The 71849-nt window shown below is 44.5% G+C and overlaps 4 protein-coding genes and 1 pseudogene across 5 annotated transcripts; 3 read left to right on the top strand and 2 right to left on the bottom strand.

Moving 5' to 3' along the window:
- Nucleotides 1–18558: 18558 nt before the first annotated feature.
- Nucleotides 18559–21488, top strand: LOC141041298 (uncharacterized). Its single transcript, XM_073507434.1, has 2 exons — nucleotides 18559–19596; nucleotides 21477–21488. The coding sequence occupies exons 1-2, from the start codon at nucleotides 18559–18561 to the stop codon at nucleotides 21486–21488; spliced, it is 1050 nt and encodes a 349-aa protein (XP_073363535.1).
- Nucleotides 21489–29085: 7597 nt separating this feature from the next.
- On the top strand, nucleotides 29086–32984 carry LOC141041299 (uncharacterized; annotated as a pseudogene).
- Nucleotides 31648–36368, top strand: LOC109736817 (uncharacterized). Of its 2 annotated transcripts, none has more exons than XM_020296031.4 (3): nucleotides 31648–35854; nucleotides 35957–36023; nucleotides 36129–36368. In XM_020296031.4, exons 1-2 carry the CDS (start codon nucleotides 33091–33093, stop codon nucleotides 35974–35976), a joined length of 2784 nt encoding a protein of 927 aa, XP_020151620.3. In that variant the 5' UTR covers nucleotides 31648–33090; the 3' UTR covers nucleotides 35977–36023; nucleotides 36129–36368. The 2 variants fall into 2 exon arrangements, with proteins under 2 accessions (XP_020151620.3, XP_020151619.3); XM_020296030.4 differs by having other exon boundaries at nucleotides 33091–35854; nucleotides 36110–36368.
- A 1063-nt stretch (nucleotides 36369–37431) lies between these two features.
- On the bottom strand, nucleotides 37432–38285 carry LOC109736864 (uncharacterized). Its single transcript, XM_020296082.4, has 2 exons — nucleotides 37953–38285; nucleotides 37432–37869 (listed from the first exon to the last, which is right to left on the bottom strand). The coding sequence occupies exons 1-2, from the start codon at nucleotides 38110–38112 to the stop codon at nucleotides 37667–37669; spliced, it is 363 nt and encodes a 120-aa protein (XP_020151671.1). The 5' UTR covers nucleotides 38113–38285; the 3' UTR covers nucleotides 37432–37666.
- A 1332-nt stretch (nucleotides 38286–39617) lies between these two features.
- Nucleotides 39618–44496, bottom strand: LOC109736816 (histone-lysine N-methyltransferase ATXR2). Its single transcript, XM_020296029.4, has 15 exons — nucleotides 44290–44496; nucleotides 43338–43413; nucleotides 43147–43232; nucleotides 42739–43043; nucleotides 42349–42461; nucleotides 42166–42197; nucleotides 41632–41762; nucleotides 41151–41238; nucleotides 40957–41005; nucleotides 40811–40865; nucleotides 40597–40666; nucleotides 40436–40505; nucleotides 40246–40322; nucleotides 40094–40150; nucleotides 39618–39989 (listed from the first exon to the last, which is right to left on the bottom strand). Exons 1-15 carry the CDS (start codon nucleotides 44389–44391, stop codon nucleotides 39876–39878), a joined length of 1425 nt encoding a protein of 474 aa, XP_020151618.1. The 5' UTR covers nucleotides 44392–44496; the 3' UTR covers nucleotides 39618–39875.
- Between the last annotated feature and the right edge of the window lie 27353 nt (nucleotides 44497–71849).

Consider the following 71849-nt stretch of genomic DNA (forward strand, 5'->3'; position numbering starts at 1 on the left):
TAGGGCGGAGGCGGAATCTAGATACGCGCGCTATCTAGCGGGAGAGAGGAGGGAGCGTTGGAGGAACCGGATGAAGACCAGTTTCATCGCGATGATGCTCATCGTGATGACCGCAGCTCTCTTCTATGTGATGGTAGTTTAGATGATCGATATCGACTTTTAATGTGAAGACAAACTCGCTACTCGCGGTCTCGAGACTTGTAATGTTCTATCTTTGTTCGGTCTTTTGAATTCGGAGACTAATATGATGAATTGTATTCGGAGACTAATCTTCTATTGTATTCGATGAATCTGCTGTTGTTGTGTCCTGCTGCTTATATTCTGTCCAATAATATATTTTGTAATCTGTGCAAAAATCAGAAAAGAAAAAAATCCCTAATATACATACTAATGGCGCATCACGCCAACGTGCGCCATTAGTATGCCAAAGGATACTAATGGCGCATCGCAGCGCAGTGCGCCATTAGTATGCCAGAGGGTACTAATGGCGCATCACACCGCAGTGCGCCATTAGTATGGCAAAGCACATGGGTATATATGGCCCCCTGGGAGGCATACTAATGGCGCACCGTGGCCTATACTAATGGCGCACTTCCCGGTGCGCCATTAGAATACCAGATACTAATGGCGCACCAGCGGTGCGCCATTAGTAAAAAATACTAGTGGCGTGGTGCTAGTGGCGCACCAGTAGTGCGCCATTAGTAGGCAAAACTGGTGCGCCACTAGTAAGCATTTTTCTAGTAGTGGTGATGAGATCATACCGGAGTCAGTCAGGGAACCCGTAGTGGAAGCGGCACCGGAACCGCGAAGGTCGGAAAGATTGCACAGAGTGTGTGATGTATTGTTGCTAGAAAGCGACGAGCCGGCTGATACGTCTCCAACGTATCTATAATTTTGTATTGTTCCATGTTGTTATATTATCATTCTTAGATGTTTTAAAATCATTTTATAGCAAATTTATATCATTTTTTGGACTAAACTATTGACATAGTGCCCAGGTTCAGTTGCTGTTTTTTGCTTGTTTTTACATCGCAGAAAATCAATACCAAACGGAGTACAAACGCAGCGAAACCTTTTGGAGATTTGTTTTTGGACCAGAACACATCTAGTGGGCCAAAGAAGTACTAGAGGGGTGCCCCGAGGGGGGCACAACCCACCTGGGCGCGCCTGGGGGCCCAGGCGCGCCCTGGTGGGTTGTGCCCACCTCGGTGGCCTCCCGCACCGCCTCTTTGCCCTATAAATTCCCAAATATTCCAAAAACCCTCGGGACAGGCCTAGATCGGAAGTTCCGCCGCCGCAAGCCTTTGTAGCTACCAAAAACCAATCGGAAGCCCGTTCCGGCACCCTGCCGGAGGGGGAAATCATCATCGGTGGCCATCTTCATCATCCCGCCGGCCACCATGATGAGGAGGGAGTAGTCCACCGTCGGGGAAGAAGAATTCAATACGAAATTTGACATAAAATCTTTGAATGATGAGCATGATTGCAATGTTGTTAGTATGAATTTTATAAATATCCAAAAAGCTAATGATGATTGCACTAGTCATGAGAAAAATGTTTCTTATAAGCATGTCAATTTTTGTGGAGTGGAAAGACTTTGTGAAGACGTGCCTTATAGGGAAGATATATTTTGTAAGAAGCATAAGCATGATAGAACCAATTTTTTGCTCAAGGTGATAGATAATTTGCTACAAAATTATGTTCTCTTTGTCCTATTACTTGTGAACTTTGCAATAAAGTTGGTCACCTTAATTTCCAATGCATGATTTTTCATGATCGAATCATGTCCAATATTGCAATAACATGATCACCCTTGAACTCTATAATGAGCTTTGTATATTTTTGGGGAGTGAAGAATTGACACATAAAAATAGTTGGTATGAAGTTTTCATTCTCACGGACGACATTGAAACTAATCAAAAAAGTATCTATATGTTTTGCATGGTAAATTGCAATGAGAATGCTTATATTGCCAACTATAGAAAGATGGGAAACCCAATAGAATATAAAAGGAATACTAATGAAAGGGTAAATATTTCCACTTTCCCTCCTATTGTCTCTCATGATGAAATATGTTAAGAGGAGGAGCTCCCTATTCAACCAATCTCATCAATAAGAAGCTGGAAAAAATTAATTAAACCCACACATGATGTGGTGAAGAAGAAGAAAATAAGAAAGAATAGAGGTAAAAAGGTATCTCTCCCAAATAATGTTGCTCCTATTATTGTTGTGCCTCATGAAAATGAATCAAAAATAATTGTGGAAGATGATACACTTGATCATGATATTGCTTCTTTGTCTTATGGCATAATGTCCGAGAGCACTATTGATGATGATTTTGTTATGCCTATTGCTTGTTGTGATGATTATGATTGGGAAGATAATGATACTTCTTATAATCTTGGAAATATTTTTGGCACCAACTTCGGAAATTATGATGATAGCAATTGTTATACCGTTGGTGCTATTCATACTATTAATGATGAGAGTGATTATGCTTATGATATGCCAAGCCACAAGCTTGGGGATGCTATGTTTGATGAGAATGGCATGTTTGAGAATTTATTTGCTACAATTAATGTTTCTCCCAAGCTTGGGGATGCTATGCTTAATGAAGATGATCTTTTTAGTCCCCCTACTTTGAATGATAAATTTTGCTATGATGATTGCATGCCTCCTATCTATGATGAGAACAAAGTTGCTACTTATGATGATTATTGTGATGATACTTATGTTATTAAAAGTAGTGATAATTATTGTCATAATTTTGAATATCCTTTTACTGAACATTACTCTTTTAATGTGGTAACAATTTATAGTATTCGAGTTTCATATGATACTCCCACTATTATGAATGAGAATAAAATTGCTTATGTGGAGAGTGATAAAAATACTATGTTTGTGGATCATGAAAGGAATGATTTGTGTGATAGTTTTAATCCATTCATGATGCTACTGAAAATTATTATGAGAGAGGAACTTGTGATTCATGATGTCTCTTTGTGTTTCAACTCTTTACTTTTTATGTGAGCATCATTGAAATCATCATGCCTAGCTTAAAAGGCATAAAAGAAAAGCACTTGTTGGGAGACAACCCAACACTTTTACCTACTATTTTTGTGTATTCACATGATTAAGATACTGTAGTAATCATGTTTTATAGCTTTTGTTTCAATAAAGTGCCAAGTAAAGCCTTTGGGATAGTGTGGATGATAGTTGACTTGATTCTGTGCAAAAACAGAAACTTTTGCTTCCAGTGACAGAATTGTTTAAATTCACTGCAACGTGATAAAATTCTGAATTTTTTACAGATGATTCATATACAAATTGTCTATGTTTTCCTTATGTTACAGAATTTTTGGTATAGTAGAAGTATGGTAGTTGTCCAGATCATTACAGACCGTTCTGTTTTTGACAGATTCTATTTTCAATTCATATTTTGCTTGTTTTCTAGTTTCTATGGCTTATATTGCTCAATATAAATTGTGTAAATGATATGTTACAGTAGGTATTGTGTGAGAACAATTATGAATCTTGTCTTTGACAGTACCAAAAGTGAATGGTTTGCTCTTTATCATACTAACCCATCTCACGAAGTTCCGTTAAGTTTTGTGTGATTGAAGTTTTCAAGTTTTGGGTGAGATATCGATATGAGGAAAATAAGGAGTAATAAGACCCTAATCTTGGGGATGACCAAGGCACCCCCAAGGTAATATTCAAGGAAGATCCGAGCAACTAAGCTTGGGGATGCCCCAGAAGGCATCCCCTCTTTCGTCTCCAACATTATCGGTAACCTCACTTGGAGCTATGTTTTCATTTGTCACATGATATGTGTTTTGCTTGGAGTGTCATTTTATTTTATTGTTATTTGCTTGCTGTTATTTAGAATAATGTTTTGCATCTTTCATTTCAATAAAAATGTCAAGGATAGCCTTTACCATGCTTATTTTGCAAGTCTACATGTTGCTGTTTAAAAATAGAAAGTTTGCTGTCATTGTCTGAATTCTTCTGGAAAGTCAGAACGTGATAAAATCTTGAAATTTTTACACAATATGCCATGATAAATTGTCTACATTGTGGTAATTTTTCAGAATTTTTGGAGTTACAGAAGTATGTTTTTTCTTGAATTCTTTATAGACTATACTGTTTTGACGGATTGTTGTTATGTTTGCTTGTTTAATGATTCTATTTGAGGATAGGAGTATTAAATATGCAGAGTCATTTAGTATGCAATGTTGAATAATAATTTCAGTAATTTTCTATAGTAGAGAATGATAAGGTTTTTGCATTGATTTATACTAACTTATCTCACGAGTTCTTGTTGAGTTTTGCGTGGATGAAGTTTTTAAGATTTAGGGAAACCGTGATATAAAAGGAAGTAAGGGGACACAAAAGCTCAATCTTGGGCATTCCCAAGGCATCCCAAGATAATATTCCAAGAAGTCTCAAGCATCTAAGCTTGGGGATGCCCCGGTAGGCATCCCACCTTTCTTCATCAACAATTATCGGTTAGTATCGGTTGATCCTAAGTTTTTGCTTCTTCACATGATGTGTGCTATTCTTGAAATGTCATTTTATTTTGTTTTGCTTGTTGCTTTAATAAAATACTTAGATCTGAAAGTTTTTAAATAAGAGAGAGTCCTCACATAGTTACCTCTTTACTTAACTACTCACTTGATCTTCACTTATATCTTTTTGGAGTAGTTTGTCTTTTGCTCTAGTGTTTCACTTATATCTTTTTGTGCATGGTGTGCTTTAATATATTTTAAAGAAATTCTCTCATGCTTCACTTATATTATTTTGAGAGACGAAAATTCTATGCTCATGTTCTTCACTTAAATTTATTTGAGCTTGTCAAAAGCAATTGCAATATATGAAATTAGTCCCAAAGTGATAGATATTCAAGGGGGATATAATAAAAACTTTCATGAAGATCACTGGACAAAATAAGCTTGATTCTTTGTAATAGTTTTGCGATATGGAGATAATAATATGTGAGTCATGTTGGGGAGTAATTATGCTTTAGTAAGAATATTGGTGTTAAAGTTTGTGATTCCCTATGCAAGCACGAAAGTCAATAGTTATGCAATGAAATTACATCCTACTTGTGGTGCATTATTCGGTATTAGTTATGCTTAATGCTCGCTTATGTGATTTTTCGTTTCTTGGTTGGTTGCTTCTCAATCTTCTTGCTAGCCTTCACTTGTACTAAGTAGAAATACTACTTGTGCATCCAAAAACCTTAATCCCAGTTTTGCCATATGAGTCCACCATACCTACCTATATGCGGTATTTCCGTGCCGTTCTAAGAAAATTTGTATGTGCCAACTCTAATTTCAAAATAAATTTCTCTTTTGTGTGCTCGTACCGCTCATGAAACTGTAGGGGGTGGCTGATATTTTTCCATGCTAGATGTGTTATTCTCAAGATGAGTGTTTATTCACTTGTCATTGCACGAGAGTACGGCAAAGGTATTAGGGATGCCCATACCCGAAATGAAAAATGAATTTACTTTATGTTGTCAAATAATAAATTCCTTGGAAAGTGTTGGTATGGACCGCACCCGTGGAATGTGAAAGTATGGTGGAAAAAGGAATAAACTTTATTTTCTGTTTGGGAACCGCCTATGATATATCTAGCATGGAAAGTATTGGAAACTACTCGATCGTTTTCGTTGACAGGAAAAGCATGCCACCCAAAATGTTTGATCTCTTAATTTTTTGCTTTGAGCTCTGGCACCTCTACAAATCACTACTTCCCTCTGCGAAGGGCCTTTCTTTTACTTTATGCAATTTTATTTTTATTTGAGTCTCCATCTTCTCTTATAAAGCACCAACTAAGGGGCATTATGATCGTACTTGAGCATTGGATGTAGCTAATATGCGAGTGTGTTTCATGAATGGATCAATGATTGAGCATGATGGGCTAGGGATAATTTTCTTTAGTGTTGATATTTTGAAAGACATGGTTGCTTGTTGATATGCTTGAGTATTGAAATCTTCATGTCAAAACTAGACTATTGCTTTGAACCATATAAAAGTCCATATGTCCATGCTACAAAAGAAAATAATATGTGATGAACAGTTAGGCAGCATTCCACATCAAAAATTCTGTTTTTATCATTTACCTACTCGAGGACGAGTAGGAATTAAGCTTGGGGATGTTGATACGTCTCCAACGTATCTATAATTTTTTATTGTTCCATGCTGTTATATTATCATTCTTGGATGTTTTACAATCATTTTATAGCAACTTTATATCATTTTTTGGGACTAACCTATTGGAGTAGTGCCCAGTAACAGTTGCTGTTTTTTTGCTTGTTTTTACATGGCAGAAAATCAATACCAAACGCAGCAAAACCTTTTGGAGATTTATTTGGACCACAAGACATCCAGTGGGCCAAATAAGTACCAGAGGGGTGCCCCGAGGGGGTCACAACGCACCTTGGCGCGCCTGGGGGCCCAGGCGCGCCCTGGTGGGTTGTGTTCACTTCAGTTGCCTCCCGCACCGCCTCTTCGCCCTATAAATTCCCGAATATTCCAGAAACCCTTGGGACAACCCTAGATCGGAAGTTCCGACACCGCAAGCCTCTGTAGCCACCAAAAACCAATCGGGAACCCGTTTCGGCACCCTACCGGAGGGGGAAATCATCACCGGTGGCCATCTTCATCATCCCGCCGGCACCATGATGAGGAGGGAGTAGTCCACCGTTGGGGCTGAGGGTTTGTACCAGTAGCTATGTGTTTAATCTATCTATCTCTCTCTCTCTCTCTCTCTCTCTCTCGTGTTCTAGAGATGTCACGATCTTGATGTATCGCGGGCTTTGTTAATATAGTTGGATCATATGGTGTTTCTCCCTCTCTATCTTGTTGTGATGAATTGAGTTTTCCCTTTGAGATTTTGTTTTATCGGATTGAATACTTTTATTGATTTGAGAGCACTTGATATATGTCTTGCATATGAATACCCGTGGTGACAATGGGGTATTATTTCGATTCACTTGATATATGTTTTGGCACTCAACTCACGGATTTCCGAGGTGACATTGGGGTAATCTATGCATAGGGGTTGATGCACGTTCTCGTGTTTGTTTTTCTGGTAGAAATCTTGGGGCACTCTTTGAGGTTTTTTGTGTTGGATTGAGTATTATGAATCTGAAATTGTTTGATGCATATCGTATAATCAACTCACGGATACTCGCGGTGACATTGGAGTATCTAGGTGACATTAGAGTTAGTTGATGTGTATCATATGGTGTTATTTTGGTACGAACTCTTGGTTAGATCGATCAGAAAGAATAGCTTGGTGTTATTTTAGTACGAACTCTAGGATAGATTGATCGGAAAGAATAGCTTTGAGGTGGTTACGTACCCTACAAACAATTTCTTCTTATGTTCTCCGCTAGATAAGAACTTTGGAGTGATTCTTCGTTGCAAGTTGAGGGATGGTTATGTGATCCAATTAGATTAGCATTGTTGAGAGATTGCACTAGTGAAAGTACAGACCCTAGGCCTCATTTTCAAGCATTGCAATACCGTTTGTGCTCCATTTTATCAATTGCTACCTTGCTGTTTTTTATTGTTCCTATTACAAAAATCAATATCTACTATCATTACTACACTTTTATCACCATCTCTTTGCCGAACTAGTGCACCTATGCAAATTACCATTGTATTTGGTGTGTTGGGGACACAAGAGACTCTTTGTTATTTGGTTGTAGGGTTGTTTGAGAGAGACCATCTTCATCCTACACGTCCCACGGATTGGAAAACCTTACGTCATCCACTTGAGGGAAGATTGCTACTGTCCTACAAAACTCTGCGCTTGGAGGCCCAACACGAGTCTACAAGAATAAAGTTGCATAGTAGACATCATCGGCCACGTATGAGGAAGCGATGGTGAGCCCGGATTCCGAGGCATGGCTAGAGGCCATGAGATCCGAGTTAAAGTCCATGGATGAGAATCAAGTATGGGACTTGGTTGACCCGCCGCCTGGCGTAAAAGCCATTGGCTGCAAATGGGTCTTTAAGAAGAAAACCGATGTGGATGGAAATGTTCTGATCCACAATGCTCGGCTTGTCGCTAAAGGTTATGGACAAGTTCAAGGAATTGACTACGACGAGACTTACTCGCCGGTAACGATGCTGAAGTCGGTGAGGATCGTACTAGCTATAGCTGCATATTTCGATTAAGAGATATGGCTGATGGATGTCAAAATGGCTTTCCTTCATGAAAATTTAACCGGGGACGTGTAAATGATACAACCCAAGGGTTTTTTCGATCCGACTAGCACTATAAGGTATGCAAGCTCAAGAGATCCATTTATGGGTTGAGGCAAGCATCTCGGAGTTGGAACATTCGTTTTGATGAGGTCACCACTGGTCTTGGTTTCATCAAAAGCGATGAGGACGCTTGTTTATACAAGCAGTTAAGTGGGAGCTCGATAGTGTTTTTGATCTTGTATGTGGATGACATACTACTGATCGGAAATGATGTTTCGATGCTGAACTCGGTCAAGGAATCATTGAATGGCAAGTTTTCAATGAAGGACCTTGGTGAGGAAGTTTACATTTTAGGCATCAAGATCTATAGAGATAGATCGAGGAGGCTGCTCGGCTTGAGCCAGAGCACGTACATAGATATAAAGTGTTGAAGCGGTTCAAGATGAGTGAGGCCAAGAAAGGGTTCTATAAGTCTAAGCGAGACTTAGAGTCCTTCGACATGTGATGAGCGAAGCAAGATGAGTCGGATTATGTATGCCTCGGCAATCGGATCCATCATGTATGCCATGATATGTACACGGCCTGATGTTGCTTTTGCAATAAGCCTAAGAAGTAGATACCAGGCCAACCCAGGTGAGAGTCACTGTGCAGCGGTAAAGACTATTTTGAAGTACCTGAAAAGGACTAAAGAGATGTTCCTAGTTTATGGAGGTGAGGATGAGCTCGTCGTAAGGGGTTACACCAACGCTAGTTTCCAAACCGACAGAGATGATTGTCTATCACAGTCCGGATTCGTGTACGTCATGAACGGAGGAGCAGTGAGCTGGATGAGTTCCAAGCAAGATACGGTGGCCGGTTCTACCACAGAAGCCGAATACATTGCGGCTTGTGAAGCTGCAAAGGAAGGTGTTTGGTCCGGAACTTTCCGGATCATCTTGGTATTTTCCCAGCCTTGGTAAAACCATTGGACCTTTACTGTGATAATTCTGGTGCCATCGCACAAGCCAAGGAGCCGAGGAATCACCACAAGACCAGACACATAGATCAGAAATATCACCTGATATGAAAGATCGTAAAGAATGATGATGTTGAGTTATGCAAAAGTCACACAGATGCAAATGTTGCAGATCCGTTGATTAAGCCACTTCCACAACCCAAGCATGAGGGGCATGTTAGAGCTATGGGCATTCGATGTCTATTTGATTGACTCCAGTGCAAGTGGGAGACTATTGGAGATATGCCCTAGAGGCAATCATGTATGATGATATTTCCTATGTGTTTATGAATAAAGATAGTCCTTGGACATTATCAATGATGTGCATCAACAAGTACGTGACTTGTTTGTGGGACTATGCATTGTATGATGACTGTCCTAAAAGGTCCCTAGTCGAAAGGGTTGTGTGGACGCGCAGCTGACTAGACTAGCATATGACATGGTCGATGGCTTGGTCTCACTAGCCATGGAGCATTATATGGACTCGGAAGGATCTGATCAGATTCGACGTAGTCGGATTCAAGTTGAGATAAGGTCCGAGTCGGACAGACCCAACTATGAGACGCAGCAATATGTCATCTGTGAGTCTCTAGTACAACATACTTTCTATCTCCTAAGACCTGAGCTGGCGCATGTACTTGGGATGGTGACAGACTTGCTTTGGGCCAACCAAACGCTACTCCGTGACTGGGTAGTTACAAAGGTAGGTTTCGGGCTTGTCCAGACCCATGGTGCGAGACATGGTCGAGCAAGATGGGATTTGCCCCTCCGATCAGGAGAGATATACTCTGGGCCCATCGTGTGATCAGACCAAGATAGGCATGGCCATGTGATTAGGATTATGAGATAATCTGGTTAGTGGTCGGCATCACTGGAACGAGAAAGAGGTCGGGCTAGCACAAGGATGCCAGACTCGCCTTGAGCCCGACAACATATATCATGTGGCAAAGGGAACAGAAACTGTGATGTACAGGTTCGCCTAACCAGCTTCATCGGTCACTTGGAGTCGGCACGCTTTGCTAGAGGCCGCTACCAACTAGCCGAGTCGGATGTGATCTGACTCGCGACCAATTGAACGAGAACCAAAGGGGTCACGCGCTTAAGGGAAGGAACCTGTTGGGCTTACTCGGACTTGGATCCAGGCCGAACAGATTTTGGGCTTTAGGGTCCATGCGAGGCCCAAGTGTTCAGCCCGCGATGAACGCCTATATAAAGTGGGGTGCTACACACTCATTCGGTTGATCTCTTCAGGCTATCACTAGGGTTTGCATGTGTTGTGAATAGCCACCTCCACTCGCCGCCGATTGTGTGATCGGACCTAGCAGTCCGACGCACAGTGTTCCTCCTGCACGCGTGGATACCATTAGAGGCGGTGCACCTGTGCCGCTCCGGCGAACTTGTACGTGGGATCCGATGACCAGCTGTTCGAGGGAGATCGGAGACGATCCACACTGACGCGCTGCCCCAACTCTTCTTTCGTTGCACGACACTGCGCATCTAGTGGTAACGATCTGTTATCCATCTCCTGTAGCATGTTCTTGGTTGTTCTCCGCGTAGGAAATTTTTATTTGCAGTCGACGCACCCTACCGTAGATCCCAACAATGTTGCTCTGCCATCTTCCGCCTCTGCCTCTGCCATGTTGAAGCCCTGCTTCGGCAGCTCCGCATCGTCCTCCTCCGGATCCGTCTCCTCCGTCGGCTCCGGAAGCGGCTCTCCCTCCTCCTCCCGCTACTGCTCCTCGTCCTCCTCTGGCTCCGGCGAGTCCAACAATGATGCGGGCGGCTCGCCTTGCCTGGATCTCCTCCATGATCTACCTCCGGTGCTCGGGCGTGAGCATAGCGTACGTGGTGATCAGCCGCCGGACCATGGCGATGCCGGAGAGCATGGGAGAGCGGGGGGGGGGAGGAGGCGGGCGGGCTCGGTGGCGGCGTAGAGACGGAGAGGTGGATGGGCTAGGGTTGGGGACGCCGGCTGACTTAAATAGCCGGATTTGGCCTCAGGTGGCGAGCCGGAGCGGCGTCACGCGGCGGCGAAGAAGGCGTCCGTCGGACCGTCGGGTTTTCGATTGAGTCCGTGTGGGACCCCATCATCAGTCCTACGTGGCGGACGCGCCCGTACGTGCCCGGGGCCCGTTGTCCGCCCAATATTTGGGCTAGATATGAGGGGTGTCGGTCAGCCCGGGCGTTTGAGGCCCATTTGAGGGGCCTTCTGGGTCAAAAAATCGTGACGAGGTAGTGAGAGAGCGGCCTGCCCGGGACCTATGAGGCGGGTTTGAAGGACGCGGCTGTAGATGCTCCAACATCTTACGTGTAATCTGATCCTCTTGTGCTTGGGACTGAGCACCGCCTTCTCTTGATGCTCAAGAGCACCATCAAAAGCGTCTAGTAGTGACGAACCAACCTGCGGTTGGGATGGTTAGGTGGACAGTGCACTAGTAGAAAAAGGGGCTTTCGTTCGGGCCTGGCCAGCCCATTAGTCTCGGTTCTGCCACGAACCGGGACCAATGGAGGCATTTGTCCCGGTTCGTGAGCCCAGGGGGCCGGCCGGGGCCTCGTGGGCATTGGTCCCGGTTCGTCTGGGCCCTTTGTCCCGGTTCTTGGCACGAACCGCGACCAATGGGCCTCGCTCCTGGCCCACAACCATTGGTCCCGGTTCGTGACAGGAACCGGGACAGAAGGATGGCCTTTAGTCCCGGTTCCAGCCACGAACCGGGACAAATGAGTTGCCTATATATACCCCAAAACCGGCTAGCAGAGCAGTCCACAGTGCTCTGTTTTTTGCTGGCCGGCAAGGGGGAGGGCATTGGGTGCTCTAGCTCACCTCCTATGCACATGAGGTGTTCGATGAAATGCCCGAGCCACACTAGTTAAGCTTTCTCCTCTCGAAGCTCGACCTCCGAGCTCCATTTTTTCCGAGATTTGTCTAGGTTTAGCGGTCCGTCACGCCCCGTCCTCGTCTTCACCGCCGTCGATCGCCTGCGCCGATATCGTCGCCGGCACCACCGTGGGGAGCCTCTTGTTCTTATCTTCTTTCTGGAAAAAAATCTTACTTTAGATAGATACTTGTCTAATTTTCTTACTTTTGACACACATAATTATATATAATGCACGCAGATGAACCGGCAATGGATGTACGGTGACAGACACACCTCTGAGTACATTAAGGGCGTGCATAATTTTCTCGAAGTGGCTGAGGCAAACAAGCAGAATGGTTTTATGTGTTGTCCTTGCCCTAATTGTGGGAATACGAGGTCTTACTCTGACAAGAAAATCCTTCACACCCACCTGCTTTATAAGGGTTTCATGCCACACTATAATGTTTGGACGAAGCACGGAGAAATAGGGGTTATGATGGAAGACATCGAACAAGAGGAGGACGATGACAACTATGTGCCCCCTGAATACGGTGATGCTGCAACGGGGGAAGCTGAAGATCAAGAGGAAGCTGAAGATCCAGAGGAACTAGACGATGTGCCCGATGATGATCTCCGCCGGGTTATTGTTGATGCAAGGGAAAAGTGCGAAAGTGAAAAGGAGAAGCTGAAGTTCGATCGCATGTTAGAGGATCACAAAAAAGGGTTGTACCCCAATTGCGAAGATGGCAACACAAAGCTCGGTACTGTACTGGAATTGCTGCAGTGGAAGGCAGAGAATGCTGTGCCTGACAAAGGATTTGAGAAGCTACTAAAAATATTGAAGAAGAAGCTTCCAAAGGATAACGAATTGCCCGACAGTACGTACGCAGCAAAGAAGGTCGTATGCCCTCTAGGATTGGAGGTGGAGAAGATACATGCATGCCCTAATGACTGCATCCTCTACCGCGGTGCGTACAAGGATTTGAACGCATGCCCAATATGCGGTGCATTACGGTATAAGATCAGACGAGATGACCCTGGTGATGTTGAGGGCGAGCCCACAGGAAGAGGGTTCCTGCGAAGGTGATGTGGTATGCTCCTATAATACCACGGTTGAAACGGCTGTTCAGAAACAAAGAGCATGCCAAGTTGATGCGATGGCACAGTGAGGACCGTAAGAAAGACGGGAAGTTGAGAGCACCCGCTGACGGGTCGCAGTGGAGAAAAATCGAGAGAAAGTTCTGGGCTGAGTTTGCAAGTGACCCAAGGAACGTATGGTTTGCTTTAAGCGCGGATGGCATTAATCCTTTCGGGGAGCAGAGCAGCAATCACAACACCTGGCCCGTGACTCTATGTATGTATGACCTTCCTCCTTGGATGTGCATGAAGCGGAAGTTCATTATGATGCCAATTCTCATCCAAGGCCCTAAGCAACCCGGCAACGACATTGATGTGTACCTAAGGCCATTAGTTGAAGGACTCTTACAGCTGTGGAATGGAACAGGTGTACGTGCGTGGGATGAGCACATGGGGGAAGAATTTGACCTAAAGGCGTTGCTGTTCGTGACCATCAATGATTGGCCCGCTCTCAGTAACCTTTCAGGACAGACAAACAAGGGATACCACGCATGCACGCACTGTTGAGCTGACACCGAAAGTATATACCTGGACATATGCAGGAAGAATGTGTACCTGGGCCATCGTCGATTTCTCCCGACCAACCATCAATGTCGAAAGAAAGGCAAGCATTTCAAAGGCGAGGCAGATCACCGGAAGAAGCCCGCCATGCGTACCGGTGATCACGTACTTGCTATGGTCTCTATTTACACATAATATTTGGAAAGGGTCCCGGCGGACTAGCTGTTCCGAATGACAATGAGGGACGCGCACCCATGTGGAAGAAGAAATCTATATTTTGGGACCTACCCTACTGGAAAGAGCTAGAGGTACGCTCTTCAATCGACGTGATGCACGTGACGAAGAACCTTTGCGTGAACCTGTTAGGCTTCTTGGGCGTGTATGGGAAGACAAAAGATACACCTGAGGCACGGGAGGACCTGCAACGTTTGCACGAAAAAGACGGCATGCCTCCAAAGCAGTACGAAGGTCCTGCCAGCTACGCTCTTACCAAAGAAGAGAAGGAAATCTTTTTTGAATGCCTGCTCAGTATGAAGGTCCCGACTGGCTTCTCATCAAATATAAAGGGAATAATAAATATTCCAGAGAAAAAGTTCCAGAACCTAAAGTCTCATGACTGCCACGTGATTATGACGCAACTGCTTCCGGTTGCATTGAGGGGGCTTCTACCGGAAAACGTCCGATTAGCCATTGTGAAGCTATGTGCATTCCTCAATGCAATCTCTCAGAAGGTGATCGATCCAGAAATCATACCAAGGCTAAGGAGTGATGTGGCGCAATGTCTTGTCAGTTTCGAGCTGGTGTTCTCACCATCCTTCTTCAATATCATGACGCACGTCCTAGTTCATCTAGTCGACGAGATTGTCATTCTGGGCCCCGTATTTCTACACAATATGTTCCCCTTTGAGAGGTTCATGGGAGTCCTAAAGAAATATGTCCATAACCGTGCTAGGCCAGAAGGAAGCATCTCCATGGGCCATCAAACAGAGGATGTCATTGGGTTTTGTGTTGACTTCATTCCTGGCCTTAAGAAGATAGGTCTCCCTAAATCGCGGTATGATGGGAGACTGACTGGAAAAGGCACGCTAGGAGGGGTAGCAATAATATGCAGGGACGGGCATTCTTGGTCTCAAGCACACTACACAGTTCTATAGAACTCTACCTTGGTGACCCCGTATGTCGATGAACACAAGAACAGTCTGCGCTCCAAACACCCGGAGCAGTGTGACGACTGGATTACATGTGAACACATCAGGACTTTCAGCAGTTGGTTGGAAACACGTCTCAGAGGTGACACCACTGTTTGTGATGAGCCGTACTCATTGTCCAGGGGACCATCTTCGACTGTATTGACTTACAAAGGATACGAGATAAATGGGAATACATTTTACACGATCGCCCAAGATCAAAAGAGCACAAACCAAAACAGCGGTGTCCGCTTTGATGCAGCAACCGAGAGGGGAAAGGACACATATTACATAATGGACATATGGGAACTTGACTACAGACATGATTTTAAGGTCCCTTTGTTTAAGTGCAAATGGGTCAATCTGTCAGGAGGCGGGGTATAGGTAGACCCACAATACGGAATGACAACAGTGGATCTGAACAATCTTGGGTACACTGACGAACCGTTCGTCCTAGCCAATGATGTGGCACAGGTTATCTATGTGAAGGACATGTCTACCAAACCAAGAAAAAGAAAAGATAAGGAAGCGAATACATCATATGATGAGCCAAAGCGCCACATAGTTCTTTCAGAAAAAAGGGACATAGTGGGAGTGGAGGACAAGACAGACATGTCTGAAGATTATGAAAAGTTTTATGAAATTCCTCCCTTCAAAGTCAAGGCTGACCCAAGCATCCTGATAAACGATGAATATTATCCATGGTTACGGCGCAATAAGCAAAGCACACAAGCGAAAAAAAAGTGAAGACTTTCTCTCTAGTATTTTTGAAACTAAAATTATATAAAATTTATGCAACTTATAAAAGGAAGCGAAGCGCAAGAATTGGAGACAGGATGATCTCCATTCTCCATAATGGAGATCGGGGTCTATATTGTTTTATGCTATTTTACCTTAAAGAGGGTATTTAGGTCCTACCTAATACTGTTGATCATGTGCTAAAAACAAAGTAGGGTTGGTTCGATGACTATCAGGATGATGATCGTATGACTTGTTATTAATAACGAGTAGAAGTTGTATGATGATGATTAGTAGGACTTGTTATTATGATGATGCATGATGCGAGCATGAAGACTTATTATATATCTGTGGGTGAAATGAATATGGATTGGATTGAAGTGACATGCATGTGGTGCATGTCGAAAGTAGTACAATCCAAACTTGATCAAGTTAGGATTAGTATTACTTTCGACATGTACCACATGTTGCCTCACTTCAATCTAAGTCATGTTTAGGCATAGCAGTAGCAGTAGCACGGAGATAAGAGAGGACACATCTCTCTATTAGCTACCTATACCAACCTAAATTAACCCCCAAAACCCCTAAACCACCTCCTTTCAAAAAAAACAGCCGCTGAAATGCTGACGCGTGGAAGCTTATTGGTCCCGGTTGGTGCTACCAACCGGGACCAAAGGCCCTCCTGCCTGGGCTCGCCGGAGCGGCCACGTGGAGGCCCATCTGTCCCGGTTTGTATAAGAACCGGGACTAAAGGCCTAGGGCATTAGTAACGACCCTTTAGTCCCGGTTCCCCAACCGGGACAGATGGGCCTTATGAACCGGGACAAATGGGCCTTTTTCTACTAGTGGTGGTATCCCCAGCCCACCAGGGTTTAAACCCGGTGTTCGCATTTATTCTGTATTTATTTCAGAATTTCCAGCGATACATTTTTAGTGGGAGGAGACGTTTCTGTCGTAAAATCTCAAGATGATATGTTGGCTCAGTCTTTCGGAGATGCTCATAGGGATAGGGTGTGCGCGTGTACGTTCATAGGGATGAATGTATGCGCGTTTATACGAGCGCTTGTGTCTGTACCGTGTTCAAAAAAAGCGTCCAGTAGTTAACGTTTGAGAATGGTTGCTACCACGTATTTTCACCCATCTATCAAGAGTGAAGTCTATTTTAAACCTTAAATTCATACGGTTAGTCGGGATCAAATCCTAACCTTTCAATCCCTAAAATCTGTACCCTGTATTTATAGATCCTGATCTATTTTAACCCTGGATCCGGTTATGCCAGTTTGGTGTGCTGGGAAAATATTGATCCCGGCCAGGATTATTCTCTTCTCTCACTGAGTACATGGGTCCACTTGTCATATTCATCTTCTGCTCATTCTCTTCATCTTTCTCTGTAGGAATCACAATGCTGAGGCCCAGTCAGCCGGTGTCCACGGCAACGGGGAGCAGGGCGTGGTGCCTGTCCTCGTGAGTGTGCGACGGCAAGGGAACGCCTCCTGCCAGCCTCCCTCGACATGGCCGCACCGCCTTGCCTCGCCATGCGCCAGGCCATGGACAAGAGAATTCGGGGGTGTTCCACCGCCAGCCCCTCCTTTCTCTTGGAGTTAAAGATGGCATAACCCGGCGTTGATGCGTGTCTTTGGTCCGTTGACTAACTAGGTCAAGTAGCAACCTAGTGCACGTCCCAGTGGATTGACAAAAGGAGATCGTGCTACTAGGAATCAAGGATCAAGGCAGCCGGAGTTAGTGCTAGCTTTGTACTACGTTGCCGCCGGCCAGGAGAAGCTCGTGTGGCACCATGGAAGCACACAGGACGTTAGTGTTGCTATCATTCATCCACCTGCGCCGGCCAGTCGTGGTGCTTGCTGCTTGGCGAGGTGAAGCTCTAGCTCTTCATCGCCATCTTCTCCTCCGCGAGGAGGATGAGGAGCCAGCGAGTGCGGCACTAGGCCAAACCCAACACGACTCGCTTGCCGTGCCCCGCCGTCCCTCCGCCGTTAGCAGCACGCGGGCTGGCTTCGAGGGGAGGAGCAGCACGCGCCAATGGCAGGGCGGAGGCCGTTTAGGAACACGAAAACTGCAACGGTTGTTCTACGGGACGGCAGCAGGCCTGGGCGCGTCCATCGACGGGCTGCTGCAGGCGTTCGCGTACAGCGAGTTGTCCGGCTCCAGTGCACAGGGGCGGCAGTTCAACTGCTTCGTCTGCCTCAACAAGTTCGCCGCTAACCAACGCCTCCGCCGTTCTGCGGCTGCCCGTTCCACCATTTTACGAGAGAGGGGAGAGGAATTGCGGATAAGGTGGAGACTGAAGAACGGAAATGACATGTGGGCCAGTGTTGTAAGTGAGAGTACAGATTAAACCCGGTCGGGATCTAGTGCGCCAAACGGGTTCAAGGTTGAAATAGACCGGGATCAGTGAGTAGAAGGTACCAACTTCAGGGATTGAAAGGTTAGGATTTAATTTGAACGAGTCGTATGAATTCAAGATTTAAAATAGACTTCACTCCTCTATCAATGAAATGATTCACGAAAAAAAGTGCTCATTTTTGGCAATTCGACTGGGCATGTGCACAAACATTCCCCATCGCGCGCCGGTAACGAAACGACTACATACGGACTCCCGTATAGATCTTCCTAGAACTGCCGATACTAGGAAGAATTGGCCCACTTCCTCTTCCTCCGCAGTTACCGCCTCGGGTGGATCTGGGACGGATCACGTCGCCGTTAACCGGACCTGAAAGTCAGTTGGTGCGCGGACATAATTTATTTTCTTTCGTTCTTCTGTGGTGTTGATCTATGCTATTCCAAGATCTGATCTATTCCGCTTCGATCTGTCTTTCTTGCCAACCAGGTCTGCTATTTGCTCATCGATGAATCGGAAGCGCCCATCGGCCTTGGCTGCCTGCAGCAGCAATCGCCCTTCCGCGATGACTGCGTGCAGGAAGCGCCGTCGTGCCGCCACCTTGCAATCTGATGCATCTTCGTGGGCGTCGCTGCACGAAGACTTGCTCAGCCTGATCGGTTGGCGGGTCTTGGCTGCTGATTTGCTTGACTATGTACGATTCCGTGCGGTTTGCCCTTACTGGCGCTCCGCCACCGTCTCCCCGCGCGGCCGCGGCCTCCACGACCCGCGCTTCCACCCGCGCCGCTGGATGATGCTCCCCGAGGGCCACGGCATCCACCCCGGCCACCACAAGCTGGGCGGGTACATCCGCTTCATCAACCTGTCCACCGGCGCCATCGTCCGCATCCGGCTCCCGCTTTTCAGCAACCACTGCGTCCTCGATTCGGTCGACGGGATCCTGCTGCTGCAGCGGGACGAGGACACCGTCATCCGCCTCCTCCACCCCTTCACCGACGACATTGTGGACCTCCCTCCGCTCGCCACCCTTCTAGCAGGGTTAGCACCCTCCCAGGAGAAGATGTTCAGCTGGAACGTTCTGAGGACCGTTGGTGCTACCTCATTCACAGTGAGCGCAGATGGAGTCGTCACCGCCATGATTGGGCTCTTTAAATTGGGACGGGTAGCGTGTGCCACCACCATGGACCAGCGATGGCGGCTCTCGACATGGAGCATATCAAATGGTTGGAGGCCACTGTCATTCCAAGGCATGTACACCTTGCACACTCCCACAAATGGCAGCGAGCTTCAGATTTTCCAGATTGACTTGCCCGGGCACGGGGAGAAGGAGGACTTTGATAGAATTTTGTGTTATCTACCGGCACCTAAGTTGATTGCCACGTGTCTGGCAGGCAAACCTCAGAAGCCTTATTACTACCTCGCAGAATGTGATTCGGAGATCCTGGTGATCGGCCGTTGCCTTTCTGGTTCACTCGACGTTGAGGTTTACAGACTATCTGACATTATCCTAGACAGGATTGCCCCAGTAACGAGCATCGGAGGAAATGCTCTCTTTGTTGAAGAAAGGGTCTTGAGTGTCAGCAGTAGAGTGCACCCCACCATTGTGGGTGACTCTATTGTACAACTCCATAACAAGGAAATTTATCTTGGGCATTACCACCTTGCCACTGGGACATGGTTGCCAACAGCGGATGGGTGTGTCAGACGTGGTGTACCGAGTCCTTGTAGCCTCATCTACCATATCTTCACCTGTTGCTATCGTCCCACTTGGTTAGCGAGTTGTTTCCGTGCTTTGTTGTTACTTAATTCGAGCATATATATGCTACTTGTTGAGCTGATTATTTTCACACCTATGCTTGTAGGAACAAAGGGGGGCTTCTTTATCAGGGTAATGTGCAACCTAGTTGGAAAGTGAAGAGAAAATGGCGTGAGGGGGTGAGTATGATCTGGAATATCTCAATGCTCGCAAACTTATAAGTAATATCATATCAGTAGGGCAACTTTATCTTTTGACCTTTGATTAGATTTGAGATATACAACATAGCATTCGTGATTGCACAAACATAAGTTGCAATTCTTCTTTGTATTTACAACTAGTGAAATAACACTCCGTAGATACTAGCTACAACTATAGTCATTGGAAATATACGTAGTGTGATCACCATTTGTGATATGCGTTGTGCAATCAACTTTTGCTTGGGCACCAAATTAGCATGAGAATTTGCCGGAAACTCCCTTTTTCGAGAAAACAAACACATACTCTGACTGCGTTGTAGTACTGAATATAATCGGGGCATAATATTTACAATAGGAAGTGTTACTACTTTGAAGCCTATGGTTGAAATGGAACTCAATTTGAACTGCGTAAAAACCTCAAAGAAATAATTTTATGGCCCTTGACTTAATCAGCCATGAATTCCTGGTTGGGTGGCACATTGTCGAAAAACTTGTTGTTTCTGTGCTTCCAAGTACACCAGGCATACATCAAGCATGAAAACCTCAAAGAAAAAGAGGCACTGGAACATCTCTGCTCTGTTATTCCCAGCCCAGACAACACCCATTCACCCAACATGTGCTGCCTTGACGTCTCCTCTGTGTTCTTAAAATCCACACTAGAGCGTCCTTCTTGATGCTCCCTCCGTCCCATAATGTAAGATGTTTTTTCAAGAGTAGGCATTTACTATCTTTTAAGCTACCTCTCTGAGCATCACAGCCCCGTGGGGAAGTTTCCTCATGCTCCTTTTGCAATTAGCATGTATGTGGTACTGTTCTGATAACCATTGTAACATGATCACTTTTATGACATGTGATGGTTGGTTTGTCACTGTTGAGTTTTGTTAAAGAAGAGAAAACGCAAGTGATTTTTCCAAGGTGTGCATTGGTTTTTGTATTGTTGGGGGGCACTTGTGTCATGTGCAGTATGGTGTGTCAATGTTGAGTTTTGTTAGAGAAGAGAAAATGCAAGTTTGTGCATATCAAAACACGAGTAATGCTACATCTCGAAAAGGTTACTTAAAACTTTTACACGCAAGCTGATGTGGGGATTATAATTGGTATAGAGGGATGAAAGGGCCCACTCCAGTTGAATTCAGGGTGGGGGGGAAGGGGGGGGAGGGCATTATAGTTTGGAAAGTTAAGTATAACGTTTGTATATTCTTTGTATGTTTACCAATATGGGTCAAAACACACATATTACTAACATGGTACGTCGACAGATTTCTAACAAGGATAGTGGCGGGCTTAAACTTGTCAACTGCAATGCATTTGTGAACTTGTTCATGCTGGGTCAAGAATGTGCATGGGTAGACAGTTCTTTTTGCAGATTCAGTAGCTCGTCAACTACATCTTGATACTCGGTTGTGTATTTCTGTTTCATATTTTTTTGCGGATAAGTTCTGTTTTGTATTCGATCATATTGATTTAGTTTTCTTTTTGTTGTATTTTTGCTTTGATCATATTGATTTATTATATTTCTTTTTGCAGGGATTTGGTTAGTACTCCCTCCGTCTCATAATATAAAAACGCTCTTATATTATGGGACGGAGGGAGTAGTTTAGTAGTCATTGATCTGATATCTGTTGTCCCTTTGCTAGGCATAAATGGTTCTCGTGTCACAGAAAAGGAGCAGGGTCTAAATTCATTCATCTATCACGCTTTCCTTGTGGCAGTGGCACTCTACTTTTTCAAGGCAGTGTCTGACTTTAAGTTATTGTAATCTTTTTTATAGCTAAATTATTATAATCTTTATGTTTTAAAAATACTAGTTAATGCATCATTTTTATATGTCAAATTGTTCTAATGTACTACCTTCATTCCTAATTATAAGATGTTTTGGATATTTCATCTATATACGACCGATCTAGAAAAAAGTCAGAACATCCTTATAATTGTGAACGGAGGGAGTAGTTCTGTACTCATTTATCTACAAATCTGCTTGTATCACTAGTCTCGTTGATTGTCAACTTGCACCTGAATAAGCAACCAGGTCTTATAACTGCTTTCATGCATAATCCTAATATCTTTTCTATATTAGCATAAGCTTGATAGCCCTGATGCTAAGGTATTTCCTCCAGTTCATTGCCCTGGGCTCCGCTTACCTGCTTGTTTTTCCTTCCAATAGGAAATCAACTTCTTCAACCGTGTGATTCTCTTGGAGCAACATACTTTCTCGTGTCATTGTAATATAATCGTGAAGCATACATACAACACAATAAACAATGCCAGTGAACACCTGCATAAGAAGTTTGAAAACTCATAGTCCCAAAACCATGGCACGGGAATATGTCACAAGAGCTATGCACCTAATGGAACACATTAATATCATGAGACACAAACATATCATACAAGAAAATTCAGTTGAAATTTTCATATCTCTATTTTATCGACCAAAAATGCAAATGGCTCTTCATCTATTTTCTCTAACCAACAGAAGCATTGGCTATCTTGGATTGATTCCTCATCAAAACTCAATCAACCGGTTGTTTCACTTGTTTGTTCCCAATGAGGCATTGAACTTTGAAGCGGTGCACCGTCCTGCAGCTGGGTCCATCCGGGTGGTAGAGCTAGGTCCCAGCAAGCTCGATCCGGGTGGCGGTGCTAGGTCCCTAGTTTGGGGGTGGCGGTGGGCACCGTCTGATGAGGTTATTCCCGCCAGGTAGGCTCACAATGTCGTGAAGACCCAAAACATTAGCGGTGATATAGGGTAGGCCATCAGTTGGAGTGGGCATCATCGGAGAAGATTACCCGCTCAATCGGATCACTATCAATCAGTCGAACATTAGGTAATATATTGTCAGTCGGATGGATCAGGATGGCAATTTTATCCATGTGTACGGATACCCGCGGATACCGTACCCGCATGGGCAGGGTATGGGCACGATTATGGGCACGATTTTATACCCACGGGTAGTACCCATACCATGTCTGTTAAGTCATGGGTAGGGCGCGAGTATAGTCTTGTACCCATGATATACCCATACCCTACCTGTGTATACTGGCATGTTATATATTTGGCGGATGTTATTTGGTGAAGTGTGTCGTGAGCATTTTAATCTATGTTAAAGTTGTCACCAGTTGTAAATTTTAATTGAGATAATTGTCTTGTACTCGTCTATCTGTTATTGAGTTGGGATAAATGTGTTTTTTGTCAAATGTGCTATGGATGAATGTAAAATAGTGAATAACTTATGTACTGTTTGATTTACCCGTTGGGTACCCAATGCGTAATGGTACCTGTCGGGTATGGGTACGGGTAAAGTTTCGTACCCATGGGTATGGGTATGGGTAGAATTTTGTGCCACTGACTACACAGATATGGGTATGGTATTTCTCTACCTGCTTCATACCCTACCCATTACCATCCTTAGATGGATGATATACACGAATTATAACAGCATGCCAGCAGCCTTTGGCATTCACTATGGCACTTTATGGGATGCTCCACTAAGCCCCCACTACTTGGAGTTAGGATCGAGTGTTATGACTCATAGGGGGCGTTTCATCAATGTATTTAATATTTCAGTTACAATTGGCTGGAACCTGGCGGTAGCGTACTTTATATAAGCCAACCCGGGCCCGCCATTGCTACTTGAGTTACTATTAACGGGCAGCAATACGTGCCCGTCACTGATATTTTGGGTCTCGTGGCAAATTTGTTCAAAAATACTGATGGCGTGCATCAACTACGTGCCAAACACTGGTAACGCAAGTAGCAGTGGCGGACTCCATTTTGTGCCCGCCACTAGTAACTTTTTCCGCCCGCCACTAGTAACTCAAGTACAAGTGTTGGATGAGGGGAGGGTTTTAAGAGCGTTGGATGTAGGAGAAGTGGATGATCATGATTTGACTGGCGGAGGGATCTGGGGCCTCACACGTGATTGGTTGCTGCCTTTCCATCTCCTACCAAAGAAAAAATCCCATCTCTCTCACATGAGAAGAAAGAAAGAAAAAACGAGAAAAACGGAGATCAAAACCCCACCCCTGCAGGCTGGCAAAATATGGATAGGTGGAAGCGGTTATAGTCCACAAACTCATATTAGTCATACAGAACTCAAGTATTTATTGTGAAAGCCTTTTAGTCACTATAGGTGTTTTCTTTAGTGAGTTAGTTTAGGGTCTGTGTCTTGCTCAGGAAGATGAGATAACAGCGGCTCCCTGAAGATGGAATAAGGAATAAGATTCTCCCTGCCCAGCACCCATCCCTGGTGGCATGTCTTGCGTCGTTGGAGGACGTGTGGAGGTGTGTCTCTGGCGGATCTTGCGGGATTGGGTCGGTGTTTGTCTTTGATGGATCCGCGTGGATTCGATCTTTGTTAGCCAGTGTTCGTGTGCCTACGGATTGGATCCTTTCGATCTAAGCCTCTTTCATCAGTGATGGTTGATGTTGTCGTGTGCTGACCTTTGGGGCCTTAGCACAATGACTTTTCGATTGTCTACTACAAGAAGGTTTGATCCGTCCTGTGAGGGAAGGGCGATGACGATGATGCGTCTTCAGCTCTTTCTGGTGCTTGTATTCGTTGCTAGGTGGGTATACGGACATTGATGTTTTTTTGTTACTTCCAATGTTCTCCACCCACGCTTTCCAACCCTCCCCACTTTCATTTTTCTAGATTTTCCCTCTAGTTTTCGTTCATAACCATCTTAGCTAGCCCGCGTCTTACTTTCTTTGCGGGAATACTTCCAATCTATTGATCTTAAATCATGGCAGTACAACGAACACCAGAAATAATAAAAATTGTATCCAAATCCGTAGACCACCTAGCGACGATTACAAGCACCGAAGCGAGCCGGAGGCGCGCCGCCGTCATCGCCCCTCCCTCGCCGGAGCTGGGCAAAACTTGTTGTAGTAGACAGTCGGAAAGTCGTGGTGCTAAGGCCATATAGGACCAGCACACCAGAACAACAACCACCGTCATTCAAGAGTAGCACAGATTAGAAGAATCCAACCTGAAGACACACGAATGTAGACGAACTACCACCAGGTCCGAGCAAATCCACCAATGATAGATCCGCTGGAGACACACCTCCACACGCCCCACCAACGATGCTAGACGCACCACTGGGACGGGGGCTAGGTAGGAAGAACCTTATTCCATCTCCAGAGAGTGGTCACTGTCTCGTCTTACTGAGTAGGACACAAACCCTAACGAAACCCGAAGAAACATTTAAAAACGAAGCCCTCCCGCCGGCAAGGGCCGGGATCCATCATGCCGTCATAAGTCCTAAGGCCATCCGAGACAATGCGGACCGGCGGCGGCGGCGCCGGGAGGCAGAAGAACCTTAGATTTGTTTGGAGGAGGAGACTGCGTAGACGTAGTACGTCCTACAACCCACGCCTTACTTACTTAGCAAATAAAATAATACTTTCTTTGGTAAGTCAATAAACAGCGATTCACATGCAATTTGTGGGTACATGGTCGTATATTAATAATAAAATGGTTAGCTTCCCAAAAAGAATGGTTGGTTACATGCAATTATCTAGTGTCATAAAACGTATGCACATGATGCAAGATTGTAATATAAGTTATCACAAGAGGTTCGTGAGAAATTATGCACGTTGGCTCCATTGATGGCGGAAGTCGTCCCTGCTCCTCAAGCATGATATCAAGAAGGCCTTCCACAGTGTGCGATGGGATTACATCTTGGACCTCCTCCAAAAACGCGGATTTCCCCTGAGGTTTCGTAATTTGATTGCCACCCTCCTCTCGACTTCCACCTCACGGGTCCTCCTTAATGGAATCCCCGGGGATTCCATTAGGCATGGGTGTGGCCTTCGACAGGGAGACCCACTCTCCCCGCTGCTCTTCGTCCTTGCCATCGACCCCATACAACGGGTGCTTCGCCTGGCCACCGAGCATGGCCTCCTTCATGACTTGGGTGGTCAGGAGGGGGGGTGGGGGGATTTCGGACATCACTTTACGCGGACGACGCTACAATTTTTGTTGCGCCGATCAAGGAGGACGTCCAGGCCATCTCCAACATCCTGGAGAACTTTGGGGAGGTCACCGAGCTTGTTACCAATTTCCAAAAAGACGGTTGTGGCCCCATCCGGTGTGAAGGATTGGACCTTGATGACATTATGCAAAGCCAGCCGGCGGTGGGCGTTTCCCTTGCGCTACCTAGGGCTTCCCCTATCAGTTAAGCGCTTAAGGCGGATCCACTTCCAACACCTCGAGGACCAAGTCGCCGGAAAACACCACCTTGGCAGGGGAAACACTGCACGACTGCGGGTAGGAACACATTGGTCAAGTCAGTCCTCACCGCCATCACGGTTTACCATAGCATGACACTAGTCATTCCAGTTGAGGTTCTTCAAGCCATTGACAAGATCTGAAGAGCTTTCCTTTGGGTGAGATCCGACAAGGTCTCCGGGGAAAATGCAAAGTTAACTGGACTTCCGTTTGCCGCCCCATGATCCTCGGGAGGCCTTGGTATCCTACACCTGGCAAAGTTTGGTCGTGCCTTCCGCCTTCGATGGCCATGGCTTGAATGGATCATGCCGGAGCAGCCTTGGGTGGGCACCGGGAACCCACGCGACAAGGAGGACATGAATCTATTCCACGCCCTCATAAAGGTCACGGGAGGAGATGAGAACAAGGCGAGCTTCTGGGAGTCCTCCTAGCTAAATGGCCTTAGGCCTAAGCAAATTGCGCCATTAATATTTGACATTTCCAGAGGTAAGAAGTGGAGTGTAAGAAAGGTGGTCCAGAATGGTGCTTGGGTGGATCAAATTCAGTTCTCAAATGCCCTAAAAGTGGCCCACATACAGGATGAAGCCGTGGGCTATGGTGGCACAAGTGCATCTTCAGGACGATCAACATGACACCATCACTTGGAAGCTCACCACCTTTTTTAGAAAAGGAGGACGACCCCCGGCCTCTGCATCTGGACGATGCATATGGCCATTTTATTAATTATTGTCACAAGACCTTACAAAGTCATATAACAATAAGACTAAAGCCACCAACTAAGCAACATCTGTCGCTATCCCTATCCAGTTGATGAAGGGGCGCTGAAAGTCTAGGCCTAATACCAAACAGACCTCGCAGCCAAACCTAACATCTAAGACTTGAGGTCCCAACCAGGACGCCTGCCGCGTATGGGCACCCACAAGTCCGGCGTGCTCCTCAATCAGGACGCCTGCCGGGTATGAGGCTGCCGCAGCCACCTGCCACCAATCCATCTTCAGATTTGTACTGCTGCAAATATTCGGCGACATCGACATACAAGGCGCAATTTTGCGGCATCATTGCAACTAGCTCGGAGAGCATGATCTGGAAGAATTGGGCGCTGCCAAAATGCAAGTTTTTTGCCTGGTTGATCACTCAAAAGTCAAAATCGAGTTCCGACGGCCGACGGGTTGGCTAAATTGTGGCAACTGTCTGTTATGCAACCAAGTTCCGGAATCGGCACCAGACATCCTCTTCCAATGCAGATTCACCGTTCGGGCGTGGTGCATGGTGCGCGACTGGCTTCAACTCGAAGGGCTAAACCCGAATGCATGGCACGTTTTTGACAACGTAAAATCTTGGTGGTTTGCCATGGTTGCCTTTGGCCGTCGCAAGGCTATGGCTTCTATTGCAATGCTTGTGTCTTGTGAGTGTGGAATGAGCGCTACGCAAGAGTCTTCAACAACAAGTTCGCTACGTCGAGTGTGATCATGGCCAAAATCCAATGTGAGGCAAAGAATTGGGGGTTGACGGGTGCAACTCATTTGTGTAATCTCACGCCAGGAGAGTAGGCTTTTCTTGTACGGGCAGTCGCCCTCAGGCGGCCAAACTTGTTCTAAACCCTCTCTTAATTAACGAATGTGGCAAGTTTTTTGCCCTTTTCAAAAAAATAAAATTCATGTGCAAAAAAGTTTGCAATGGCAGTCCGTACATGAGTGAGGGGCAAGTTTCCTCAAATTTCGACTGTGGTGGTGATCATGGCCTAGACGGCCTGACCTTGTACACCGGCCAGGATGACGGAGCGTGCTAGACCGGTAGCTCGTTCACTGCGGAGGCACACGAGGTGATCGTGGGAACCGGGAGGAGAAGCCCGACGCACGGAATGATGGCGGCGCGTGGCATCAATTTATGGCGAACACAGTTCCCGTTTAATGTATCATTAAGCTATATAAATAAACTATAAGCAGGACGAGTAGCTTTAACCATCCATTATCCATTTTCTGGACCGTCAGATTGTGATTATTCTATCCGCGTTGGTTTCACGCTAAAGTAGGAGCCGTCGGATCCAGTTTAATTTTACTGCCCGGACCAGTCATCACTATATATACATGCGCTTTCAAATGGGAAGTGCAGCCGCGTCATCCTTCCTCTCCTAGCCTAGCCGTGGACCGATCGCGAGGAGAGAGCCAGCCCTCGAGCCCGGCACGCCACCGACACGTTTCCGCGGCGAGCGGAGGATCCATCTCGGCGGCGGCGAGCGCCTCCGGCTTCCCGCTCCCGCGCCCACCTCGTTTCGGCGTACGCCGAGCGTCATTCCCGGCGGCGGCCCGCGCCTGCTGAGTGCTGAGTCCACGCCGCGTCGCGTGATCGCGCTGTCCCCCGCTTCTCGGGCAGTTCATCTGCAGCGCACGGCGCGCCGGCGAGAGAGAGCTCCGTCACGCCCGCATTGCACCTTCGTTTGGCACTTGAGGTGACAAAGTCGAAATCTCAAGTCCCCTTCCCTCCCTGCTCTGTTTCTACGGCGATTAAAGTTGGATCTCTGTTTCCATGGCGTTTGCAACTTTGAGCTCTATTTCTATGGTGTTGTGTCGTAGGCGCATCAGGGATCCGCGACGTTTTCCATGAATTTTGTTGGCAGAAATCTGGATTTGCCGTGTCATCAGCTAATTTTTTTTGGGTGAGAAATCCGCGTTGAATAGGGAGACGCAGTAGTAGTACTATTATTATAGTAGCTGGCCGGAGGCGCATAAATACGGAACGGAACACCCCCTCCTTCCTCCCGCGTGGCGACGGGGAGGAGCCCTAGTGCGCCGCCGCCAGAGGGTCCCCGGCCGGCGGGGCCTCCTCGTCGCCCATCTCGGCGGGTTCGGCGCGGGCCGAAGCTTCTGGGCCGGGACGCCGCGGCGCGGTGCGCGGACGCAGCGATGGCGCGGCGGCGCGACGGGCTGGGCGGTGGCGGGGCCCGCCTCTGTTCACGGGCGGCGCAGGCTGAGGGCGGCTTGGGCCGCCTCTGCTGTGGCCATCGGCCGGTGGAGGTGGCGGGCTCGTCATGGCGGCCGGGCGTGTGGCCTTCTCCTCCCGCGGGCATGTGCCGACGGGATTGCGGCAGCGCGCCGGTGTTGGAGCAGGTGATGGTTCAGGAAGTAGTAGTAGAGTAACGGCGCAGAGATTATCTGAGGCCGTCGTGACATTTAGCTCTGCTGAGATTATCTCGTTCTCTAATAGTACCCCAATGGTGGTGATTTTGCTACTAGATTTTCTAATGATAGTATAATTTGTTCTAGTTGGATTAGGATGTTTGTATGTCTGGAGTAGATCATTGTCCCTTCATTTCTGGACTGCTTGATATTTATTAGAAAATGCAGAAAAGAGTAGATCATTACGATGCATTTTGTTTATTCATAGAGATGTTTAAAGTTCAGTAGCTTTATAATCGACATACATATGATTGTTATGAATGAATATTAGTTCACATGATAATTTCCTGTGTTCTCTTCTGTTTTGTGCTAAACTGCTAAGTTGGGTACACTCTATAGTTATCATGAACTGTAGTTTACAAAGATCCATAGAATTTCGTCTGATGTAGTTTCCCAACCTGTAAACTCAATTCTTCTATGTGCTTTTTTGTCCCTTGTCTCGATCCCATGTAGGGCCTAGGATTGTTGTTCCTTTGTGCATGGAGTCCTGGTTATGTTCCTTTCCTTTTATTTGTTGCTTCCTTTTGTCTATGGTTGTATTAGCAGCCTGCTGATTCATTTTGTTTTCTTGTTTGCCTCTGTCATGTTGTTGAGGCTACCAACGAAACGAATGATACACCTGCTGGCTATTCCTACAATACACCTACTCGTATATATACTTTGCTTCGTTTCTCTGTTTTTTTACTTTCTGTTTGATTGTTTCTTCCGGTTTGGTGATGACCTTGCTGCTCCGTGCACTATTGACTGCTGCTGTTACCCTTTGCTTCATAAGGGAAAACACTCTCCCTTATTTGCTCTTACTTGTTATTTACTCATCTTTATTTATTTGATATCCTCATGTGGTCATCCCTTTGTCTGGTGTATGGTGGGTTATTCCTTAATTAGTATAGACAGGATTTACAGTAGGCTGGGACACTTGTTTATTTTGTAAGTTAGTTTAGCTATATTAGCTATATTATACTATAAGATGTATATGGTAGGAAGTTAACAAGTGAACAATGTTTTGAGTTTTCAACGGTATCCAACCATAGCGTTTCTTCTTCTTTTACATGCAATGCAATAAGAGTCATAGGGAAGGGCTGAAGTTTTGCAATCCAAGAGTCATAGTTTATGTTTAGTAAGGATCTTCTCCTCCCCTCACTTCTCTCACTTTGGGTTGTTGCTGGCCTTTGTGTTGTTGCTCTGTGTTGTGGTCATCTGGCCAAAAATTTCTATTTTTGTTTGGATATGTTGGCATGGTTCCGTGTAACTTAATTGCTATGGTTTAGTCCTAGATTATCTCTATAAATATTCTGTTAAGGCTTACAAATATCTACTGTTGTTATAGCTGATATCCTTGTGTTGGCTATCAATGTGGTACATAGGTAGGCTTTAGGTTGCTGTGATGCTAAAGATGCTCAGCTAATTAATTACAGTATGCTAAAGATGGTCAAATGGCTCATTCCATATGGTCTCTGATGCTTGCTATGGTCTCTGGATGCTCCCCATTTTCGACTGTAGCTTAGTTTCCTAACTGTTGTTCTAGATACTGTCACATGCTATCTAGCTTAAGGCTTGCTTACAATTGTAAATTCATGGCTTAATTGGATACTGTGATTACTAATTGATTCACCGTTCTTCTGTTTAGCATGGACTGTTTGCTCTATTTCCACTACTTATGGTAGTTCTAGGGCATTGTTCAATATACTTGCTAGCATGATTCACTCTTCTGTTTGGTAGCTGACTACTCCCTGGTCATTTCAAATAATGGTTGGTTGGATCCTATAGGCTGAATCTATGATGGTCTGTTTAGGTTGCAAATCATGAATGAGTATTCTGGTCTTCAAGTTACTCGATATTTTCTCATTTTAATGTTACACACTATTATTTACCTCGGAATCGAGCATGTGCTATTATGATAATGAATTTTTGCACACTTCTCAATCTGATGCTATTTTACATTGTGTGTAACTCTAGTTATGGATCCAGCTGCCTACGATGATTTGCTGTTAGTTGGTTCACTGTATCATGGGTTCAACAGAGGGAGGCACCTGCGTCTCTCAGCTACTCAGGGGTTTGAAGAGAGACGGTGGTTAAATAACGAAGAAACCAGTGCTATGATGCTCAACCCGCAAATCTTCAGAAACCCACATGGTGTGTTACTCGATGATCAGGCATTTACTGTGGACTGTTATTCCCTGCTGGTTGATACGGATGAGTATGATGGAATGATGGCACATTCTGGCCCCAGAGCTCAGCAGCAGCAGTTCTGGCCTTACTATGGTTCAGTTGATCATCATAATCCCATGAAGCGGGAATATTTTGCTGGCATAAGCAAGAATCATGCTGCACACAGAGGCTCTGATAATGAAGAAATCATCTGCCAGAAGTATGAAGTGAAAGGTGCATACAGGTGCCGCCGGCGAACAATCCTGCCAGATAACCTTTTTGCTGTAACCGGCATTCACCCCCCTGTCCCTAATATGATGGTACTGCCATACCAGCTTACTCCAGATGCTCTTGTAGCGAACCGTCTGCACCAGGCTGACCTAATGGCAATTCGTGTCCAGCAGCGAAGAGATGAGCTGGGCGAGGGTTTGATACCTCTGTACGGCGGCCCTGCAAGGCCACCTGGTCTCCTCTAGTGAAAAGAACTACCAAGCGAGGAAGAACGTGCATGCAGAGTCTTAACGGTCCATTTATCAGCCCAAGAGGACGGGAAAGAAGAAGTGTGGCTACTACATGTAGAGGCAGTAGTTCCTGGAACCGGAGAATAGAGTGGACAAACGTGCTGAGATTGATGAGTGGGTCATCACCCTGACCTTCCCACACGGCGAGTGTCTATCCCGTGGGAAGCATATCGCCTGGCGTCTATGCTTTCCTTCCCACTGAGATGGTAACGAAGTTCCTTCATAATCCAGGCCGACTTCCTCCTTGCATCTTCAAGAGAGGCTATTCTGTTTGACAGTCCGTGGAACAAGGGGATTCTGGACTATATCCCAAGTGCTTTCCTGAAAGCTTTTGTCGCACTTGTGAAGTCTACGCTGATGCACCAGCAATGTCCTTTGCCTTCTATGTTTAACTTCCTGCTGGTCAATCCTTCACTAATCCCACTACTTGAGCCAGTTAGGCCTGGCATCAAAAACAAGATTCTTGTCGAGGATATAGTACCATGTGAGTCTCATAGTTCACAGAAAATATTTTGCAAACCTGGTGAGGTTGGACGGCTGAAACCGGCCTTTTGGAGTATTCTCAGCAAGGCATGGGAATCTGGAGTTGACCTGAAGAATCTCTCAACTCATGGCAGCTACATCCTCAGCTCTCATTTTGACAAGTCCACGTATAATACCGTGCTATCATTTCTTGGTGTTAAAAGTGTGAGCACCGAGTGGTACGTCAAATGCATCGAGGGCTCTAATCTTGTCAAGGAGGTAAATGAACAGATTTATCTCAAGGTTTTATCCTTTGTCGCCAACAATTGGCAGAACTGTTTCTCCGGTACAAAAATGATGTCTATTCCCCTGCTGAAGTATGTTGATCGGAACAATGCTATCTCTTTCTGGAGCATTCCTAGAGCTACTCAACTGAGTGACAGATTGTGCATTGCATCTGAGAAGAAGTGCATACCTAGCTCTTGGTTTTCCTGAAGACACAATTGCTGGCTTCAGACATTCCATTCATACACCCTCCAGATGCAAGCTTTCCTACAGTCTCATCGCCTCTAACCGTTGACAATGCAATCTTGCTTTTGCAATGGATACAGAGTCTCAAGTCAAGAAGGTACAATTACCGGCTAAATTTCTGGCTTGTGTAAAACAGGGAAGTTGGCTTAGGACATCAGTTGGGTACAAGCCACCAAATCAATCATTTCTGTCCAGTTCTGAGTGGGGAGTTCTTTTGCAAAGTGGCTCCTCGTTTGTTGATATACCGATGATTGACCAAAAGTTCTATCAAAACAAGCTGCATTTGTACAGGGAGGAACTCAAGGTGATCGGAGTTAGATTTGAATTTCAGGAGGCATCAGCGTACATCGGCAGCCGCCTCATGTCTATGGCTGCAAGCAATACGCTGATCAGAGAGAATGTGTATTCACTCCTTTGGCTGATTCGGTTTCTTCGAGAGAAAGTTCTATCTCCAAGCGAACTCATCAACAGTGTCAAAGATGGACAGTGGATGAAGAGTACTCTCGGCTACAGGTCTCCAGTTGGGTGTATTATCTATGATTCAGACTGGGCAGTTGCATCCTGTATCAGTAGCCAGCCATTCCTTGATGTCAAGTTCTATGGCGAGGACATCCTTACCTACAAACCAGAGCTCCAGTTGCTTGGTGTTCTTGTTGTATTTGAAGACAGCTACAAATGTGTGATTGATAATTTCAAGTTCAGTTCGGCTGCTATTACTCCTGAGGCTACTGTACTAATCCTCAAATGTATCCGGCATGTGAGCTCATGTGACACCTTCATAAGAAAGCTCAAAGATTTGAAATGGGTGAAGACCAGTGTGGGGTTCCGTGCTCCTAATGAATCTTTTCTTGTGGATCCTCGATGGGAGTGCCTTCTAAAGGTCTTTGATGGGGTTCCTGTAGTTGATTTCAGATTTTATGGGAGTAAGATTAGTCCCTACAAAGAAGAGTTGGAGAAGACAGGGTTGATAACAAATTTGAAGGCGGCATCAAAGGCTATAGCTCACTTGTTTGAGCAGATGGTTCTGAACTCATCACTTCCAAAGGCGAGTGTCCTAGCCCTGCTAGCATGTTATCGGCAGCTGAAAACACAGGGTGCACTTCCCGTCGAGCTCTTGAGTTGCATGCTGAATGAGAAGTGGTTGTGCACATCGTTGGGTTTCAGATCCCCCAAAGATGCAATCTTGTTTAATGCAGAATGGAAGTCTCTATCATCAGTAGCAAACTTACCTTTCATAGATGATGGTGACTCTAACCACGGTTTAAGCAAGGAAATACATGGTTATAAAGATGAGCTCAAGTTGCTTGGTGTTACAACTGAAGTGAAAGCTGGTGCTAGGTTTGTCATCAATGGCATCAACATTCCCAAGGATCCTTTACACATGTCTGCGGCTACTGTCTTGTCGTTGCTCGGGTCCATTCAGAGCTGGTTAGGTTCTTCAAGTAACTTCCCAAAGGGCTTTCTAGAGAAAATCAAAGGCTGCAGTTGGTTGAGGACAAAAGTGGGGTTCCGATGTCCTGATGAGTCGATCCTGTTTGATCCAAAGAATTCTTCCATTCGCATAGAAGATGGCCCTTTCATTGATGAAGCATTCTATGGCTCGGAGATAGCCTCATTCAGAGACGCCCTTGCGGCAATCGGAGTATCTGTGGATGTTAGACACGGACATGAGCTTGTGGCTCGGCATCTGAAAAGCCACAAAAACAGGGCTACTATTTCTCGTATTTACACGTACCTTAAGGAGTGCAATTGGGAGCCTGCAAACAAGACGAGTAATTGGATCTGGATACCAAATAAAAAGAAAAGTGGAGAGTGGGTGAGCCCTCTGGGTTGTGTTCTTCATGATAAGGACAACCTTTTCAGCCTGCAGCTGCATGTCTTGGACAAATATTATGACAAGAAGTTGCTGGACTTCTTTTCACATGTTTTTGGTGTGAGGAATGGTCCTAGCGCTGAAGATCATTGCAAACTATGGAGCACATGGGAGAGCTCTGTCGATGCGCTATCTGTAGCTGACTGCTCTGCTTTCTGGCAGTTCATTGCTAAGAACTGGAGCAAAAACATGGAGAAGCTTCTTTCTGCGTGTGTCAAGGTTCCAGTTTGTACCGACGGAACTATGGTTCTGTCAAAGAAAGAGGATGTGTTTATTCCTGATGATCTACTTCTCAAGGATTTGTTCGACAAGCTTCCTAACCGGTCATTGTTCATATGGTATCCATCTTCAAGCCTGCCTTCCATGTCTCGAGCAAAGCTGAACAACATCTACGGTAGCATTGGAGTCCAGGCAATATCCAAAGCTGTTGGGAAGAATGATTCACTCACGTTGGAAAATGTCAGTCCAACAAAAGCTGCTCGGGGTAAGGTGATCAATGTTGGTATGATGAAACTGGTCCTTGCTTTTCTTTCCGATCCTGCTCTTGACATTTCTGCTGAAGAGCGGCACAAGATAGTTTCCTGCCTTCTCGATGTGACGGTGCTAGAGACCAGTGAGCCAATCACGGTGGGATACAGCGTGAAGCTATCCTCTGGGGCCGTTTTGGATGTGAAGGCCACACGGAAGCTCCGGTGGGAGAGGGAGAGCTCAAAACTCTACATGCAGAAAAGCAAGCGTGCACCAGGCTACAAGGAGAAGTTGGAGTTCGCGACGAACTTTGCGGATGAGATATCCCAGGGGCTGCTCTTCGAGAAGGCAGATCAGATCCCTTTGCTCGCGGAGCTCATTAAAATCGGTAGCTTGATGGGCTTCCACGCTGCCGCTGTCGAGTACCTTCTGAAATCAAAAAATCTGCAGCTGTTCCCTGAAGACGAAGAATTCCTTAACACTGCATCGCTAGGTCTGTGACCGATAAACAAAAAAAAATTCTCATCTTATGAGCCTGAAAGTATTTACCTCCTTATGCCATTGTGTCCAACTCTTGACGCTTGTATGCATGCAGGTCGTAGCAGGAACCGTTAGCGATCTCTGGAGTTGCTCTTGCGCATGCCGACACATGGATTGAAGTGGTGAGTGCATTGCTTGTTTGTTTTTGTATAGAAGTTGTATCACCTCTGTAATTGTGATGTAAGCTTACGTATTAGTCATTTGACAGGTTACTTGCTGATGGCCAGGTCTGCAGGGGCTTAATTGGTGCTTAAATCTGGAGGGTCCAACAATGCGCCTGCTCGATTATCTTGTGCATACGTTTTGTCGCGATTACTAGCTGTGAACTTTTGTTTTGGCTTTCTCCCTTTATGAACCGGAACTTGTCTGTGTTTTTCAGTGTGAAATGGCACTCGGTATGTACCGGTGCGTTATCCTTTCATGTCTTGTGACCATCATCTATTATATCTTGTTATTTAGCATGAATATATGTTGGACCGTGTGTGAGCTTGGTTGTGGTGGCCTGCTAAATGAAAGATGCCTGGTTGCCTTTCAAATCTTTTGGCATGCCCATGGTTTTTTGTGTGCTGCTCAATCATAAAAGCTAATTAAGTGAGGAATGCTAAAATGGCACTTGTACTTGGTTGTAACTGGATGGATTCCTAATGTTAGCATGCGGTACTTGTGATGATGAACTTGTTTATTGCTGCCAAATGGAAAATCTTTGAGCATATACTTATATATGAATATTATGCATGCAAATGTTCTGTTGCTGCGGGGAGCCTGCCTGCGACTGCAAGCGTCTCTGCTTGCTCGACTGTGCATTAGATATGTAGACAACTAACTGTCAAGATGATATGTAGCAGATGTAAACTTATTATGGCTTTCTGCCTTTCTGAACCGGAACCTGTTTATTTGCATCCTTTATGTCCTGTGATCATCATCCATTGAACAAGAACCTGTGTAAACATTGTTTTATTTGAGATGACTAAATATGTTGGCGGCCTGCTAGACTAAATATGTTGATGCGGGAGAGCTCTGTCCATGCACTATCTGTAGCTGGCTAAATATGTTTTTTTATTGGTATGAATCATAAAAATGTAAATTAAGGGCCTGTTCGGCAACCCCGTGCTCCGTGAAATTCGAGGATCTGCGGAGCGCCTGTTCCCCCGCTCTGTAATTTTTAACTTCAACTCCGCCAGCTCCCGGAGCGGGAGTGTGGAGCGGTGGGATGCCGAACAGGCCTTAAGTGAGAAATGCTGAAATGTCACTTCTACTTGGGAGTAACTGTGGCTGGGCCTCCGAGCATCTTCTTCTATTAGCATGTGGTGGTACTTGTGATCAACTTGTTTATTGCTGTGAAATAAGAATTGGTCGGTTGCCTGTTGAGTCTTTCTCAGTATCAAGTCCAGACGGCTGTAAATGTTGCGTCTCTGCTTGCATTTGAGATTGGAAAATTTGTGAACCGCTCATGAAGTCAATGACAGAGCACAAGTCAAGAAGTGCAGGCGATGTATGCTATCTTAAAATGGAATCGTAATGGGATGTAGATTGGCTCAGCACACCAGATGCAGCAAAGATTAAGCTGAAAATAATACAGCATGGCACCGGATCACAAGGCATCCATCACACGCACGCAGCAGCATCGATCCAGACCCAGAAAGACGTACAGAGGAAGACTGAAGACAACACGAAGAAAGCAGTCGGTAGAACCACGAGGAGCGGCAGGTGGCGCGGATCGACGATTCGATTCAGTGGGCCTTTGGCCGCAGGGCGATGCGACGCTCTAGACGCGGCCCTCCCAGAGGCACGGCTGGTGGTCGGAGCAGAGCGCGTGCGGCAGCGAGGCGAGGCCGAGCGCGGCGGCGCGGGTGAGGCCGAGGCAGGGCCCGTAGCGCACGTCCGTGTCGAACTCCCGGGCCTTCCTCTCCGCGTCCTCCTCCTTCTCCTCGCTCGTCCCGTCAGCGCCGCCGCGGTGATCCACCGCAGCTGCAGCAAATAAAAAGAGAATACCAGATCGATCGATCAGTCAATCCGCGGGGATCGTGGGATTTGGGCATGCGGCGGCATACCTCGTGCCGGGTGGAGGAGATGCGCCGCCGACGCCTGCTTCTGGTGGTGGTGCGCCGCCTGCTTCTTGGAGACGCCGCCGGCGGGTTTGGTGGCCGCCGCCGCGCCGGAGTGGGCCTTCTGCTGCCGGAAGAAGGATTTGACGTCGCCGCCGCTCCTCATGGCTCTCTCCGCCGGCGGTGCGAACTCTTTTGTTGGATTGGGGATTTGGCAAGGAAGGAAGGAAGGAAGGGGGCAGAATCAGATGGTGGATGGAGAATTGGGTTAGGGATAGAGAGGGGTTTATATATATGGTGCCGGGCTGCCGGCTGCCGTTGGTCATTCGAATTTTGAATTTTGATTTTGAAATGGGACATGGGACAAGTCTCCCGAGTCTTCTGCCGCCGGTTTTGCCGGCAAGTTACCCAGCATACGCGTGGGCCGGCCCAACACACGCGAATTCCTGGGGTCACTCGCTCGGTTGTCCCGTTCGCTCGCTTGGTTGGACAAGTTGACCATTTTATCGTTTATTTTTCCAGAAAAAGTTCATGTAATTGAAAAAAGTCTGCGCATTTGGAAAATTTTACGATTTCAAAAAAATTTATGAATTTGAAAAAAGGTTCAAAAATTCACAAATTTGGGAAAAATCATGGATTTGAGTTTTTTTTCAGTAATTAAAAAAAGTACACAAAATTTAATAAAATCACGAATATGATTTTTTTTTCGCGATTTTCAAAAAAGTTCATAAAATTGAAAAAAAAAAGTTCATAAATTTGAAGAAAAAAAACATATAAGAATTTAAAAGGAAAAATAAATAAATAAACGAAACAAAAGGGGAGAATAAAAAGCAACAGGAACCGAGCAAAAGCCGGTGAAAACAAAGAACTAGAAACTCGGTTCCCACATTGATGTCTTGCTCAAATAAGGGCGAGTTCATTGCAGCTGGAGCGGGGAAGTCACTGCAAGCGGAGGCCTTGCTGCGATTGATGGTGCAGTTAGCTCTGCAGCTTCTACTGTGGGGCATGTATTTCCGTCGCACACTCTTTGCTGCAGTTTGGTTATCATGCAACTGTGCCCTCCACTATTTGGATGAAGCATATGCCTACTTTGTTTCAGGTTTGGTTGCTAGCAATTCTGCTGCACCAGTTCGTTAATGGAGAGCGTTTTTCCACGTCCAAGGAAAAAAAAAATCAGGAGCCAAACCGAGAATCCATCACCCGGAATTAATTGACTGAGAGAGCTCCAGTTCTTGGGAGCTTAGTGAATTTTAAGATATGATGTTGATATACCAGGATTGAAGGGAGCCTGCAAACTGCAAGTGTCTGCTCGAGGGGGCATTCAGCATGTAGACAGCGAACTTCTCAAAATGACGCGGAGTATGTAGCAGCAGGTCAAAAAACCGCTGGTGCTGGAACCCGACGTTGGACGAGGAACGTAGGTGCAGATTACAGCAATTTCAGAATCTGAAATCTGGATTGCAGATTACAGCAATTTCAGAAGAAGAAACCAGCAACCGCTCAAACTCTTGAGTATCTCCATCTTAGATATTCTCCATACTAGCGAAGCCGTGTTTAACCGCAGACGGCTATCAGCATGTTGCAACGACATACGTATTTGAAAACAGAAACAACTTAAACTATTCACAAACTCGGTTTCGTATCTGCTAGAGTACGCGAGTGTTCAGAGTCTTTGTTACCAAAATCTCAAGTGCCAAGAGCTGCAGGTAAGATATTCTGACAGTTTCAGTAGAAGTTTCAGACATGGACAGAGCATAACTAATCCAGTGCCCACTGAAATCAGAATGTCACAGCCTCATCCTTTCTGCATAATCTTACCCTTACATTTTGAACTTGTCAAAAGTACCCAGTAGCATAAACTACAAGCACAATGCCCGCCGACGACTAACAACGACCAAAATTTGCAGCAAGTCCAGCCCGCCTTGCTTCTCAGTTGGGCTTTTCCTCCTGGCACTTGGAGCAGGTACACGTGAACCCGTAGTCCGCGAGCTCCGCCTGCCGCTCCTCGTAGGGAAGTTCTTCGTCGATGTAGGAGATGGTGATCTGCAGCGGTGCAACAGAACGTCAGCAGGTGGAACAGCAGTTTGGCCAGAGATATGATTTTTCTCTCGTTGAACGATTATCACCAGGACTAGAAATGACATTACCTCTTCGTCCTTGCTGATAGGCCCCAGAGCGATTATCACTGCGTGGCCGTCATTATCCTGCGGCGGTAGCTCAACAGCTACTTATCAGCATTGCTGACTGGCAGTTTTGTAGGAAAATGGGTGAATCAGCTGAAGGGTAAAATATACATCACCTCATCCCTTTTAAATGCTTTAGCATTTGGACAGCATGAGTGATTCATACAGCTTTGCAGAGGAAAGAACGCCGTCCCTGACAGCAAAAAATTCACAAGGAAACCACTTTTTCTTAGTGTTGGACAGATAGAAAAAGGCACATAGCAGTACTCTGAAAGGAATAACTTGAGAGGAAGAAGTCGCACATACCATCACAAGGAACTGCATAGTCATCATCTAAAGCATCTAGCAATGGCGCTGTCGCCTTTTCAGCTTCCTCCTGGGGTACATTGCATTTCAGGTTAAGAAAGCCATGTAAGAGCAAGAGTAAACATCTTACATGAAAGAATTAAGGCAACCATCAAAAAAACCTTCTTATCATCTGGAAGATCATCAATGTGTATGAAATAGTCTTCAACAGGCGATGCAACGACCAAATCACTGGAATGAAAAAGGTGGAGGTATGACTGGAGGAGCAACTATTTAGGTCAAATGCAGCACCTGCATTTGCTTCAGGCAGGGAGAAAAACGATGGCAGAGTATATACATTCATCAAAATGAAATAGCGAAAATATATTTACTTACAGATTGTTCAGCTCAAACATGCCAATTATATGGCCATACACCTCAAGGGAAAACACTAGAGCAAAGTTAAGGTAACTCGAATGATAACGATAATTACTCATGGTATGAAAGTTTGAACCAAGTCTTGTGACTGCCGAAAAGGATACATGGTGCACACTCAGCATCGAAGATCGCATCCTTGAGAAGCTGTAGTGACTGCAAAATACAGAAGCCGTTATCAGCCTACCACTGGCTGAAATAAGATCTTGTGAGTAAAACATGGAATCTTTCAATATAAATTTGTCCACTTATTGCGTGTCATCAATGTACAGTTTTTCAAGTAATATGTCGACATAGTTACCGTAAATGCTAGATCCCTTATTTCCTGCCTAAATGAATCTTCATCGGAAGCATCAACATCCTCAGGCAAAGCAACATAATCCCACCATCTGCAATCACAAGATATTTTTGCACAAACTCAGGGTAGTTATAAAGTAGCATTAATTCGGTAGTTCTATGGAGCTCAAAACATATATACCAGTGCACCCAAAACAAGGAAGAAGAAATGACACATCTAACCATAGGTATCCCAGTGTAACCCAAAACAAAGGAGAAAAAAATGACACATCCGGCCATAGGTATCTTATCTTATTGATTGTTACAAATACTGTTACCATCAAATTGTTGCTAACACCGTGAGAAAAGAACCTTCAGAAGTCATGCTTAACATTAGTTGCACAATTAGACAAAACCGCTAATTAGTCCCACTAAGAACAACTGATCATCCCGTAAAAAAACCAAGTGGTTATCAGAAGAGAAGTAATTACTTTGAAGTCCCTTACCTCTTTTTGAAGCCCATGGAAAGTGGTTTCCAGGCTTCCATAAGCAAAGAAAAGTTTGATTCAGCTGATTTGTTTTGGAAGTCGTTCTGTCTTTTGAGTTTCTTGTACCTCAACATGGTGAAAGTGATAGCCTGGCACATAATCAGGAAACCTTAGATGAGTTGCAGTTGGTACACAAGGGAGTGCAGTTATTCTTCTGTTTGTTCTATCTGGTACAATTGATGTAGCTAGTCACTGCCTTGTGCGATAAGGTTCTAAATATGAGAAAATTGCAGTTTGAATATTTTTTTAGACAAACACTAATGGCATTTATATCAACTCAAATTTGACGTCAAAAGCTTTGCAATAGATGCTGGTCTTCCAATGCATAACAAAATAGCTCCCCAAGAATGTTAGAAACTGAGAAAGTAACATGGTCATTTCTGTCAAATTTTGGTGCTTAATTTGACAACCAAGAAGTCAAAATGAACATTTATGTCACCAAAATAAGAAAATAAAAGTTTCCAAACATATTAAAGATTTTCTATCACATACCTTGGCGGCAACCAAGAAAATATCATTGGTTTCTGAAAATAAAGAGTGCGTATTATCAGATAACAGCTTCAGGGCCTCAATCGCAACCATCATTGATCATGAATGAATTGATATAGCATAGATGCAATGAATAATGAACATACCACTATGATGATACAGATTCAAGGGGTACTGCAGGCTTACCATTAGCATGCTCTACAAATTTGTGAAGAGCAGATCTTCGGGGTGGTTCAGTGTTGGGGCCAGCACAGAGCAAAGAATGGTAGGATTCCCAGTCAGAGTCTGCACATGATTGGCTACACAGAAATGAACAAATTAACGTTTTCTCAAACATCTAAAAACAATAACGATTTAAATGCTTTCTTGTAATAAGTTGCTCAATGAACAATGAAAACAGAGTAATATGGTCTATAGATGCAAGTTACTCCTATACATGATGCAATCAGGTTCAAATTTTAACATGATCGACAGTTAGAAAGTATGATGAGAAATTGGATACCAAGCACTTAATAGTCAAAAGATGTATGCCTAAAAAAAGAAAGGTGAAATTGCACAGCTATTATGAAATCAAACCTGCAGTAGCGCTCTTCCTCACATCCTTGACAGGCAATAATTTCTGGTAAAGGGAAGTGGTCTGAGAAAGGCAGTGACACGTCGCCAGTTATAAGTGATTCTATGACCTCTTCTGGCAAAGTAGTACTCTTTTCCTTTGTTACACCAGAAGAGCAAGTGCTTGATCCCACATCACTTCCATGACAGTGCCTCTCACTGCTGCAGCCAATGCTTGAAGCAATGCTTTGAAAATACAGTCTATGTCCAATCTGGAACTCTACAGAACCAATGAAGCGGAAGCAATAACTACACACGACGCAGTCAATCTGCAACAGAACACATAAAATGGATGTAACACTTCAAGGAGGGACAGTTCGCATAAAAAATGAACAAAGAGTGTCACTGGATCAATCTCAATAGCAAGCGCACCTTGTTAAGACTGTGCTGTGCACCAACCAATATTTGATCCTTCAGAATAAGGTCTCCTTCAGCAAAATCCTTGTTTGCACAAACACCTGCAAGAACCCGTCGGTTAATGCATCTTAGCAGTACACAAGCACCATGTTTGCAGGATTGCTAGCCCGTAGGCCACACGGGGAGTATTCATTCAGCAGCGGTACCTTTCCCATGATCGCCTTTGTAGTTGACTCTTATGCCGTCATGTTTCTTGGACTGTATGAGCTCCTCATAGTATTCCTGAAAAATGAGAACATAGTTATGTTGTCGTATGTGAGCCAAAAACCATCAGCAATATTTCATTTAAATGACAGGGGGAGCTGAAAAATAAACATAAAATCCACACCCATAAAAACATAGCATAAGATTTGCTTCTGCAACTTTGTTGGCCTCAACGACTAACCCACCAGCTTATAATTTGTAATTGCCACATGGCAAGGAGCACCTAAGATTATTTCGATCCCATCGTAATATTAACATCACACTGAACTGAATTGATTACACACACTAACAACTACTGGAATGCTAAAAAAAAGAGGCACCTTAGATCTTAAATTTGCACCTCGGTGTAGAAAATACTTAAAGCATAGGGCTAATCTTGCAAACTAATCAAGAAGCACACATTTGGAATCTCATGTTCCTCTGAAACATTAAGATACTCCTATATAAGTAAGATTGAACAAAACCACGAATCACACATTTAAGATAGTTCCATTCTATCATAATCTTAACATCAGAATGAACTGAATTAATTACGCACAGTAATTACTGGAATGCTAAAAAAAGAGGCACCTTGGATCTTAAATTCACACCTCGGTTAATGTTGCAGACTAATTGAGAACCACACATTTCGGCCCTCATGTCTCTACGAAAAAGTAAGATCCTCCTATGTTAGCAGGACTGGATAAAACCAGAAACCGCAAACATCATCACCCAAACAGCGCTCCCTGACCGAAATTCCCGACATTGGCACCACGGAAGAGCCCAATCCGAGCTTTTCCACCGAAAATTCATACGCCGCAACACAACTAGGCACAATTAACAAATCCTCAGGCAGCCAAACGCACCGGACCGAGAACGGGGAGAAGGGGCGGAGGGGAAGGGAGGGGAGAGTACCTGGGCGGACTGGAGAGAAGGGGCGGCGAGGAGCTGGGCGATCTGGGGGGCGAACTCCTTGTCCAGGTCGCACGGGCTGGCGCCGCTGCCGCTCCGAGCCATGCCGCCGGCGTCTGGCTGGTGGTTCCTGCGGCTGCGGCCGCCGCTGGTTGCTGCTGCCCCCCTCTCTTGCAGTTGGCTCCTGGGGTTTTGTGGGTTTTCTACTACTGGTAGGTTTCGTTGGGGCCAAGATTGGCAGCGAAGGCGTAAAGTAGGTTTCGTTGGGGACAAGATTGCTGTTCAGGAAGGAATACGCTTTCCACTGTGGAAAGCGTGATACGCATTCGACATGCGGTGTACTACTTCGGCTGAGAGCGAAGTTTTGGCGGACAGGCTCATTGGAGCCCTTTTTTTTCAAGTTCAAAAAAGATATTTCCAAGTTTTAAAATAAAATCAAGAAAATTATGTGAAAACCTGTACATATTTGTGGCAGATTCATAAACTTTCGTTCAAAATTATTGTGTTCTGCCAGCAACAAAAACATTCTCTGATTGATTTGAACTGCTTCAAAATCTGGATCCAGATACATGATCTGCCAGATGGGTATGGACCTTTGGTAAAACCTTTGGCTGCAAAGGTGGGGGCTCTATGTGAGAATGAAGATGACCCCGGTGACTTTGCTGGGAATTTCTATAGGGCTAGGGTTACCCTGGATGTGAGGAAGCCTCTCAAAAACCATGTCTCCATCGTGAAAAAAGCAGAAAAGGCAGATTTTCAAGGTTAAGTATGAACGCCTTCCGAATTGGTGTGCTGTTTGTGGTATGATTGGTCACTTATATACCGAGCATGGGGACGGTGTTCATGACCCAAAAGCATTGATTTTCACAGAGCTGAGAGCAGCTTGGAGTATGAGGGGAGGAAATAGAGGAGGGGGTCGAACCCAGGAGGCTGTTGAGAACCCCGCAAAAGCAACTTCTCAAGCTGCTGCTATGGATTTAGATAAACGGGTTGTGAATGAGCCTCAGGACGGGGACCTGAACAGAAAGAGGGGAGTGGATGCAAGTCCCTCAGGGCAAGCTCTTCCTAAGAATGTTTTGACTTTGCCAGGGCCGGGGACTGTTCCAGTAAGTCCGCCGCCAAAGCAAGATTTGAAGAGATCGGAGTCAGATAACTCAAATAAGACCGTGGCTGTTACCAATGTGCAGAAGAACGTTTCATCTTTGGCGGGCTCCCCTGAGGAGTGCCGCCGGAATTAATGGATCTCATGAGTTGGAACTGCTGGGGAGGGGGGAATTCCCGGACAGTTCGCGAGCTAGCGACGCTAGTGCAGCCGCATTCCCCCAGGATGGTGTTTTTGTGTGAGACAAGACAAAAAGAAGAGAAAATGAGAAGGTTGAGAGGCCGGCTGGGCCTCAAAGGCTTTACTAGTGTGGACAGCAATGGCCTCAAAGGCTTTACTAGTGTGGACAGCAATCTGTGGAGGGGGGCACCGCACACGGCTAAAATCAACTTGTGTGTCTATGGGGTGCCCCCTCCCCCGTATATAAAGGAGGAGAGGAGGGGGCCGGCCGGCCTCATGGTGCGCCCCCAAGGGGGGATTCCTACTCCTACTAGGAGTAGGTTTCCCCCCTTTCCTAGTCCAAATAGGAGGGGGAAGGAAGGGGAAGAGGGAAAGAAGGAAAGGGGGGCCGGCCCCCTCCCCAATTCGGATTGGGCTTGGGGGCGCGCCCCACCTCTTGGCCGCCTCCTCTCTCTTCCACTAAAGCCCATGTAGGCCCATTAAGCCCCCGGGGGGTTCCGGTAACACCCCCCCCCCCGGTACTCCGGAAAATGCCTGAACTAGTCCGAAACCTTTCCGGTGTCCAAACATAACCTTCCAATATATCAATCTTCATGTGTCGGCCATTTCGAGACTCCTCGTCATGTCCGTGATCACATCCGGGACTCCGAACAACCTTCGGTACATCAAATCACATAAACTCATAATACCAATCGTCATCGAACGTTAAGCGTGCGCGCCCTACGGGTTCGAGAACTATGTAGACATGACCGAGACTCATCTCCGGTCAATAACCAATAGCGGAACCTGGATGCTCACATTGGTTCCTACATATTCTACGAAGATCTTTATCGGTCAAACCGCACAACAACATACGTTGTTCCCTTTGTCATCGGTATGTTACTTGCCCGAGATTCGATCGTCGGTATCACCATACCTAGTTCAATCTCGTTACCGGCAAGTCTCTTTACTCGTTCTGTAATGCATCATCCCATAACTAACTCATTAGTCACATTGCTTGCAAGGCTTATAGTCATGTGCATTACCGAGAGGGCCCAGAGATACCTCTCCGGCAATCGGAGTGACAAATCCTAATCTCGATCTATGCCAACTCAACAAACACCATCGGCGAGACACCTATAGAGCATCTTTATAATCACCCAGTTACGTTGTGACGTTTGATAGCACACTAAGTGTTCCTCCGATATTCGGGAGTTGCATAATCTCATAGTCATAGGAACATGTATAAGTCATGAAGAAAGCAATAGCAACAAACTAAATGATCATAGTGCTAAGCTAACGGATGGGTCTTGTCACTCACATCATTCTCTAATGATGTGATCCGGTTCATCAAATGACAACTCATGTCTATGGCTAGGAAACTTAACCATCTTTGATTAACGGACTAGTCAAGTAGAGGCATACTAGTGACACTCTGTTTGTCTATGTATTCACACATGCATGTACTAAGTTTCCGGTTAATACAATTCTAGCATGAATAATAAACATTTATCATGATATAAGGAAATATAAATAACAACTTTATTATTGCCTCTAGGGCATATTTCCTTCATGGCATAATATGTTCGCTTTCTCCTCGGTGTCCCATGTGGTGTCACCCTGTTCTGATCGCGTGGTTCTTATTCTTAAGGGTGCTCCGGACCCTGGACCGAGTGCAGGACGCCGACGCCAATACGAGATTTTCTGGGAGCGAAGTGGTGAGCTACCCGAGTTGGTGCAGCAAGCAGGGGAGTCGGCGGGATCAATTGGGAACCTTGAACAGCTAAAGTCAGCCCTGAAGAACACCATGTCTACTTTAGGCATATGGAGTAGGAAGAAGTTTGGTAATATCACCCGTGAGCTTGCCAAGTCCAGGTCACAACTCGAGGAATTGATGAATATGAACGCTGATCGTCAGGATATATGGCGAGTAACTAATAGAATAAACGAGTTACTATATCAGGAAGCAGGGGCGGAGCCAGAAAATTTAGCCATTGGGTTCATTTGTTGACTTTGCTGTGAAGATTTGATATAAATTAATTAAGTAAAAACAGGTGTATCCAGTGTTGAAAACACCCACGCAAGATAGGCTACCCCAGCATAATAATTCTGCAAGGAAGCTGGTTGGAACTCAGGATCTCCAGGCCATAGTGGAGAGACTCTACCACTTTGTTAAGTGTAAAATTTAACTTCACATCATCTTACAACAAAGATTATAACATTAAAAATAACTTAATGTCTGGAAATATGATATCACTTATCATATATCATATTACATAAATACCAAAGAGTGCACGACATACATGTTACATGTTATAGCCAGTTCAGGACCAAACGACTTTATAGCTTCAGATAAAGCTTCTCATCTTCCTGTAAGCATTGAAGAAAATGACCATTAATTTCTAATGACTCACTCTCAGTCTTGTCCTTATTGTTATCCCTAAAAACATAGCAGCAATAACAAAAGGTCGTACGCATCTTGTCACTATACTAAGTCAACAACCATATTCATAAAATCATTCCAGATTAAATCTTGGTGAAGCATCTCCAACTCCAATGAAGCTCTAGGAATAATCACAAGTGGTATCCCGTAATGTCTTATGGTTAGATATGTTCGCCTAGTCTCATATTGGTTCTTAGAATTTTTTGATCAGCCGGATTGCTTGCAACATCAGTATCTGATGCACTTTGCCTGAGTCTAACAACTGGACTTGATGTGTCTGTATCGTTATCTATATCTGGAAATTGATTTTTAGTTGAGAAATATCGTTCCACAGTATAGATGAATGAACGTATAAGGGATAAGCAATTAGAAAACTAGGGCAAAAATCAATATTATAGTGCCATACGAGACTAGAGAGGAGATGTGGAGATTGTGATTCATTACCACGAATTTGGATTAGTTCTTGGCCTGTCGCTCAATAGCTGGCATCTGGCGACCAATCCACGACGGAACGCCGAGCAAGAGAGACGAGATTGTTGAGTTATTTTGGGAAGTCATTGAGCGATCAGGAAAGATGAGAGGCGGCTGCCGAGTATTCGTACAGGGAATTGGCGAACGAACAGACCTAGGCACTCTACTTGGGCTTTCGGGCTTTCGATTGGCTAGTACGTGGGTGGGTGGTGGGATCCTGTTTTTATTTCCTTCCTTTTTCTATACGTGTGATCCTGGTTTGATGGGTTCAGCGACGATTTTCTGTTGGGTTCATATCAAAGAAATACTCGTACGCACGTAGGGCTACGGGGAAATCGTTGGGTTCAGCTGAACCCAACGGCTCAACGCTGGCTCCGCCCCTATCAGGAAGAGATGCTATGGCTCCAAAGGTCGAGAATAAATTGGCTGAAAGAGGGGGACAGGAACACGAAATACTTTCAGAGTAAGGCAGTTTGGAGAGCTCGCAAGAATAAAATCCGTGAACTTGTTGATGATAGTGGGGTTGCCCATTCAGACAAGGCGACAATGAGAAAGATGGCTAATTAGTACTTCCAAGGAATGTACACGGCTGATCCGAACCTCATCCACACTCCGGTTTTGAGTCTGTTTGATGCATTGATAACGGATGATGATAATGCTAAGCTATGTGCTCCTTTCAGTGATGAGGAAATTGCGGATGCCCTCTTTCAGATTGGACCGTTGAAGGCCCCGGGTCCGGATGGATTTCCTGCACGTTTTTTTAGCGCAACTGGCGTACGTTGCGGGAGAGTGTAATCTCGTCAGTGAAGGAATTTTTCAACTCATGTGTGATGCTGGAAGGGGTTAACCCAACCTCAATCGTTCTTATCCCAAAAGTTCCTAATCCTTCAAAGTTGACCGATTTTAGGCCTATTAGTTTATGTAATGTAATCTATAAGATCATATCAAAGTGTTTGGTGAACCGGCTGCGACCAATTCTAGATGATATTATATCGTCGGAGCAAAGTGCTTTCATCCCCAGAAGGATGATTACGGATAATGCACTCATTGCTTTCGAGTGCATCCATCATATAAAGCAAGAGAAAGATCCTACCAGAAGTTTTTGTGCCTATAAGCTCGACTTATCAAAGGCGTATGACAAAGTTGATTGGGTTTTCTTGAAGCAAATGATGCAGAAATTGGGTTTCTCTCATCGTTGGGTGGACTGGATTATGACATTGCTACCTCTTGAGCATGCGTTGGTTTTCCCTTGAAGAGGAAAGGGTGATGCAGCAAAGTAGCGTAAGTATTTCCCTCAGTTTTTGAGAACCAAGGTATCAATCCAGTAGGAGATAACACGCAAGTCACCTAGTATCTGCACAAACAATTAAGAACTTTGCAACCAACGCGATAAAGGGGTTGTCAATCCCTTCACGGCCACTCGCAAAAGTGAGATCTAATAAAGATAGTAAGATAAATATTTTTGGTATTTTTGTTGTATAGATTGGAAAGTAAAGATTGCAAAATAATAAAATGAGATGTGATGTAAATAAAATAGATGCAATATAATAAGAAAGAGACCCGGGGGCCATAGGTTTCACTAGTGGCTTCTCTCAAGATAGCATATATTACGGTGGGTGAACAAATTACTGCCGAGCAATTGATAGAAAAGCGCATAGTTATGAGAATATCTAGGCAATGATCATGAATATAGGCATCACGTCCGTGTCAAGTAGACCGAAACGATTCTGCATCTACTACTATTACTTCACACATCGACCGCTATCCAGCATGCATCTAGAGTATTAAGTTCATAAGAATAGAGTAACGCATTAAGCAAGATGACATGATGTAGAGGGATAAACTCAAGCAATATGATATAAACCCCATCTTTTTATCCTCGGTGGTACAGAAGGTTGCGGCGGTGGGAAAGTGGTTCCGTGGCCCCCCCCTGATGTTTTTGGGGTATAAGAGTATATATAGGCGAAAGAAGTACGTCGGTGGAGCTCCGTGGGGCCCATGAGGGTTGGGGGCGCGCCTACCCCCCTGGGCGCGCCCTCCTACCTCGTGGCCGCCTCGCGGAGTTCCAGACTTCAACTCCAAGTCTTCTGGATTGCGTTTGTTCGAAGAAAGATCATCGCGAAGGTTTCATTCCATTCGGATTCCGTTTGGTATTCCTTTTCTGCAAAACACTGAAATAGGCAAAAAATAGAAACTGGCACTGGGCCTTCGGTTAATAGGTTAGTCCCAAAAATAATATAAAAGAGCATATTAAAGCCCATTAAACATCCAAAACAGATAATATAATAGCATGGAACAATAAAAAATTATAGATACGTTGGAGACGTATCAAGCATCCCCAAGCTTAATTCCTGCTCGTCCTCGAGTAGGTAAATGATAAAAACAGAATTTTTGATGTGGAATGCTACCTAACATAATTTTCAATGTAATTCTGTTTATTGTGGCATGAATGTTTAGATCCATAAGATTCAAGACAAAAGTTTAATATTGACATAAAAACAATAATACTTCAAGCATACTAATAAAGCAATCATGTCTTCTCAAAATAACATGGCCAAAGAAAGTTATCCCTACAAAATCATATAGTCTGGCTATGCTCTATCTTCATGACACAAAATATTTAAATCATGCACAACCCCGATGACAAGCCAAGCAATTGTTTCATACTTTTGATGTTCTCAAACTTTTTCAATCTTCTCGCAAAACATGAGCGTGAGTCATGGACATAGCACTATAGGTGGAATACAATGGTGGTTGTGGAGAAGACAAAAAGGAGAAGATTGTCTCACATCAACTAGGCGTATCAACGGGCTATGGAGATTCCCATCAATATATATCAATGTGAGTGAGTAGGGATTGCCATGCAATGGATGCACTAGAGCTATAAGTGTATGAAAGCTCGACAAAAGAAACTAAGTGGGTGTGCATCCAACTTGCTTGCTCACGAAGACCTAGGGCAATTTGAGGAAGCCCATCATTGGAATATACAAGCCAAGTTCTATAATGTAAAATTCCCACTAGTATAAAAGTGACAACATAGGAGACTCTCTATCATGAAGATCATGGTGCTACTTTGAAGCACAAGTGTGGTAAAAGGATAGTAGCATTGTCCCTTCTCTCTTTTTCTCTTATTTTTTTATTTGGGCCTTTCTCTTTCTTTTTTTATGGCCTCTTTTTTTTCGTCCGGAGTCTCAACCCGACTTGTGGGGGAATCATAGTCTACATCATCCTTTCCTCACTGGGAAAATGCTCTAATAATGATGATCATCACACTTTTATTTACTTACAACTCAATACTTAGAACAAAACATGACTATGTGAATTCCTCCGGCGGTGTACCGGGATGTGCAATGAATCAAGAGTGACATGTATGAAAATCATGAATGGTGGCTTTGCCACAAATACTATGTCAACTACATGATCATGCAAAGCAATATGGCAATGATGGAGCGTGTCATAATAAACGGAACAGTGGAAAGTTGCATGGAGATATATCTCAGAATGGCTATGGAAATGCCATAATAGGTAGGTATGGTGGCTGTTTTGAGGAATGTATATGGTGGGTGTATGATACCGGCGAAAGGTCCGCGGTAGTAGAGAGGCTAGCAATGGTGGAAGGGTGAGAGTGCGTATAATCCATGAACTCAACATTAGTCATAAAGAACTCACATACTTATTGCAAAAATATATTATTTATCGAAAAAAGTACTACGCGCATGCTCGTAGGAGGATAGATTGGTAGGAAAAGACCATCGCTCGTCCCTAACCGCCACTCATAAGGAAGACAATCAATAAATAAATCATGCTCCGACTTCATCACATAATGGTTCACCATACGTGCATGCTACGGGAATCACAAACTTTAACACAAGTATCTTTCAAATTCACAACTACTCAACTAGCATGACTCTAATATCACCATCTTCATATCTCAAAACAATCATAAGGAATCAAACTTCTCATAGTATTCAATGCACTTTATATGATAGTTTTTATTACACCCATCTTGGATGCTCATCATATTATGACTAATTTTATAGCCATAGCAAATTACCATGCTGTTCTAAAAGACTCTCAAAATAATATAAGTGAAGCATGAGAGATCAATAATTTCTATAAAATAAAACCACCACCGTTCTCTAAAAAGATATAAGTGAAGTACTAGAGCAAAATTATCTAGCTCAAAAGATATAAGTGAAGCACATAGAGAGTATTCTAATAAATTATGATTCATGCGTGTCTCTCCAAAAGGTGTGTGCAGCAAGGATGATTGTGGTAAACTAAAAAGCAAAGACTCAAATCATACAAGACGCTCCAAGCAAAACACATATCATGTGGTGAATAAAAATATAGCCTCAAGTAAAGTTACCGATAGACGAAGACGAAAGAGGGGATGCCTTCCGGGGCATCCCCAAGCTTAGGATTTTGGTTGTCCTTGAATTTTACCTTGGGGTTCCTTGGGCATCCCCAAGCTTAGGCTCTTTCCACTCCTTATTCCAAAATCCATCAAATCTTTACCCAAAAACTTGAAAACTTCACAACACAAAACTTAACAGAAAATCTCATGAGCTCCGTTAGTATAAGAAAACAAACCAACACTTTAAGGTACTGTAATGAAATCATTCTTTATTTGTATTGGTGTTAAACCTACTGTATTCCAACTTCTCTATGGTTCATACCCCCCGATACTACTCATAGATTCATTAAAATAAGCAAACAACACACGAAAAACAGAATCTGTCAAAACAGAACAGTCTGTAGCAATTTGTATCAAACGAATACTTCTGGAACTCCAACAATTCTGAAATAAATTGGTGGACATGAGGAATTTGTATATTAATCATCTGCAAAAAGAATCAACCTAAAATCATTCTCCAGTAAAAAATGGCATCTAATCTCGTGAGGGCAAAAGTTTCTGTTTTTTACAGCAAGATTGCAAAGACTTCACCCATGTCTTCCCAAAGGTTCTACTTGGCACAAACACTAATTAAAACATAAAACCACATCTAAACAGAGACTAGATGAATTATTTATTACTAAACAGGAACAAAAAGCAAAGAACAAAAATAAAATTGGGTTGCCTCCCAACAAGCGCTATCGTTTAACGCCCCTAGCTAGGCATAAAGCAAGAATAGATCTAAGTATTGTCATCTTTGGTATGCAATCTATAAGTGGCTCTCATAATTGATTCATAAGGCAATTTGATTTTCTTTCTAGGAAAGTGTTCCATGCCTTTCCTTAACGGAAATTGGAATCTAATATTTCCTTCTTTCATGTCAATAATTGCACCAATCGTTCTAAGAAAAGGTCTACCAAGAATAATAGGACATGTAGGATTGCAATCTATATCAAGAACAATGAAATCTACGGGCACATAATTCCTATTTGCAACAATAAGAACATCCTTAATCCTTCCCATAGGTTTCTTAATGGTGGAATCTGCAAGATGCAAATTTAAAGAACAATCATCAAATTCACGGAAACCTAACACACCACACAAAGTTTTTGGAATCGTGGAAACACTAGCACCCAAATCACACAAATCATAGCATTCATAATCTTCAATCTTAACTTTAATAGTAAGGTTCCCACTCATCATAAAGTTTTATAGGTATAGAAACTTCTAGCTCAAGTTTTTCTTCATAGGATTGCGTTAAAGCATCAACGATATGTTTAGTGAAAGCTTTATTCTGATTATAAGCATGAGGAGAATTATACACGGATCGCAACAAGGAAATAAAATCTATCTGTGGCACCCCGACTCAGAGAAAACCGGAACGCCCCGTATTCCAGCCCAGAGATCGAGGAGAAGTCTTCTGGAATACGGCACTGCCTAGCATAGAACAAACCAGCTTTCTATTATTACACGGATATGAATACAAGGTCTCCGATATTAAAATGAATAACATCAGCACGGAGACACTACGCCATCCTCAGTTGCTCTATGCAAGCAGCAGAACAACTCGAAGCAGCGGAAAAACTACTGGCAGCGGAACAACGACGACGGTGGTGAACTCCACTCCGCAGGGACTCTGGCTGGAACGCTTATCCTAGCTCGCAAACACAGGAACAACACAAAACAAGCAAGCAATCCAGGCACGACCTGCAAACTGGCATGACACGCCAGGTCAGTACATTGAATGTACTTGCAAGCTCACAATAACCAGAAGCATTCAAGACAAACATCAGCATGACATTTACAGGTTAAGCAGGAATTAACATGAGATCCTCATGACAACATGACATGAACAACCTGAACATGATACAGCTAGAACAACATGAGCATGGCATGAACATATGAATCTGACGATACTAGCATGCAACATGATGACACTATATTTACTATTTATTCTGCTCGGGTTACTACGTAACCATCACATGCATCACTTACCAACCTCGGACATCACACGATCATCTCAGGATCAAATCAGGCTTGGTATAAACAATACCGTAGTCATTAAATGACCACAAGGAGCTTGATCTTTACCCATGATTCTCGCACAACATCACGAATATCCAACAACTCGGTATCCTCGATACCACGGTGATCATTCCGGCGATCACAACCATGACCAACACTTGGTCTCAAATGGTGATCTTTCCGGCGATCACAACCAACTTATCTCATCATCGAACCGGGGTTGTCATTAATCAAGTTATTATTAATACTGTTGACTCACGGTGTGATCGACTACGAACTGGGCCCTTATCCGCGGGCACAGCTATCGATAGATTTAATACACACTCTGTAGAGGTTAGTACACTGTACCCACACTACGGAACCCATGGCCTCGCACTCCCATTCGGGTGGACCAACAGCGTTCCGACAAAACCGATCTACTGCCATGACACTCTCCCGGCCACTCCGACCCACTCCCAACTGGGCCAGTCCTGGGTGGCCCCGTGTCTACCAAAGACACAACGACCACCGTCGTGGCCAAACCGTCCCTCACGGGGACCGGATCCATAATAACAACAACGGGCACACAAGGTTATGTCCGCCTACCTGATCAGGGTAGCGCGCGCCCATAACCTTCCCTCGTTGGAGGCACCAGCGAGAGGCACGACAATAGACCCAGTTAGGACCTTCCCATAAAGGTAAGCGTGGTTGCACTGGTCAGTTTTGATAGGGTGGCACCATGAGTCAGCCAACAGTTGTTCAAGTTCATTTTAATCCGGTTAAACTTGAATGCAATATGCTGAGCCATGATAAAATAACATGATGCATATACAAAGCATGAGCATGATATCAACATAAGCACGGGATGCAACATAACTATCCACTATATCAACTATGAATAATCTCCAACTGAACATGGCATAATGACGAGCATAAATATTACAAGTGCAACACTACTCATAGTATAACATGACCACTAGCATCAACCATAAATACCATGCAAGAACTCATCAATAACATTACCGAGTAACACTTAACCAACTAACAACAAAGGAACAACGAATATTAATAGTACTCGATAACCGACGTTAGTCATGCACCGAAGAACATGACCAACCCAACATGTACTACTATCAAGCATGGCAATATGAAAGTAATACTAGCAACTAGCAGGGCATGATAACCAGGTGCATAACAACATAGAAAGCAAGTAAGCACTAACCCAGAAGCATTACCAAAACAACGATAACCATATTTTAAACAAGCAATCATTTAATAAATATTCAAGTTGAAAACCAGGGCTACTGCATGACTATCATGCAAGTGGGTATTGTGGCTTGCCTGGGGATGAAGAATACACCGGGAAGAAGTGCGGTGAAGCCGCAAAAAGATTTGCCGGAAACACTTCCCTCTCGAAAGGGGCTGGTTAACGGCAAGGGCAAAATGGTCATTTTTAGAATGTTAAAACATAGTGAAAATGATACCAACAGAACAGGCTCGACGAAACGAAGAAATGGCTTTGGATTCACCTCATTTGGAGCTATGGGTAAAAAGATATGAATGTTTTTCTGCCAGGGACCTATCTGTAAAGAAATCATCACAAACAGGCCCTCGGCTGGAAAAACAGAACGCGCAATCCAGGGAATACGCTTTTAGTGAAGTGAAAGCGTATCTCTGACCGCAGAACACCAGAGTACGCTTTCATCGCAAGAAAACGTATTTCTGGGATACCGCTTCCACTTATCCACCTCAGCGGTGGTGGGGTCAGCGGGGTGTGCGGCTGACGGGTGGGACCGCGAGGCCCACCGGCCAGCTGGCAGGGAGGGGTCGGGACCTTCTTCTCCTTCCCGACGCCGCCCGTGGAGTAGAGGGAGGGGCTCGACGCCGGCGGCCGTTCTGGCGCCACAGGCCACCTCCGGCAGCGCTCCGGCCACCGGGCTGATCAGGGAGACGCCGCGCTTCACATGGGCTACAGCCCAGACTCCGGGGAGCGCTCGGACGAGCGGGACGGTAGCCGCGGCGGACGGCGGCTTCGGTCAGAGGTGGAACTCGGGGATACGGCACTCCGGCGACGAGGCAAAGGGTTGGGGAGGCTTGGTGGGTTGTGGGGAGGCCTCTGGTGGTGGTGGACGGGAGAGAGGGGCTCGGCTTCAGGCTAATTTAGCCGGCGAGGAGCGGCGGCCATGGAGGCAGAGAGAGGTGGGAGGGGCTCTGGAGCTCGAGGGAGAGGCCGGGGAGGTTGTTGGAGATGAGGCAAAGGCGATGGAGTGCTCGGGAGAGGCTCGGGTGGCCTTATATAGGCAGAGGGGCGAGGTGCCGAGCTGTCGTTGCCGCGGACGCGTGTGCGCGCGCATGGGCTCGTAGGCAGGCAACGAGGGAGGCATAGAGGAGAGCTCACGGGGAGGAGGAGGCCAAAGGAGAAGCAGAGGAAGAAGCCGAGTGCCATTAAAGCTCGGTCGGCCACAGTGCGCCCGTGGGCGCTCGGCGGCGAGCGTCGGTGGGTGTCGGTGAGGAAATGGACGGAGGGGGAGAGGGGTCCAGGGGAACGGCGACAACGCGGGCCAGCTGCTGGACACGCTCACGCGTGCGAAGGCGACGAGAGGAGGAGGGGGTCCAGCACAAACAGTCACTGGACGCGGCCACTGCACACTGAGCGTGTGCACTGGCACGCCATTGTCGCGGTCACCGCGTGCACTGCCATGTAGCGGGGGAGAGGGGCTGGAACTTGTTGTCTAGTGGTAAGTTCATCCAGGGGAGGTTCCTACTGCGGTGGTAGTTTGGTTAAAATCGCTCTGGTTAAATGGTAATCAAGCTCTGAAGTTTACTGCAGTAAACTTGGACGAGCACTGCTGATCCACAGAGACTTGATTGAGGTCAAAGGAGTTGTCTGGGAGGTTTAACTAAGGAAGAACTACAATACTAGAGATTTATAGAAGAAATGGACCAATAAATAATAGGGTTGCATGCTTTGCAACTGCATTTTTGGTCCAGAAACTTGATTTGGATGATGCACTCACATGGAGTTATGGAATGGGATGCAACTTGGCAAATCCTCATGATATGGACATATAAAGATGCTGTAAAAATCTCATACCAAATGGCCAATCCAAAATGGTACTTGCTTTACAAACATCATTTCTGTCCAGAAACTTGGAAAAATTCTAGAGGAATAATGGCTTGATGAACCATGCCCAAAATGGGTGGAGGTGGGTTATATGGATAATAGAAGGCCTAGAAAAATTGGCATCCATAATGGAGCAAGATAAAATATACTTGCTTCACAAACTGAAATTTTGGACAGAATCAAAGAATTGAAGATTAGCTCACATGGAGGCATGACATGAGCTCTACTTTGGTGGAGGGCTAATATATGATGATACGAGGGATCATGCAAAATGGCAACTCATTTGGATATGCCTAGCTTGCACCTCCTTCACAAAGCTTCTTTCTGGATAGAAACTTTGGAAAATCATAATTAAATAATTACTAGGCAAATGAGGTTGGATTTTGGCATGTGGCAATGGTATGTACAGGAAAAGGTGTCCAAGGAGTTTGAGGTCAATTGGGTAAAGGAAAATAGCACTTGCTTCACATTGTGCCATTTAGGGCAGAATAGGAAATGAATTATTTGAGCATGATGATAAACATGACAAATGAAATATTTTGCCATATTTGAGAAAGATATGACGCCAAAAATTTATGAGAATTATTTGGGAATTTTAGGAGTGATGGAAATAAAGGCTGCTTCACAACCTAGGGCAATTTGAGTTATTCCTTTAATAGAAAAGGAATATTCCCAATAAAAAGAATATTGGGATTTGGGCTAGGACGAAAATGACAGGGTCTAGGGAAGGATTTGGGTATGACAAGCCACTCTGGAAGCAAAGAAGAGTTCATCTTCTTCAGTTTCTAGACCACATAGCCACGGAAAAAGGAAATCTCAGGCAAAAACCTCAGAAAAACAAAAGAAAAAGAAAGGGCCAAAAATCAGGCTGTCACGCTATCAAAGAGCAATTATCATAATTAAATTCCTTGAAATCCAAAATAGTGGGTTCATTGCTATGTAAAGTTTTGACCTCTTCAATCCCACTTTTATTAATTTTAGCATCAAGATTTAAAAACTCCGAATCATTGGGACGCCTTTTAACTAAAGTTGACTCATCTCCAGTCCCTTTTTTTATCAAGATTTATATTGGAAAACAAAGATTTAATAGGAGTCACATCAATTACTTTTAGATCTTCATCTTTATTATCATGAAAACTGGAAGAACACACTTTCACAAAGCAATCTTTTTTAGCACGCATCCTAGCGGTTCTTTCTTTGCACTCATCAATGGAAATTCTCATGGCACTCATTGATATCATGCTTAGGTGGAATAGATCTAAGTTTCAAGGAATCAACATCAAGAAAAATTATATCCACGTTCCTAGTCAACTCATCAATCTTAAGCAATTTTTCTTCAACCAAAGCATTGAAATTCTTTTGCGAACTCATAAATTCTTTAACACTAGTCTCAAAATCAGAGGGCATCTTATTAAAATTTCCATAAGAGTTGTTGTAGGAATTACCATAATTATTAGAGGAATTATTAGGAAACTCCCTAGAGTTAAAGTTTCCTCTATACGCGTTGTTACTAAAATTGTTCCTACCAACAAAAATTCACATCCATAGATTCATTATTATTCTCAATCAAAGTGGACAAAGGCATATCATTAGGATCAGAAGAAACACTCTTATTAGCAAACAATTTCATAAGTTCATCCATCTTTCCACTCAAAACATTAATCTCTTCAATCGCATGAACTTTTTTACTAGTCGATCTTTCGGTGTGCCATTGAGAATAATTAACCATAATATTATCTAGGAGTTTAGTAGCTTCTCCTAAAGTGATTTCCATAAAAGTGCCTCCTGCGGCCGAATCTAAAAGATTTCTAGAAGCAAAATTCAATCCGGCATAAATTTTTTGTATAATCATCCATAAATTCAAACCATGTGTAGGGCAATTACGTATCATTAATTTCATTCTCTCCCAAGCTTGTGCAACATGCTCATGATCAAGTTGCCTAAAATTCATAATATCATTTCTAAGAGAGATGATCTTAGCGGGAGGAAAATACTTAGAGATAAAAGCATCCTTGCACTTATTCCATGAATCAATACTATTTTTAGGCAAAGAAGTGAACCAAGTTTTAGCACGATCTCTAAGAGAAAACGGAAATAGCTTTAATTAACAATATCATTATCCACATCTTTCTTCTTGTGCATATCACACAAATCAACAAAGTTGTTTAGATGGGTAGCAGCATCTTCACTAGGAAGGGCAGAAAATTGATCTTTCATGATAAGATTCAACAAAGCGGCATTAATTTCACAAGATTCAGCATCGGTAATAGGAGCAATCGGAGTGCTAATAAAATCATTGTTGTTGGTATTGGAAAAGTCACACAATTTAGTATTATCTTGAGCCATCGTGACAAACAATCAATCCAACACACAAGCACACAAGAGGCAAGCAAAAAGAGGCGAACGGAAAAGAGGCGAAAAAAGGCAAAGGTTTTTGAAAATCGTTTTAGAAGTGGGGAGAGGAAAACGAGAGGCGAATGGCAAGTAATGTAATGCGAGGTACATCAAATCACATAAACTTATAATACCAATCCTCATCGAACGTTAAGCGTGCGAACCCTACGGGTTCGAGAACTATGTAGACATGACCGAGACTCATCTCCGGTCAATAACCAATAGCGGAACCTGGATGCTCATATTCGTTCCTACATAGATCTTTATCGGTCAAAACGGCCAACAACATACATTGTTCCCTTTGTCATCGGTATGTTACTTGCCCGAGATTTGATCGTCAGTATCACCATACCTAGTTCAATCTCGTTACCGGCAAGTCTCTTTACTCATTCCGTAATGCATCATCCCGCAACTAACTCATTAGTCACATTGCTTGCAAGGCTTATAGTGATGTGCATTACCGAGAGGGCCCAGAGACACCTCTCCGACAATCGGAGTGATAAATCCTAATCTCGATCTATACCAACTCAACAAACACCATCGGAGACACCTGTAGAGCATCTTAATAATCATCCAGTTATGTTGTGATGTTTGATAGCACACTAAGTGTTCCTCCGGTATTCGGGAGTTGCATAATCTCATAGTCATAGGAACATGTATAAGTCATGAAGAAAGCAATAGCAACAAACTAAATGATCATAGTGCTAAGCTAACGGATGGGTCTTGTCAATCACATCATTCTCTAATGATGTGATCCCGTTCATCAAATGACAACTCATGTCTATGGATAGGAAACTTAACCATCTTTGATTAACGGGCTAGTCAAGTAGAGGCATACTTGTGACACTCTGTTTGTCTATGTATTCACACATGTACTAAGTTTCTGGTTAATACAATTCTAGCATGAATAATAAACACTTATCATGATATAAGGAAATATAAATAACAACTTTATTATTGCCTCTTGGGCATATTTCCTTCATGGCGTAATATGTTCGCTTTCTCCTCGGTGTCCCATGTGGTGTCACCCTGTTCTGATCACGTGGTTCTTATTCTTAAGGGTGCTCCAGACCCTGGACCAAGTGCAGGACGCCGACGCCAATACGAGATTTTCTGGGAGCAAAGTGGTACGCTACCCGAGTTGGTGCAGCAAGCAGGGGAGTCGGCGGGATCAATTGGGAACCTTGAACAGCTACAGTCAGCCCTGAAGAAGACCATGTCTACTTTAGGCATATGGAGTAGGAAGAAGTTTGGTAATATCACCTGTGAGCTTGCCAAGTCCAGGTCACAACTCGAGGAATTGATGAATATGAACGCTGATCTTCAGGATATACGGCAAGTAACTGATATAATGAACGAGTTACTATATCAAGAAGAGATGCTATGGTTCCAAAGGTTGAGAATAAATTGGCTGAAAGAGGGGGACATGAACACGAAATACTTTCAGAGTAAGGCAGTTTGGAGAGCTCGCAAGAAAAAAATCCGTGAACTTGTTGATGATAGTGGGGTTGCCCATTCAGACAAGGCGACAATGAGAAAGATAGCTAATGAGTACTTCCAAGGAATGTACACGGCTGATCCGAACCTCATCCACACTCTGGTTTTGAGTCTATTTGATGTATTGATAACGGATGATGATAATGCTAAGCTATGTGCTCCTTTCAGTGATGAGGAAATTGCGGATGCCCTCTTTCAGATCGGACCATTGAAGGCCCCGGGTCCGGATGGATTTCCTACATGTTTTTTTCAGCGCAACTGGAGTACGTTGCAGGACAGTGTAATCTCGTCAGTGAAGGAATTTTTCAACTCATGTGTGATGCCGGAAGGGGTTAACTCAACCTCAGTTGTTCTTATCCCAAAAGTTCCTAATCCTTCAAAGTTGACCGATTTTAGGCCTATTAGTTTATGTAATGTAATCTATAAGGTCATATCAAAGTGTTTGGTGAACCGGCTGCGGCCAATTCTAGATGATATTATATCGTCGGAGCAAAGTGCTTTCATCCCCGAAAGGATGATTACGGATAATGCACTCATTGCTTTCGAGCGCATCCATCATATAAAGCAAGAGAAAGATCCTACCAGAAGTTTTTGTGCCTATAAGCTCGACTTATCAAAGGCCTATGACAGAGTTGATTGGGTTTTCTTGAAGCAAATGGTGCAGAAATTGGGTTTCTCTCATCGTTGGGTGCACTGGATTATGACATTGCTACCTCTTGAGCATGCGTTGGTTTTCCCTTGAAGAGGAAAGGGTGATGCAGCAAAGTAGCGTAAGTATTTCCCTCGGTTTTTGAGAACCAAGGTATCAATCCAGTAGGAGATAACACGCCAAGTCATCTAGTACCTGCACAAACAATCAAGAACCTTGCAACCAACGCGATAAAGGGGTTGTCAATCCCTTCATGGTCACTTGCAAAAGTAAGATCTAATAAAGATAGTAAGATAAATATTTTTGGTATTTTCGTTGTATAGATTGGAAAGTAAAGGTTGCGAAATAATAAAACGAGATGTGATGTAAATAAAATAGATGCAATATAATAAGAAAGAGACCCGGGGGCCATAGGTTTCACTAGTGGCTTCTCTCAAGATAGCATATATTACGGTGGGTGAACAAATTACTGCCGAGCAATTGATAGAAAAGCGCATAGTTATGAGAATATCTAGGCAATGATCATGAATATAGGCATCACGTCCGTGTCAAGTAGACCGAAACGATTCTGCATCTACTACTATTACTCCACACATCGACCGCTATCCAGCATGCATCTAGAGTATTAAGTTCATAAGAACAGAGTAACGCATTAAGCAAGATGACATGATGTAGAGGGATAAACTCAAGCAATATGATATAAACCCCATCTTTTTATCCTCGGTGGCAACAATACAATACGTGCCTTGCTGCCCCTACTGTCACTGGGAAAGGACACCGCAAGATTGAACCCAAAGCTAAGCACTTCTCCCATTGCAAGAAAGATCAATCTAGTAGGCCAAACTAAACCGATAATTCGAAGAGACTTGCAAAGATATCAAATCATGCATATAAGAATTCAGAGAAGAACCAAATATTATTCATAGATAATCTTGATCATAAATCCACAATTCATCGGATCTCGGCAAAAACACCGCAAAAGTGTATTACATCGAATAGATCTCAAGAACATCGAGGAGAACTTTGTATTGAGAACCAAAGAGAGAGAAGAAGCCATCTAGCTAATAACTATGGACCCGAAGGTCTGTGGTAAACTACTCACACATCATCGGAGAGGCTATGGTGTTGTGTAGAAGCCCTCCGTGATTGATTCCCCCCTCCGGCAGATCGCCGGAAAAGGCCCCAAGATGGGATCTCACGGGTACAGAAGGTTGCGGCGGTGGAAAAGTGGTTTCCATGCTCCCCTTGATGTTTTTAGGGTATAAGAGTATATATAGGCAAAAGAAGTACGTCGGTGGAGCTCCGTGGGGCCCACGAGGGTGGGGGGCGCGCCTACCCCCCCTCGGCGCGCCCTCCTGCCTCGTGGCCGCCTCGTGGAGTTTCAGGTTTCAACTCCAAGTCTTCTGGATTGTGTTTGTTCCAAGAAAGATCATCGTGAAGGTTTCATTCCGTTTGGTATTCCTTTTCTGCAAAACACTGAAATAGGTAAAAAAACAGAAACTGGCACTGGGCCTCGGTTAATAGCTTAGTCCCAAAAATAATATAAAAGAGCATATTAAAGCCCATTAAACATCCAAAACAGATAATATAATAGCATGGAACAATAAAAAATTATAGATACGTTGGAGATGTATGAGACATGTGTCACTTCGGTGAGGTATTCGGTAAAACTTAATGGAACCCTTCTAGATTCCTTTGCACCGTCGCGTGGGCTACGGCAAGGTGACCCATTATCACCCTTCTTATTCCTTTTTGTTGCTAACAGGCTCTCTGCCATTCTGAAGCATGAAGAAAATATTGGAAATATCACTCCTGTAAATATCTGTAGAAGGGCGCCGGGAATATCACATCTTTTATTAGCGGATGACTCTTTACTGTTTTTTGAAGCAACACAGGATCAAGCCTTGAAAGTCAAAGAGATATTGGATCTGTATGCAAGTGCTACTGGCCAGAGCATTAATCTAAACAAGTGCTCCATATTATTCGGACATGCATGCCCAGAGGCTGCTCAGAATGCGGTCCGAACTGTCCTTGAAGTTACTAAGGCAGAATTTGAAGAAAAATATTTGGGTCTTCCTACACCTGAAGGTCGGATGTCTAAGGGACGGTTCCAAAATTTGCATGCTAGTCTCACTAAGAGACTTATACAGTAGGGAGATGGGTGGCTGGCGCAACCGGGCCGTGAAGTTCTAATCAAGTCAGTTGCACAATCTCTCCCAACATACATCATGGGCGTTTTTAAACTTCCGTTTTTAGTTTGTGATGACCTAACAAGGATGGTGAGAAACTTCTATTGGGGCTCTAAAGATGGACGCAGAAAAGTACATTGGAAGTCTTGGGATTATTTGTTGCAGCCAAAATGTAAAGGAGGGCTTGGATTCCGCGATTACAGATTGTTCAACCAAGCACTTCTTGCACGCCAAGCTTGGAGACTTATTGATAGGCAGGAGAGCCTTTGTGCTCGACTGTTAAAATCTCGTTATTACCAGGATGGTCATCTTGAGGACACGGTCTTTTCTGGTAATGCTTCCCCATCTTGGCAAGCCATAAGTTATGGACTAGAGCTCCTCAAAAAAGGCCTAGTCTGGAGAGTTGGCAATGGAGCAAGCATTCGTGTATGGAGAGACAATTGGATACCTAGACCCCACTCTTTCAAACCGGTCTCTCCAAGATGTAATTGCCGTATCCGCTATGTGTTCGAACTACTTAATGACAATGGATCGTGGAATATGAACTTGTTGCAGAATTACTTTTGGCCTTGTGATGTGGATGAAATCATTAAAATTAGAGCGCCTCCAAGGCATGAGGAGGATACAATTGCATGGGGACCAGGGAGGTTTGGACAATTCTCAGTGAAGTTGGCGTATGAGTTTGCTTTTGATGAAGCCAACAGAGAATCTCAACCTGCGTCTAGCACTAATCCGGAGGGCTGCCGGGCTGTCTGGAACTTGATATGGAAAACGGATATCTCCCCAACAGTCAAAAACTTTGCTTGGAGAGTGGTCTCAGACTCCCTTCCTACTTGGGTTAATAAGCACAAGAGGACCTTGGAAATCACCAACATATGCCCAGTGTGTGGCGTGGAACCAGAAGACAACTTCCATCCGTTATGTCGCTGCCCTAGAGCACGGGAATTATGGATGTATATGTCGGAAGTTTCGAACCTTCCATCGGTGGATACTGTGGCGAATGTTGGGAAGGAATGGTTGTTCCAAGTGCACATCCACTACATGAAATAGAGAGGTCCATGCTTCTTATGACACTCTGGAGGTGTTGGTTCATACGTAATGAGATAGTGCACAACAAGATTCCGCCGCCTCTTGAAGTATCGAGGAGGTTCCTTGTTAGCTATCTGGAGTCGCTAATTGCTATTAAAATGAACACACATATGGATCCAGCGAAGGGGAAATCAATCATCTCTTATGACCACCCGTTACTTCAGGCTGATATATCGCCCTCACCGCACGTCCCCAAGTGGGATGCACCACCAGAGGGGTGGGTAAAGCTAAACACTGACGGATCTTTTGATGCTGGCAGGGCAGGAGCAGGTATGGTATTACGGGACCCGTTGGGAGGCTTAATCTTTTTAGCATGCAGAACACTTTACTCGCGTCGTGAAGCTTTGGAGGCAGAGTTGTGTGCTTGCATGGAAGGGTTATCTCCAACGATCTAGCGAAGTGATCGTCCAGTGGCCATTGAGATGGATTCACTTGTTGCTATAAAGTTGATCCAAGGGCAAGAGAAAGATAGGTCTATTTATGCTTCATTAGTCAAAGAGATTAGATATCTCTTATCTCTCCATGAAAGTTGTATTACTCATGTAAACCGTACTCAAAATCAGGTTAGCGATAGTCTAGCAAATTTTGCTCGTACCGAGGGAAGAACCATGACTTGGATTGGCTCTGGACCCCCCGAGAGTGCTTGAGCTAGTCATCGCTGATTGTAACTCTTTGTTGGCTTGAGTAATACAATATTTCTACCCGCAAAAAAAACCATTCTCGGCCAAACCAAAAAAAATTGGCCCATTTTCCCGTACGTATCTGTCTTTTCTTTGTGTGTCACGTATGAAGCTATATTGTTATGAAATCTTCTTGAATGTGTTATACATGTATTTCTGTGTGTATAATTTTTTTTCCTATTTTTTGCGCAATGAAAATATGGTATTTAAAAACCGGGATCATTGGAGCTCGTCCTCCATTGGCACTTTTTGAAGTTCCTAACCTCTAGTTACTTGAGTCTGTTTGGGATTGCCTTACTCCATCAAAATCAGTTTCATTCCATCAAATTCATTTCGAAGCAGTTTCACGTAAGAGTTGCAGCTTCATCATAGAGTAGTTTATACTATTTAGCTTCCAGCTACCTCTATCTTAAAAAATAAGAAAATTGTGGGTGAAAGGTCTACTGGGGCTGCGTGACGTGGTAAAAAAAGAAATGGTACCCTCTTACCGATGGTAGTGGTGGGTAATTTCCCCCCAACTCCTTGAAGACTTTTTGAACTAGAGTTTTTGGAGCACCACCACTCAAGAGCTTCATGAAAAACAAGGAGTTGCACCCCATATCCTAGTGTTTTTGTGGAGCAGGACATCACAAAACTACCCCATTTGGCTTGCGCTTTTGAGAGTAAAGCTGAATTTTAGTGAGCGGGGCATTTCCAAATAGGCTTAATATATTGTTTATGCGCTACAAAATCGGTCAAAACTTTGTCTTCACGAATCAAAACTAGTTAAAACAAAGGGCGGGAGTAAGTCTATCCATTATTTTATTGTGAAAAAGCCAATGGTCATATATTAAAGTCAACCCTTATAAGCACTGGCGAAGCACGCCCAAACATTAAAAGAGCATAGGTAAAACTGGGCTTTTGAGAAAGAAAATATATGTGTTTCCTTCAGCTTGGTTTGCCTTGACCTGCCAGAGTAATTTTTTTGTAGTCCCGCCATTGCTTATAAGGACATCCTTACATGGTGTGCTACTTTTCTATGCAATGTTGGCAAATAGGCACATACCTACATGCCCTCAATGCCCAGTCCGTGGCATCGAAATGGAAGATATACATCACTGTTTATTCGCATGTCCATGTGTGAAGAAGGTTTGAAAGGAACTGGGACTGAAGAATGTCATTGCTCAAGCAGTTCTGTTGGATAGGTCGGGTTCTGCTACGATGGTTCGTAAAGGAAAAGATGCTCGATTGCCAGTGGAAGATGTGTTGATCCTGGAGCTCGCCACGGTTGTCGCCAGGTACATCTGGTGATAGGGACGAACACACAAGTGAAGTTGTCCAAGGACTAGAGCACACTGCGGTGACGATCAAGGTACTTGTAGTGAACTTCTTTAAGGCACCGAGCTCGAAGATCATCCGAAGAAGGCTAATCATATGTGGCAGAAACCTTTGCATGGATGTATGAAAGTGAATGTTAATGCTTCATTCAACGTAGAAAACGTGACAGGTGCTATTGGTGCGGTTATTAGAGACGAGTGGGGGGGGCATTTTGTTGTGGCGGCAAACTGGTTTATACCACATGTCGCAGAGGCTACAACGGAAGAGACTCTCGCACTACGAAATGGCATGGTCTTGGCAGTTCACCTAGCTAGGATGCGGGAAGGTGGAAGTTAAAGCATATTGTTTGCCAGTCGTTGACGCGATCAATGATGTGGTGAACTATTTGGAACCTGATGTGGCAGTATATGTTGAGAGCTGTCAGTTGGCCAAGAACTTTGGAACCTTATATTTTCTTTCATTGTTTTCAAGAAGCAAGTGGAGTCATATTGCCTAGAAAACTTAGCTATTAGATCTAGAGTGTTCAAAGTGTGGGTCGTTGCTATGTTGGACTTTATTTAATCATCTATTGCAAACAATTAATTACCCATTTTATGAATATAAAGTTCTATACCCCTAAAAAAGTCGACCAACTTGATGCCGTCTCTAGACCTCTGAAACACCATCGAAGCCATGGGAATTTTGTTGACGCAGCGGTGGGAAGTCACATGTCGGAGCTAGAAGATGTCGACGATAACGATATGGAAGACAGACTGTCGTCCCAGAGAAGTAGACGATGTAGTGGGTTGGACGATCATCCAAATCCGACCAGACAGATCGGGGAGACATAACCTCAAACTCCTCGAGGGCATCGAGGCTGGTCGGAGAAGGAGTCAGAGGACCAAGACATGAAGTTGCATCGTCCACTTCGCCGGAAGACACCTTCGGAGACAACATACATAACATGAAGACCCAATCAGATCCATCACTCCAAAAGAGAAGGACGATCGATCGGCCTTCCCCTACAATGCCGGTGAGGTGGACCAAGAGTCGAGGAAACCTTATTTTTTGAACTGCACAATGCAACTACTGTCGAGGAATGAAACTCTAATTAAAGAGACCTTATCTGGGGTCCCTATCCTCTCTCGCCATGAGTGTGGCAGACAGAGGTGAGGGGACACATGGCCTTGTCGACGGACAGCGGAGGAGCCCTGGTGGCCAGGGCTTCCGGGGATGGAAGCGGCTTTTTTGTTTTGTTCAAAAAATTGGGATTCATCGAACCCAGTCCATCAATTTGACTAACAAATTTTTATACATTATGATTCACAATTCATTTAGTAAATGTTCACGTATTTCGAGGCTTAACTTAGACCATCAATTTGACTAATAAAATGTGTGTTACGAGCCGCCATTATATAATCTAAAAGTTATAATTTGAATAGATCGTAGGCATCCAAACGGATCAGGGATATTTGCTCATGTTACAATTTGAGATTGTATTACTATGATATGAGTTATGAGTGACACATAAGATAATCCACCTTATTTGATTAATTACTCTTATGTGACTATGTTTTTTGATGTGGTTAGGCCCAAACAAACCCACTAGCATATGTCACCGGTTCACAACAAGGGACCAGGCGACAGTAACTTCTATCCTAGAGAACCCAACATCACACACACCCTTGCTTCTACCTGACCTTCTAGGGGCAAACAACACTTCACCATTGGCAACCGAACCAGCCTCGAGATCACCATCACCAAGCCATGCGTCCACCAAAATCCTTAGCTCTCCGTTTTCTTCCACCGAAACAACACGACGCGTGAGCTCGATCGTGCCATTGCTCATAACAGTTATCGCTCCGTCCCGAGAATCGAGCAATACCATGTCCCTGTCATCAAGGTTGGAGATACGCACAGCGAAACGTCCATGATATCGTGTGGGCCAGGATCCCTCGGTGACTCGGATTGTCATGGTAGCCTCCACCGTTTGTTCAAGGTGTCCGACCGTCAACACCACCGTGCTCAGCTGAGAAGAGCATGTGTAGCAGCGAACTCCTTGGCGATGTTCACCAGGAGTGTAGTAGTTCTTGTCGACAAAAAAGCTCAAGAGCTTATCTTGAGACGGGGATTCGCCCTTCACTTTTAGTTCAACATCATAGTCAACAACCCTAACTTTCACGATGGCGCGGCTAGGACCGGTCAACAACAGAGAGGCATCCTGCATGGGATGATGTTGGAAAATTGATTAAATTGGGCCACATGTCAATAAGAGAACAAAGCTTGGAAATTCAGTAAAATTTTACTGCAAAGTTGTGCTACAGTACGAACGGGATGTGTGCCGGTCTGCAAAATTGCTCTCATTTACTTCATAAAATTTTCAAATCCTCAAACCCTTGCTGGTTGTGCGTGTAGTCTAATGATGTGCATGGATAAATCAGTTACTAGGAAAAGTCTAGCAAATTCATCTTTCAGCTATGCAGATCTTAATTCCATTCTTCATGTTTGCACGGGCTCAACTAGCTATCTTGGATTTCAATTCAAATGAAAATATCACATATCGACGGCATAGGTAACTGTGACAGGCTCATAGAATTTGGATAACTGCAGTCGAATTAACCTATGAATACAACAGCGAAACCATGCCATAAAACCTGCCAGTATCCCATGCGGCCATGCCTATGCAAGTAACTGATGATACGCCATGGATCAGGCAAAATAGCATCAATGGCACACGCGTACCTCTGCGGTGAGTGTCTGGCAATTGTCTCTGGTGCGGTTGAAGAGGAGGTTGCGGTTGTGGTCCGCTGAATCCCGGACGGCGACGACGCCGTACACATCCAGCGGCCATTCCAGGCCATCGCTTAGTTCCGTCACCTTCACCGAGAAGACGACCACAGCGTCAGCGCAGCCGACACGGTTAATGGGCGGCGGCGGCTCGTCGGTGTATCGCATCGGTGGTATAGACGCTGCACGCAGCACAATCAAGATTCAGTTTAGTGATCCATCCATGATCTGACGATCAATCGTTGCATTAAAACCTCGCCCTGTTTGGAATCGGAGGAACAATGAGAAATAGGAATCGGCTGACGGGAACGGTGGAGATCTTGCTTACTTGCGTCCTCGTAGGATTCGCGACCACGACGGTACCTCCACTCCCATCTCTCGCGGTACTGCGCCGCCACTAAGGCCATCAGGTCCACTGGTTCCTCCTCCTCCGGCCTGGCCACCCGCTTGCGGCGCTTCTCCTCGTTCGCCTCCGGCAGCAGGCGGCGCTTCCCCGTCCACTTCTCCTCGCCTCGGTTCTCCCTCGCAGCCTTGCGCTCCGTGCGGTTCATCATCCTCGGCGGCGCCTTCCGTTCTTCGTGGCTGTCTGCCTCCGCCTCCATCTACGCCGCCAGCGTCGGAGAAGATGCAACAGTTAGGATCCGGTGGAGAGGGAGAGGGCCTCTTTCGGTCCAAGGCGAGTCCTCCTACTCAACGCCTATAAGCACTGAATAATGAGCAAACGGCCACGAGAGCTACTTGGGCTGCGACCCATTCACTTCCGCGTTTCTTTTCCTTGAGAGTAAGCGACCCCTCAAAAATAAAAGAGTAAGCGTGCCGTGCGCTGTACATGAATATCCTTTTTATTTCAGACATAAAATTTATTTGTAATAGATTTAAGAATATTGGTATTAAAAATGAGAAACTACATTAGAGAAAAGGACAAAAATCATGTAATGTATCAAAAAATGTTCACCAATTTTTAAAAACGCTCTTTGAAAAAATGATGACGCAATTTAAAGAAATTCTCACAGATTTTCTTTTAAAAATAATTTCTAAAAAACTGTGATTCTAAGAAATGTTCAATTTAATGTTGTTCATGAATTTAAAACTATTCACAAAATTTTAACATATTCATGATTTTAAAAGTATTTGATTTTTCTCATGTATTTTTAAAATATTTTCGTCACATTATAAAATAGTTCATCTTAAAAAGGGAAAACATAGAAAAGAAAAATGATAAATAGATAAGGAAAATAAAAACATGACATGAAACTGTTAAAAAGAAAATAGGTAGAAGAACT

The sequence above is a fragment of the Aegilops tauschii genome, chromosome 2, assembly GCF_002575655.3.
Source record: "Aegilops tauschii subsp. strangulata cultivar AL8/78 chromosome 2, Aet v6.0, whole genome shotgun sequence".
In the NCBI taxonomy this organism is placed as follows: Eukaryota; Viridiplantae; Streptophyta; class Magnoliopsida; order Poales; family Poaceae; genus Aegilops; species Aegilops tauschii.

Bases quoted from the DNA above. Each gene is read 5' to 3' on its own strand.
- LOC109736816 (XM_020296029.4), bottom strand. From the start codon at position 44,391: ATGGCTCGGAGCGGCAGCGGCGCCAGCCCGTGCGACCTGGACAAGGAG. The intron at 43,414-44,289 runs GTACTCTCCCCT...CTCATTTTTCAG, and splicing joins CTTCTCTCCAGTCCGCCCAG to GAATACTATGAGGAGCTCAT. The intron at 41,006-41,150 runs GTAACTATGTCG...TGTATTTTGCAG, and splicing joins TAAGGGATCTAGCATTTACG to TCACTACAGCTTCTCAAGGA.
- LOC109736864 (XM_020296082.4), bottom strand. From the start codon at position 38,112: ATGAGGAGCGGCGGCGACGTCAAATCCTTCTTCCGGCAGCAGAAGGCC. The intron at 37,870-37,952 runs GTATGCCGCCGC...TATTTGCTGCAG, and splicing joins TCTCCTCCACCCGGCACGAG to CTGCGGTGGATCACCGCGGC.
- LOC109736817 (XM_020296031.4), top strand. From the start codon at position 33,091: ATGGATACAGAGTCTCAAGTCAAGAAGGTACAATTACCGGCTAAATTT. The intron at 35,855-35,956 runs GTCTGTGACCGA...GTATGCATGCAG, and splicing joins CCTTAACACTGCATCGCTAG to GTCGTAGCAGGAACCGTTAG.
- LOC141041298 (XM_073507434.1), top strand. From the start codon at position 18,559: ATGACTGCGTGCAGGAAGCGCCGTCGTGCCGCCACCTTGCAATCTGAT.